At 34.0% G+C, this 62,565-nt stretch overlaps 7 protein-coding genes, 1 long non-coding RNA gene and 1 pseudogene across 9 annotated transcripts; 7 read left to right on the forward strand and 2 right to left on the reverse strand.

The window, feature by feature from the left end:
- The first annotated feature begins 116 nt into the window (after window positions 1–116).
- LOC108863293 (uncharacterized) lies at window positions 117–2,424 on the forward strand. The gene is made up of 10 exons (XM_018637670.2): window positions 117–351; window positions 462–548; window positions 859–992; window positions 1,125–1,183; window positions 1,270–1,324; window positions 1,403–1,450; window positions 1,576–1,680; window positions 1,765–1,812; window positions 1,972–2,091; window positions 2,164–2,424. Exons 1-10 carry the CDS (start codon window positions 303–305, stop codon window positions 2,221–2,223), a joined length of 765 nt encoding a protein of 254 aa, XP_018493172.1. The 5' UTR covers window positions 117–302; the 3' UTR covers window positions 2,224–2,424.
- Window positions 2,425–2,698: 274 nt separating this feature from the next.
- Window positions 2,699–4,521, reverse strand: LOC108863291 (protein MOS2). The gene is made up of 2 exons (XM_018637669.2): window positions 3,118–4,521; window positions 2,699–2,914 (listed from the first exon to the last, which is right to left on the reverse strand). Exon 1 carries the CDS (start codon window positions 4,460–4,462, stop codon window positions 3,149–3,151), a length of 1,314 nt encoding a protein of 437 aa, XP_018493171.1. The 5' UTR covers window positions 4,463–4,521; the 3' UTR covers window positions 2,699–2,914; window positions 3,118–3,148.
- Window positions 4,522–20,974: 16,453 nt separating this feature from the next.
- On the forward strand, window positions 20,975–24,601 carry LOC108858433 (putative F-box protein At1g33530). Its single transcript, XM_056985754.1, has 2 exons — window positions 20,975–21,076; window positions 22,437–24,601. Exons 1-2 carry the CDS (start codon window positions 20,975–20,977, stop codon window positions 23,724–23,726), a joined length of 1,392 nt encoding a protein of 463 aa, XP_056841734.1. The 3' UTR covers window positions 23,727–24,601.
- A 308-nt stretch (window positions 24,602–24,909) lies between these two features.
- Window positions 24,910–27,464, forward strand: LOC108860304 (protein kinase STUNTED-like). The gene is made up of 9 exons (XM_057010599.1): window positions 24,910–25,075; window positions 25,188–25,526; window positions 25,618–25,821; window positions 25,914–26,162; window positions 26,246–26,409; window positions 26,487–26,566; window positions 26,633–26,780; window positions 26,860–27,009; window positions 27,078–27,464. Exons 1-9 carry the CDS (start codon window positions 24,922–24,924, stop codon window positions 27,309–27,311), a joined length of 1,722 nt encoding a protein of 573 aa, XP_056866579.1. The 5' UTR covers window positions 24,910–24,921; the 3' UTR covers window positions 27,312–27,464.
- A 6,454-nt stretch (window positions 27,465–33,918) lies between these two features.
- Window positions 33,919–35,464, forward strand: LOC108836339 (leucine-rich repeat receptor-like protein kinase PXC2). The gene has a single exon (XM_018609504.2). The coding sequence runs from the start codon at window positions 34,004–34,006 to the stop codon at window positions 35,366–35,368; it is 1,365 nt and encodes a 454-aa protein (XP_018465006.2). The 5' UTR covers window positions 33,919–34,003; the 3' UTR covers window positions 35,369–35,464.
- Window positions 35,465–39,994: 4,530 nt separating this feature from the next.
- LOC108837725 (polygalacturonase inhibitor-like) lies at window positions 39,995–41,567 on the forward strand (annotated as a pseudogene).
- Window positions 41,568–52,163: 10,596 nt separating this feature from the next.
- Window positions 52,164–52,970, forward strand: LOC108858434 (uncharacterized). Its single transcript, XM_018632359.1, has one exon. It carries the CDS (start codon window positions 52,164–52,166, stop codon window positions 52,968–52,970), a length of 807 nt encoding a protein of 268 aa, XP_018487861.1.
- Window positions 52,971–57,809: 4,839 nt separating this feature from the next.
- LOC108861634 (kunitz trypsin inhibitor 2) lies at window positions 57,810–58,669 on the forward strand. The gene has a single exon (XM_018635548.2). The coding sequence runs from the start codon at window positions 57,852–57,854 to the stop codon at window positions 58,533–58,535; it is 684 nt and encodes a 227-aa protein (XP_018491050.2). The 5' UTR covers window positions 57,810–57,851; the 3' UTR covers window positions 58,536–58,669.
- Window positions 58,670–60,407: 1,738 nt separating this feature from the next.
- Window positions 60,408–61,351, reverse strand: LOC130512609 (uncharacterized). 2 transcript variants are annotated; one of them, XR_008946180.1, is made up of 2 exons: window positions 61,005–61,351; window positions 60,408–60,800 (listed from the first exon to the last, which is right to left on the reverse strand). It is a non-coding gene; the product is annotated as an uncharacterized LOC130512609 (long non-coding RNA). The 2 variants fall into 2 exon arrangements; XR_008946181.1 differs by having other exon boundaries at window positions 60,408–60,891.
- Between the last annotated feature and the right edge of the window lie 1,214 nt (window positions 61,352–62,565).

Raw genomic sequence — 62,565 nt, forward strand, 5'->3', positions numbered from 1 at the left:
AACAACATTTATAAGAGGGAAAAAATACTCGACAACGGGAACAAGTATCGGGTTCGGGCAAACGGGTCAAAATAATTTTTAATGGGCCTTTATCGAGTTCAAAATTGAAGCGGGTCGATCTGATAGTTTGAAATCTCACCGCCTCTAGAATTTTCCCCGCAAGTGAGGAGCGCTCGCGTAAAGCTCTTCAGATTCGTAAAAATATCTGATTTCAAAATCTTCCGAAAAAGTTTTCGTTTGTTCCTCGAGCGAACTAGATTTGTAGATTTTTTTTCGAATTGTGATCGGAAAGTGAAGAAGAGATGGAGGAGTATCTGCAGTGTATGAGGACTCTCCGGTCTCAAATGACTGGTACAAATCTTCATCTTCGCTTATGATTTTTTCCTGATTCTAGCTTCAAATTCGATGTGGCGATTGTGGACTTGACTTTGTTTTTTTTTCATGGATTCGATTGAGGATAGATGTGGAGGATCACGCGGCGAAGGTCTCCGTCGAGGAACAGATGCAGATTACCACAATCGCTACCTTGCAGAAAGATCTCGATCATGGTTCCTCTCCTCTCTCTCTCTCAATGCTTTCGGATTCAGAAGTTTCTATTTACATATATGTGATCGCACAGCAGTGTTAGGTGAACAGCGATGTGAATTTGAATGTGTGCTGATTATTGATGTCTTCGTTAGATTAGGTTCTTGTTTTGATGATGCAGCAATTTACTCGTTATTTCAGTGTTTGTTTTGACTGTGTTGTGATCAACCATTGAGTATTATACATATTTGGATCTGCGCTTTGTGCTCAGCTTCATACACTCTCTCCTCTTGATGAGATGTTACATGATTTTTTTCTAATGTTTATAATCAGCATTGTCTGAGACAAAGAGACTCAAAGAAGAAACGGATCAGAAGACGAGGACTAAAGGCGAACTATGCTCACAGATACTTGTAAAGCAGAGAAAGATTTCGTCATTGGAATCTGATTCAGCAAATCTTGCACAGGTACTTGACCTTTTGTGTTAGCCATGAATATCAAACTAGTAGTAAAGGTGTAATTATGCTTTAGAAGTTATCACACTGTTGTTCGCTTTGTGTGCTGGTTGCACTGGGTAAACTGTTTATCTTATGTTGTAGAGTCTGGAGCTTATACTACAAGAACGAGACAGTTTATCTGCAAAGCTTGTATCCAAACGGTAATTCATAAAGACCTTACAGCTAGAACTGGATTGTGTTTCTGGAATCATCTTGCGACTGTCAGTTTTATTGTTTTTAATTGCAGTTCTAACTATATAAAGACTGCAGAGGAAGCTAGAACCAAACTAGAGGAACATAAGGTTTTTTTCTTATTTGCATCCTCTTGGTGTGATATCATTCCCTCATTTTACATTGTCTGTCTTCCTTATTTTGGCCAGGGCTGGTTTGTTTCCCATATGAGTAATGAAACTGGCCAACAAGGACAGGTTCCTTCTTATAAGTCCTTACATGCTTATTCCGTTACAGTGACTTCCAATATTTGCATGATAACTGAGGCTATTAATTAGGATGTCTCATCATTTTTTTTCTCTGTTGGTCCTTGATATTTTAGAAAGAAGAATCAAGGAAAAACCTGATGGACTTATCAGATTCTGCTAGAGCAAAGCTTGATCAAGCAAACCAAATGAGATCCAAACTTATCCAGGAAAATTCTAAGGTTATTTACTTGTGTTTGTTACCACTATTGACAACAAGATTTATCACTTTGAGCACCTTTCTGAATTGTAATGTTTCATTTCAGATCAAGCTATCAATTGAGAATGTGAAGAACAAGATTAATGATTTCAAGGTAACTACTTTCTGGGATCTCTGCTAGTTTTTTGATTATCAGTTAGATCTTATGCTCTCTCATCAAGAGAAATCCACTCTGCTATTTTAACATTCAATTATGTATGAACATTTTGTGTTTCTGATACTGTACTATTTTCTTCACTCGTGAACAATGCAGCCGGAGTTGATGTTATTGGATGTTAAAATTCTAGAAGAGGAATACACAGCACTCTTGGCAGATGAATCTGGAGAGGCAGAGTATCTACATTCGCTGCAGAGTCAGGCTGAGAAACTGAAGGTGACATTGATTTTGTTGGCTTGGTTTTGATTGTAATTATGTGATGCTCATGACCACCTCCACTTGCTTCAGGGGATATCTTACATTGCTAAATGCGGTTGTGGAGAGGAATACAGTGTTGGTCTGTTTTAGGCTTAAGTCATGCATGCATCATCACCTTTCAGGTATAATGAATATGTGAACGCATCGAGAACCAGAACGAAGTTTTCTTTATGTGTTGGTTCTTTGAATCAGTGGTTTACTTGTTTAGTTTTTAGAGACAACTTTAACACTGTCTTGTTGAAGTGTATATAATGTCTCATCGTTTGCACGAGAAGAGCACTTTTTCCAACATTCCGTTTTATATTTGTAGGATAAGATGCAGCAAGAAATATGAACCATGTTTGTGTCGTAATCACATTCTTGATAACCTGAACTTAAAAAGTTTATGCAAATCTAAATAGCAGCTCGTACAAACTAAAATTTTGGGGTAAAACTGAAAAACTTTGTCAAATAAGCGAAGGAAAATGGAATAGAACTGATTTATTTTGTTCTGCAGCTAGCAATTTCTAACGTAAATGTATCACCATGTTTGTTTAGACAAACTTGATCTAAAACTGAGCTCATCTTCTGACTAAAGTTCATTGATTAGCTCTTTTAATTCAGACCACAAAGTTTATAGATGTAGTGAATAAAATGGTGCAATACCATGTACGTACTCTTAAATAGTGCTCTTACAAATGGTACAAGTGAGTGCAATTACTGGAAGACAGACACCGAAGCCAATGTCAATTTTGTCTGCAAACTCAAGAAACTCATACTTGCACCGAGGTTCTTCGTAAATCTGCAATTACACGGAGTTCAACTTTACAAATCAAAAAATAGAAAATAACTAACTTATTCAAAACTCGTGCCGGTTTGAATTTTTCAAGAAACTAATGCAGAATCACATAGGAACAGAAAATTTCAAGATGGTTACTCTGTTTAAAAGCTACGCATGTGAAAAATATTGGTCTATCCAAAAAGGAAGTGAGATAGTTGCAATACCTGAAAGTAAGCAGCTTTAGTATTGATAGTTTCAGTACTCAACATCATCCATATCGCCCATGTACTCAGCAACTTGTTCAAGTCTAACATCAAGCATCTTGTGGTTGTCTAAATCACGAACCACACCAGTTTCTCTATCCAAATCTTTCTCAACAAGATTCCCATAGACGCCCTTATGTTTCCCCAATAGAATCAAAACTGGTCCTCCTCGCCTCGGCAATGCAGTCTCCAGCAGCTCCTGATCAACCCCTTGAACCAACTCTTGCGTCTCATCCATCGTGATATCACAGGTCGTCGGTCCAACAACATCAACAACTTTCCCTTTCTTAAGATACAACCTCCCACCTTTCAATTGCTTGCTTACTATTCTGACCTTTATATGACTCCTGAGCCATGAGGGCTTCTTCACTCTCCTCTCACCTCCTCTATCATGCTTCTCACTGACTCTAACTTCATTTCTACTCACTCTCTCTGTTCCTCTGCTTCCCTTACTCGCCTTCTTATCTTTCAACTTCTTGAGACACCTTTCTTCTTCCTGTGAACCCAGATCTGCTACCTCACTCACACCAACTCTCACTTCATCTCCACTCCCAGAGAGCTTCACAACAAACGAATCATCACCCTTCTTCTCCACAATCTCACCCTTTGATCCCATATCTCTACCACCAACAATCCTCACTTCTTTCCCAACGAAAAACAGCTCTCCACCACTAACATCAAGTTTCAGTTTAGCCTTCTTCGTATCAACAACAACCTTAGACCTATCGAGATCGAAACCTAACCCTTCCTTAGCAGTCCACCTTTTGTACTCCTTGATCTCAACATCATCTTTAGCGTTCTTACCTATCCCCTTCCCAGGCCTCCACCCATACCCAGCCATCAACGCAGCTCCGAAACCCTCCACAGGAACGCTCTCGAAGTCCTCCAACGTCGGATCATCAGCAAGCGACTCCAGATCCCTCCTCAGACTCTGCATCATAAGCTGCTCTATCGGAGCTATATTCCGATCTTCATCCCTCGCAGCAGCTTCTCCGTCCTTGGCTTTCTCACGCAGCTTCAAACCGTACGTGACGTTATCCTGTGAATCGGTTAAAGGAACCTCCGGTTCGAATTCGAGACCCGAACCGGTGTTTCCGGATTGGAGCGGGAGATCGAGATTCTTCATCTTCTTGTGGGGTCTCCATGTGTTTTCGATGGGAGGGATGACGTGTTTGGGAGCGGAATCGGTTAGGGTTTTCGTGGGATCGAATTCCGTGACGAACTGTTTGCTGGTACCGTTGTCGTCGGCGGCGGTGGCTTTGAGTTTGGGTTTCGATTTGGAAGGGAGAGAGAAAGAGAGCTTCATGATTGGAATCGGTTTTCTTCTCTCTAACACGACCAGAAACCCGAATGTCACAAAGACGCTCCGTGAGAACTGTCGGAGATGGTGCCCGTGTATATTACATACAAAACAGATGGGCCTATTTAAGTATTTAGTGGGCCTATGGGCTGAGTATAGAGGCAAGTTCATTGGTGATAGCATGAATAAATCAGAAGTTCAAATACTCATACAATTGGGAATCTACAAAATAATACGGGAAAACAAATCTCTCGAACAATTTTTCAAACTGTACTCTTCTGCCAAAATTTGAATTATTTGATTTTCAGTTTGAGCATTTGACCCTCTAGTGTATTTCTTTCAATTAAATTTATTTATTAACTATTTTATTTTTCAGAGAGAAACATTACAACATTTGAGACATGAGACTTCTAGACATTTGTCTCAAATATTACTATATTTTCTTTTCATTTGACCTCTAGAGTATTTTTTAAATTAAATTTATCTATTTATTAGTTTTATTTTTAAATACATCAAAGTAAGGGTTGATTTGAAAAAGACCCTATCTATGATTTAAATTTTGAAAATACACTTGTTTTGCAAAAGAAGAAACATATATACTGATCCTAAGGATACCAGGATCTCAGAAATGCATGGAAGCATGAATATGGCTTGAGGCGCATACATCGCTATCACAACAAACTATATGAGAAAAAAGGTATGAAATAACGTTAAAATAAGAATTTTGGAGATTTTCTAATTAATAAATAAATTTAATTTTGAAAAATATTCTAGAGTTCAAATTAAAAAAAAAGAAGTTTATATTGATAGTCTAAATTTTTGTAAAATATTCTCAAGAAGTCTTCTATAAAAAGTCGAATTTTTGACAAACTTTGGTCAATTTCAAAACTAACATGTTTACCGAGAAGAATTTTCGAGAAGTCTTCTTTTGGATTTTTTTTTCTTAACAAAGGAAAGTGAGAAAATTTCTAGAAATTTTTTTTTTGATGGAGAACACATCTAGTAAAATCTTCTTAAAGTATTTCCGAAGTCTTCGCGGAGAGATCTGAAAATAACGATTTCATGTCTTGAACATGTGAGATGACTTACTTAATTTCTCCAATCACTCAGAAATTCGCTACAAAAACTACCAAGTCGCTAATGACCAAGAATCATGAGCTTCAATGTCTCTATGAACCTTACAAAGCTTGGACTCAAAATCTTGGTTTTTTTGATGAATTTAAAGAGAAAGTGAAAAAGATGTGATTTGTGTGCATAATTGATATGAAGAGTAAAAATTGAAACTTTTGTGCATTAAGAGTTTCAAATTGGTTGTTCATGGTGGTTAGTGTATTGATGGAAATGTCAATTTTGTAAATACTTGGTGAAGAGAAGGATGATAAGGTAAAAGGCTTATTTTAGAGAAAAAAAAATAATGGCATTTTCGTGAATAACTCAAATTTGTAGGGTGAATAAAGAAAAAAATATTTTAAAACATATGTTATTTTTGTGTTTGACTTGAAATTTTAGGTCATATTGTTTTTAAAAAACCCAAATATTTTATCATTTGAAACAGTTAATAATGCTGACTACTTATAAAAGTGAGTTTTGCAAATATGACTCAAAACAAAAAATCAAATGCAAAAGTAATCTACACGTTTGATGAAATTATCATTTGCCATATTCGCTTCAGAAGTTTGGATTATTCACCAAAATGCTATTACTTCTTTTTTTTGAAAATACTTGTTTTACTCATCATAAATAAAATAGTTACATTAGGTTGAATCTATAACTTTTTAGAATCTAACATATAAATTATAAAAAATACATATTCAAAATTTATAGATCTATCTTTAAGATAAAACCTTGTAATGAAAAACCTGCAAAAATAAAATAAATTAGTGAGACAAAAAAAGAGAAATTGATATAAAGTTTGGTATTTTCAAATTCAAAAAGATAAGAGAGAGGTTGAATAATTTTATAGTGAAAAGATTACATTTTTTTGTAGCCTTTATAGAAGAAAAATTTAAAATAAATTATAATTAACTAAAATTTAATATAAATAAAAATATTAATTTTAAAAATATATTTTTAAATCTAAAATTTAAATAAAATCAAACCTAAACCAAATAAAAAGGTATATTGATTTTTTTTTCCTAATCGGTGAAGATAAAATATAAAAATAATAATATCAAAATGTTAAATAAATTTTAAAAATAAAATAATAGTATATTAAAATTATTATTTATGTGTATGGTGTAGGAAAACTCCTAATTTTTCAACATATGCATTGACCTTATTGGTTTGGATATAATATATCAAGTAATGATTTCACTAGGAACAATTGTAGCTATTTCATAAAATAAGATCATTGTTGTAAAACTTGTATTTCTTCTTATTATTGATGTGCCAATAGGCATCTATATATATACATGTTACAAGGAATAGATAAATGGAAAGATCTTATTTCCAATAGGAAATAGGAAATACATGGAAATAGTATTATCCTAATACAAAACATAAATATGGTAAAGTCTAAGTCTTCCTTTCTTCCTCATGCGTCTGGTCCGGTTCGGTATTGTATGTCCGGTACGTCCGCCCGGTACTGTCCGGTACGGTTCGGTTATGTCCGTCCATCCAATGGTTTATAACACTCCCCCTTGGACGCCATAACCGTTTCAGAGTTCATAATGTGCTTCATGTTGCCTCATTAAAACCTTACCAGGAAAACCCAGTGGGACAAAACCTTGGTGAAGGAAAAAGAGTACAACACACACTACTCCCCCTGATGAATGCATCACTGAAGATGTCCGTGTAAGGACTTGTAAATATTGATTCAGTGAGCTTGGAGTGTCTGTGTTTCTTTCTCTTAGAATTTCGCAGAAGAACACTTGGACGTACTGTGCCTTATATCGTCCAACTTATAATATGGTCGACCATTATGGTCCTTGACCAAAAACGTATGTCTCTTAGACTACTAACCACTTTACTTGGTCGGATCTCATCCATAAGTGTTTATGGATCGTCCTATAGTATGACCTGGTCGTTTATGGACAGTGAGATATTTCTCTTAAGTACTATCGAAAATGTACTGAACTGGTCGATCCATATTGTGTCATAGACCTTGTCTATACACGTCCATAATTTTCTCATGAGTGTCTTAGATCATGACTTGATCAGTGATCATTACTACAATGAGTTTTACATACTCATTAGACTTTGGTTCTATAACCAAGTACACTCATCGGACCTTATTCTTGGCAATCAATCTTTCTTGCCATATGTACTATCCATACTGATAGTTGATACCTCAAAAGTCATACCACGTTTTGGGTTAACAAAATTAGTCATCTCTCATGGATGATTCGGCTGGAAAGAAGCCGGACATAGTCTTTGATTTGGTATGGTCTTTGGCGTGAACCATAATGGTTCTCTTCGCTTTTTGCTGTGACCATCTTATATCTTACTTAGGGCGTGCTGATCTCATACACATACCCACGACTATGGTCTCTGCTATGAGTTATTGCAGTCCTTATATACATAGTCTTAAGAATCAATCTTGTTTATACACACACACAACCTTTGATGGATGTCTAAGATGTTGTTGGTGTGTTGCTATCAAGCCTTTGCCGTAGACCATTGGGTCATAGACCACGACCAATCACATGGTGATTGGTACTTCTCTCATACGGCTATATCTGTATATGCAGTCCCATGTCCTTAGTTCGTATGGACCTTTGCTAGGCGTGCTTATGGACTGCTACATGATAGCTGATCTTTTGAGATCTAGAAATAAACTGTATCAACCTCTCTTTAGGCTGGTTCCAAACACAAGGGATTTTGTACTTCTTATAAGTATGTATGGACTGAATTGGGTTGTTCTTAGACAGATCCTTTACTTATACAGCTGCTTAATGATTCAGTCCATGAACAGCTTAGGAACAATGCTGTTCATTGAGAATTTCTTTTCTCATCTTTGTGGTACCTTTATAATATTTGATACAGTGATCCATATGCTTGCTTACTACGTTTTTATCTCTTACTTATGACCAGACCTTTGTCAATTTCGAATCTGAGTAGTAGCATCCACCACATAGGAGTATATCTCCTTATAAACTGTTTTTCGGTCTCTGTGAGTAACCTTGTGTAATCAGCTATGTTCAAATGCTGTAAATAGGCACATGCACGTCTTAGACCACGTGACCATGTCCTTATCTCACGGTTTACTTTCCTCACATGACCCATTCACTGGTTTTATCACTTGATGGCGTTTTATGGCCAATACGTCCATCTTTCTTTAGTTTAAACCCCACGTCCATTTTATTCTTTGTGAGTACTCTCGTGGGTTTATGATCCTCGCATTATATCTTATACTCAAGTGCTACTTTCTTTTATGAGTTCTCTTATATGTAAATACATCAGTGGTGTTAACACTCTTATATATGGTTCCATTGTGTTCCAGACATGTCCAAATCGATTTGAGATTTCATTATCTAGGACCTTTATTTCCTTGCAGTTTGGCGTCCCAAACTACATGGTCTGGTACCTTAGATGGTTAGCTGGCCAGCCTTATCTCCATGTCCGGACTGGTTCCCTTTTGAACTCGGATTTATATCATTCTGTGCACCTTTTCATTTCTTTCTATCCGAGGTTCCTTTATCTTATGGAACACTTTGGTCTATCTTGTATAGACTCTGTAGCAACTTGATTGTGTCTCTTAGGACATCAAATTTCGTGGTGCATAATCTGGTATGACATTTAGTCATTCTTTTCTTTCCTTTCGGGTCAATGTGTCTGGCATCTAGTTCTGCTAGCTTTTGCATTATTTGATCACATTCTTTGGACGTCTTAGATTATATTTCTAGTCCGAGGATCTTGCCAAGACAATGATGGTTAATACCAATCTCTTACTCTTTATCCAGCTTATAGCTTTCTCACTTTTGATGTTGGACAGTCGGATTACTCATGCAATCCGTGAACCTGGCCATTTAATCTTATCACCCATATTTGGCTCAAGGTTTCATATAAATTCGTGGGAGAAAGTCATACTCCTATCCAACATATATTCCCAATTCTTATCTCAGTTTCTATCTTAGAAAGCACATATGAATGTGGTGGTTAAATCTCTTTAAGATTTCATATGTCTGGTCGTGACCCGTATTCAATCTGAGATGAGAATATCTATGCTCACTTATATGGCCTGATGCATATTGTCTTTACACATGTATATCAGTGTGTTCCCAAGCATTAGGTCGTGGCCTTTGTATTATAGGAAATCGGCCAAATGATTGTCCATGGTTCTGTTCTCGACCCGGTCGGTTTCATCGTCCGTGGTACGGTCGTATGAACTTTTTTGACCGCGTCCACGTCCTGTCCATCCATCCCGGTCTCGACCGGATGGTTTATCATGATGGACGTGGCTTGTCTTTGTATTAATTTACCATGGTCATAGACCATGTCCCACGGATCATGTTCATGTTTTTATAGTATGATCATGTACCACACGGGTGTGTATTCTCCCCCTCATGAACATGCTATAAACCATTATGCCATTTCATGATACTTGGGACAGTTAAGCCTCATGAGCTTCACTTGTGTACATGTTTCACAACGTGAGATTCTATGGGATAACTCTTTTGTGCCTTTCAATTATTTGCATCAAGTTTGGATCGATCCGGATGGCTAGTCCGGTCATGCCATTAAGTGTAATTTCGTATGGTTAACCAACTGGTTACCATGGCTCTTTTGCCTCTCATCATACTGATCTTAGCATAGTATTAATCAGTAGAGTATATAGGTATAGTCTTGACCACTTTCTTATAAGGCCTTAGGCGATTTTTCTTTCATAATCTGTAGGAACCTTTTGTTCTCTTTTGCCCATTGTTTCTATATGGAAACCATTTATTGTTAGTACTCAATGGGCCACAAAATTGGGTGTATATAATGCCCTTCAGGCAATGCCTTGGCTGTGGTCTAACTATCCTTCTAGAACAAGATTTATTGGGAGAATTTTTATTTTTATTTTTCGTGGATATTTTTATGCTTTGTAATTCTAAGATAAATAAAAATCATTCAATAAAGGTTTTCATAAAAACACCGAATCATATAACATAATAAGATTTAAAGTAAAACAAACAAACAAAGCAAAATTTCAGGACGTCAAATGGCCTTTTAGCCTATGGTCAAGCCGGCCACTCCAACTATCACTTTGGATGTGGCTTCCTCGGATTTATTATCTCTTTCATCACAATCTGCTTCATAACCACTCATCTCATTCTTTATTTGATTCATCCACTCTCTTTGTAATAAGTATGAAAACAGATCATTGTATGTGGTGAAACATTTCTCTCTATGATGTAAAAATAGATCTCTTGGATCTGCTGTAAAGAATGTATTTTCAAGTAATTTCTCATCTGTTAACTTTTCACCACATAATATCAGGTTATGAGCTATTTCAGACAGGGTATAATTATATTCTTCCACGGACCCATAGTCCCGGAATCTGAGGCTCATCCACTCATGCCTTATCTTTGGTAATAACACCTTAGTGTATCTGGACATTAATTATGTCCAGAGGCATCGGGGGCTCTCTATATCTCGGTACTGATTTCTCAGTTCCTCAATGAGATGATGGCTCATTACTGTTAATGCCATTTCGTTCTTGGTTCCATGATCATCCTTGATGATACATTTCCCAAGACCCTCTGTCCATAGTATATATGAGATATTCATTGCCCATCCTAGATAGTTTTCTCCAGAAATTTCTAGGGTATCATAATCCAAGGTTGACATCTGAATCATATCAATCAATCAATTCTTATAATTCATGCATTCAAATAATCAATCAAACATGAAAATACTTTTAGAAATTTTATCACTCAATATATCAATGGTTCACACCAACCAAAACAAAAATTTCTAACAAGTATTAATCAATCAACATGAAATATCCCTTTAAGCAATCAATGATCAATGGTGAGCATTCTAGCAATATTCCTATTTCAAATTCAGTATGGAATATGCAATTTAACATAAGCTGAAAACTTTTCAGAAAAAGAAATTTTTTTTTATAAAAGGAAATTTTCTATTTTTTTTCAGAAAATGAAACTTTCTATTTTTTTCAGAAAAGAAAACTTTCTATTTTTTTCAGAAAATGAAATTTTCCATTTTAGCAGAAAGGAAATTTCAACAAATCAATCAATCAAGCAATCAAGAAAATAATTCAGATTTCAGTTTATAGAATTTATAGTTTATGAAATCGACCAAGATGGGTTTAAGGGGTGATCGATTTCTATTGGCTCCGATTGATCATTCAGATCATAAGGTTTTCGAGATCCAAGAACACTTAGTGTTTTGGTTTTAATTGATTTAATCAATCTCTTATTGAATAAGGAATATTTGTGCTTATAACAAACTAATGACCGTTTGATCTAGCAACTTAACGGGAGAACTAAACCAAATCTTAATTCCTCAAATTTATTTAGGGATTCAATTGTCCTAGGTTTTTAGGTTCATCAAATTTTAATGTTCAATCCTTTAACAAACCACCAAATTTGTTTTGATATGGTTCCAAAGGGTGTTTCAGATTTTATTTACCTTTAGATTGGAGAGAATCTGAAACCGGACCACCTAGAGAGAGGAGAGAAAACCGTGAACGGCTTGAACGTCTATCGCGAGCAAGGAACGGGCTGATCGGATCGTCCGGAACCTCTACTGGCTGTTGGATGAACTGTCGGATCGTCTGGTGGCTTATCGGGTGCTGATCAATTTGTCGGATGGTCAGTATGTGTGCTGGTCGGATGAGAATGGAAAGACAGCTAGGGTTTCCTTTAGTAAAAAGGAAATTGTCAACGCGGATTGAAACGGAGGTGGAGAACGCGTCTGAAGTCGGATTGAGACGTGGTTTGCGGCGCTGGATTCTTCTCGTCGAGAGCTTCAATTTTATATATGGAACGTCGGCTAACTCCTTATGGTTTGAGAGATACGTCGATTTGAAGTTGCGTCCGAATTAGGGTTTTGAATCAAGTTGACGGCGCTTCTTGTAATAGCTCGTGAGAACGCGTCCGGTATCGGATTGCGATGAGGTCGACGGCGTTGGATTCGTCTCGTCGAGATCTTGAATTTGATAGGTGGCTCGTCGTCTGGATCCGTCGGGTTGAGGAGATACGGTGTTTTGAAGTTTCGTCTGATTTCTAGGGTTTATTGTGGTTGCTGGGAAAAAGGGTTTCGAAATTCACTCAGTGTTTTCTCAGAGCTCTCGTGCTGATAACGTGTTGTAAAACTTGTATTTCTTCTTATTATTGATGTGCCAATAGGCATCTATATATATACATGTTACAAGGAATAGATAAATGGAAAGATCCTATTTCCAATAGGAAATAGGAAATACATGGAAATAGTATTATCCTAATACAAAACATAAATATGGTAAAGTCTAAGTCTTCCTTTCTTCCTCATGCGTCTGGTCCGGTTCGGTATTGTATGTCCGGTACGTCCGCCCGGTACTGTCCGGTACGGTTCGGTTATGTCCGTCCATCCAATGGTTTATAACAGGTCTCTGTGAGTATCCTTGTGTAATCAAGCCATTCCTTGAATACTTTAAATAGTAATATGAACACCTTAGTCCATGTCTCACGATTTCTTTTCCTGTCCCACACAGGACCTATTTTTCACTGGTTTTATCTTATCAGATGGTGTTTCTATATATGGCCAATACACCCATCTCTTTTATAGATTCATTGAATCTTTCTTTGAACCCCCACGGTTTCCTTTAGTCTATGAATGCATTCTTGTATTCTCGTGGGTTCTGATCCTCGCTTATATCTTTTAAACTCAAGTGCTATTTCCTTATGCATCTTTATCTTTTATGTGTCGACACTTCTTTTATAGTCTTCCATTGTGTTCCAGACATGAACTAATCATAATGGTTCCAAAATCCCTTGTGTTTGGAACCAGCCTAAAGAGAGGTTGATACAGTTTATTTCTAGATCTCAAAAGATCAGCTATCATGTAGTAGTCCATAGGCACGCCTAGCAAAGGTCCATACAAACTAAGGACATGGAACTGCATATACAGATATAGCCGTATGAGAGAAGTACCAATCACCATGTGATTGGTCGTGGTCTATGACCCAATGGTCTACGGCAAAGGCTTGATAGCAACACACCAACAACATCGTAGACATCCATTAAAGGTTGTGTGTGTGTATAAACAAGATTGATTCTTAAGACTATGCATATAAGGACTGCAATAACTCATAGCAGAGACCATAGTCGTGGGTATGTGTATGAGATCAGCACGCCCTAAGTAAGATATAAGATGGTCACAGCAAAAAGCGAAGAGAACCATTATGGTTCACGCCAAAGACCATACCAAATCAAAGACTATGTCCGGCTTCTTTCCAGCCGAATCATCCATGAGAGATGACTAATTTTGTTAACCCAAAACGTGGTATGACTTTTGAGGTATCAACTATCAGTATGGATAGTACATATGGCAAGAAAGATTGATTGCCAAGAATAAGGTCCGATGAGTGTACTTGGTTATAGAACCAAAGTCTAATGAGTATGTAAAACTCATTGTAGTAATGATCACTGATCAAGTCATGATCTAAGACACTCATGAGAAAATTATGGACGTGTATAGACAAGGTCTATGACACAATATGGATCGACCATATTATAAGTTGGACGACATAAGGCACAGTACGTCCAAGTGTTCTTCTGCGAAATTCTAAGAGAAAGAAACACAGACACTCCAAACTTACTGAATCAATATTTACAAGTCCTTACACGGACATCTTCAGTGATGCATTCATCAGGGGGAGTAGTGTGTTGTACTCTTTTTCCTTCACCAAGGTTTTGTCCCACTGGGTTTTCCTGGTAAGGTTTTAATGAGGCAACATGAAGCACACTATGAACTCTGAAACGGTTATGGCGTCCAAGGGGGAGTGTTATAAACCATTGGATGGACGGACATAACCGAACCGTACCGGACAGTACCGGGCGGACGTACCGGACAGACATTACCGAACCGGACCAGACGCATGAGGAAGAAATGAAGACTTAGACTTTACCATATTTATGTTTTGTATTAGGATAATACTATTTCCATGTATTTCCTATTTCCAATAGGAAATATGATCTTTCCATTTATCTATTCCTTGTAACATGTATATATATATATGCCTATTGGCACATCAATAAGAAGAAGAGATACAAGTTTTACAACACGTTATCATGAAACTGTGTTTTATTATTGAATCAAAGTGTTCCTTATATAGGAAATATATGGCGACATGGGCCTAAATACAATGGACCATAAACGGGCCAAGATTACAAGTAAATATCTAATGGGCTGGACATCCATAAACATAATATTCATAACACTCCCTTTTGGATGCCAGAACCATATAGAGCTTGTAGTGTGCTTAATGTTGCCTCATTAAAACCTTACTCGGAAAACCCAGTGGGACAAAACCGAAGTGAAGGAAAAAGAGTACAACACACACTACTCCCCCTGTTCTGGACCTCCGTTCTTCAAGTCTGGCGCATGGACACTTTGATGGTTTAGCTTCATGGGCGCCAAATCTTGAACTGGTCCTTCTGTTGCCACGTCCCAAACGGATAGGTAAACTTCATAGATGTGTAGTTGGTGTAGACATGGTGAAGAAGTCGGCTAACATTTCTCATGACTGAACTTGTAGTACTTTGTGCTTCTTCATCATTCTCCAAATGTGTATAACCTGTTTGAGACCTTGTATAAACCTGTAACATTTATTAAAACCAAACAATCCCTTTTCTTTTGGGTTTGGTTAGTATAAATCAATCTCAAACTTTTAGTTCCTTAGAAGGTAACTTAGGATATATTGATCATGTCCCATTGTCTCATGTTCGGACATATGCCAAATTTATCTAAGTAAAGTGCCAATAACACTTATGGCAGGGGACGTGTATGGCTTTAGTATCAATTTCTGATGGTCTGAACATATCTATAAAACTTATCCGACCTAGTATGGCTTGCCATATCAAGGCGCCAATCATATCAATACATTTCTTTTGGTCGGATGTGCATAAGTCTTAAAAGTACTTATGTAAAATCTTTCATGGACCAAGGACACATGCCTTGTCCATAGCCATACCACGATTTGAATATAGTGGTCACTGGAACCGGTTTAGTCGGAACAGGATCGAGGAGACCGAGCCGGAACGGAGCCGGAACAAGACCGAGATGATTACATGGTCCATCTTTCTTAGATAAATTTCGACCATGAATGCCTTAGTATATCCATGATCTACTCGGATCATGCTATGTCCATTGTGTGTGTCCCGTTCATAACTTTTGACCAAACTCTTCATGAACCTTCTTTATTATATGTCCATAACTTGTTCATGAATGGCTATCATGCTATAATTTGATGTTCATCAAAACTAAGCCACTTTTGGATCAATATGCCGTTCCCCTTACTATGGACGTTTCAGGTCGGACAAGACCGAAAGGAACGGATCGGAACGGGCTGGACTAGAACCAAGATGATTAAGGTCGAACTAGGTTGGACGTGATCCTAGTTGATATGGGTCTTTGGTCGTGAATCTGATGGATTCATCCTCTTATTCTCTTTTGACCATATCACATTCTATTCTTGGTACTGTGGATCATAGATCTCAATACATATTCATGGCTATCATCTCCACTATAGATCATTGTATTCTTATCATAGCCTGTCCAAGAATCAATCGATCTAATCATCCTTTCTTTAAGTATGAACACAAGGAATTTCCTTCATAATATATGCATGGAGTGTTCAGGGACGTTCTTATAGAACTCCTTTCACTAAGTATTACTTAGTCTTATCCTTTACATGCATTATATGCATTATATGCAGCTGCCTTTCGTTTCAGTCTATGAATAGCTTAGGAACAAAACTATTCTATGAGAATTTATTTTCTCATCTTTCTGATACTCTTATCATTTCTTTATCCAGTGATCAATCATGCTGCTTACTACATTTCTCTTTTCTTATATCCAGACCTTTATCACTTTCGGATTTGTAGTAGCATCCACCACATAGGAGTATATCTCCTTATAATCTGTTCCTTGGTCTTTGTGAGTATCCTTGTGTAATCAAGCCATTCCTTGAATGCTTTAAATAGGAATATGAACACCTTAGTCCATGTCTCACGATTTCTTTTCCTTTCCACACATGACCCATTTTTCACTGGTTTTATCTTATCAGATGGTGTTTCTATATATGGCCAATACACCCATCTCTTTTATAGATTCTTTGAATCTTTCTTAAACCCCCACAATTTCTTTTAGTCTATGAATGCATTCTTGTATTCTCGTGGGTTCTGATCCTCGCTTATATCTTTTAAACTCAAGTGCTATTTTCTTATGCATCTTTATCTTTTGTGTATGTATGTGTCGACACTTCTTTTATAGTGTTCCATTGTGTTCCAGACATGAACTAATCGATTAGAGATTTCATTCTTACTAAGAACCTTTATTACCTTGCAGTTTGGCGTCCCAAACTACATGGTCTGGTATCTTAGATGTTCAGCTGCGCAGCCTTATCTAAATGTCTGGTCTGGTTTCCTTATGACCTCGGATATGTCATTTATTTGCACCTTTCTTTTTATTTCCGAGGTTCCTTATCTTATGGAACATATTGGTCTATCTTTAGACTCTATAGCAACTTGATTATGTCTCTTCTAGGACATTAATTTCGTGGTGCTTAAGCTGGTATGACTTAGTCATTCTTTTTCTTTTCTTTTCGGGTCTAATCTGTCTGGCATTCTTTTAGCTAGCTTTGTATGATCTTTCTTTGGACGTCTTAAATCATATTCTCTGGTCCGAGGATCTTGCCAAGACAAGGATGGTTAATACCATTCCATTTCTCTTTATACTTGTACCAGCTTATTTCTTTCTCCCCTGATGTTGGATAGTCGGATTCATCATGTAAACCGTAAACCTGGCCTTAATCTGATCACCCATATTTTGGCTCAAGGTCTCTTATAAAATCGTGGGAGGAAGACATTCTCATATCCAACATATATTCCCAATCTTATTTCATCTTCTTATGAGGTTCCATCCTAGACGGCACATATTATTGTGGTGGTCTAATACATAATCTCTTAGGATGGTCTATGTATGGATCATGACCCTTTATAATTATTAGATGGGAATATCTATGCTCACTTTATATGGCCTGATGCATCTTATCTTTCATACATGTAAATCCATAATGTCTCCAAGCTTATAGACTTTGAAAGTCTGAACCTTATAGGTTATGGTCTGTTCGACCAAGCTCTTATATCTTATGGCCTGTTTGGCCAGGCTATCACATTCTGTTTGGCTATCATGTTCATGTTTTTATAGTATGGTCATGGACCACACAGGGTGTGTATTCTCCCCCTCATGAACATGCTATAAATTTGTTTGTGTAAGGACACTAAACCATTATGCCATTTCGTGATGCTTGGGACAATTGAGCCTCGTGAGTTTCCCTTGTGTACATGTTTCACAACGTGAGATTTCTATGGGATAACTCTTTGTGCCTTTGTAATATTAAACTTTGCATCAAGTTTGGACTAGGATGGCTAATCCGGTCATGCCATAAAGTGTTTAATTTCGTGGGTCAACCAATCTGGTTACCTAGGCCCTGAACCTTTATCATACTGATCCTTGGCATAGTCTAGATCAATAGAGAATGCAGATATAGTCTCGACCATTTTCTATGGTCTTGGGCAATTTTCTGTTCTCATATATCTGAAGGAACTTTTGTTTCATTTGCCCATTGGTTCAATGCGGAAATCATTCATTTTTAAATCTTTTTAACTCAATGGGTCTTTTATTGGGTGTATATAATGCCTTGGCCGAGTGACTATACTCTTATTTACAAACTCATATATACTCTTATCCATATCATAGAATTTTGATGTCGAGATTTTTTTTTTTTTTTTTTTTTTTCAAGGCATCTGAAGTCTCATAATCCATCTGATCATTTTCTTTTTCATGAGTTTCATACTCTATTTGATCAGTATGGTCATGATCCATATCATCTTCACCATCTCGGTAAGCCATGTTGGCTTCCGGATTTTTCTTCAAACTCTCTATGTAAAGCTCATACAAGTGCTTTGGAGTTTGGCAATTATTTGCCCAGTGATTACCCATACCACATTTGTGACACAAATAAAATTTTATTTAAGGTTTTAATGAGGCAACATGAAGCACACTATGAACTTTGAAACGGTTATGGCGTCCAAGGGGAGTGTTATAAACCATTGGATGGACGGACATAACCGAACCGTACCAGACAGTACCGGGCGGACGTACCGGACAGACAATACCGAACCGGACCAGACGCATGAGGAAGAAAGGAAGACTTAGACTTTACCATATTTATGTTTTGTATTAGGATAATACTATTTCCATGTATTTCCTATTTTCTATTGGAAATATGATCTTTCCATTTATCTATTCCTTGTAACATGTATATATATAGATGCCTATTGGCACACCAATAAGAAGTAGAAATACAAGTTTTGGCACACCATCTATATATATACATGTTACAAGAAATGCAAAAGTAATCTACACGTTTGATGAAATTATCATTTGCCATATTCGCTTCAGAAGTTTGGATTATTCACCAAAATGCTATTACTTCTTTTTTTTGAAAATACTTGTTTTACTCATCATAAATAAAATAGTTACATTAGGTTGAATCTATAACTTTTTAGAATCTAACATATAAATTATAAAAAATACATATTCAAAATTTATAGATCTATCTTTAAGATAAAACCTTGTAATGAAAAACCTGCAAAAATAAAATAATTAGTGAGACAAAAAAAGAGAAATTGATATAAAGTTTGGTATTTTCAAATTCAAAAAGATAAGAGAGAGGTTGAATAATTTTATAGTGAAAAGATTACATTTTTTTGTAGCCTTTATAGAAGAAAAATTTAAAATAAATTATAATTAACTAAAATTTAATATAAATAAAAATATTAATTTTAAAAATATATTTTTAAATCTAAAATTTAAATAAAATCAAACCTAAACCAAATAAAAAGGTATATTGATTTTTTTTTCCTAATCGGTGAAGATAAAATATAAAAATAATAATATCAAAATGTTAAATAAATTTTTAAAAATAAAATAATAGTATATTAAATTATTATTTATGTGTATGGTGTAGGAAAACTCCTAATTTTTCAACATATGCATTGACCTTATTGGTTTGGATATAATATATCAAGTAATGATTTCACTAGGAACAATTGTAGCTATTTCATAAAATAAGATCATTGTTGTAAAACTTGTATTTCTTCTTATTATTGATGTGCCAATAGGCATCTATATATATACATGTTACAAGGAATAGATAAATGGAAAGATCCTATTTCCAATAGGAAATAGGAAATACATGGAAATAGTATTATCCTAATACAAAACATAAATATGGTAAAGTCTAAGTCTTCCTTTCTTCCTCATGCGTCTGGTCCGGTTCGGTATTGTATGTCCGGTACGTCCGCCCGGTACTGTCCGGTACGGTTCGGTTATGTCCGTCCATCCAATGGTTTATAACACTCCCCCTTGGACGCCATAACCGTTTCAGAGTTCATAATGTGCTTCATGTTGCCTCATTAAAACCTTACCAGGAAAACCCAGTGGGACAAAACCTTGGTGAAGGAAAAAGAGTACAACACACACTACTCCCCCTGATGAATGCATCACTGAAGATGTCCGTGTAAGGACTTGTAAATATTGATTCAGTGAGCTTGGAGTGTCTGTGTTTCTTTCTCTTAGAATTTCGCAGAAGAACACTTGGACGTACTGTGCCTTATGTCGTCCAACTTATAATATGGTCGACCATTATGGTCCTTGACCAAAAACGTATGTCTCTTAGACTACTAACCACTTTACTTGGTCGGATCTCATCCATAAGTGTTTATGGATCGTCCTATAGTATGACCTGGTCGTTTATGGACAGTGAGATATTTCTCTTAAGTACTATCGAAAATGTACTGAACTGGTCGATCCATATTGTGTCATAGACCTTGTCTATACACGTCCATAATTTTCTCATGAGTGTCTTAGATCATGACTTGATCAGTGATCATTACTACAATGAGTTTTACATACTCATTAGACTTTGGTTCTATAACCAAGTACACTCATCGGACCTTATTCTTGGCAATCAATCTTTCTTGCCATATGTACTATCCATACTGATAGTTGATACCTCAAAAGTCATACCACGTTTTAGGTTAACAAAATTAGTCATCTCTCATGGATGATTCGGCTGGAAAGAAGCCGGACATAGTCTTTGATTTGGTATGGTCTTTGGCGTGAACCATAATGGTTCTCTTCGTCTTTTTGCTGTGACCATCTTATATCTTACTTAGGGCGTGCTGATCTCATACACATACCCACGACTATGGTCTCTGCTATGAGTTATTGCAGTCCTTATATACATAGTCTTAAGAATCAATCTTGTTTATACACACACACAACCTTTGATGGATGTCTAAGATGTTGTTGGTGTGTTGCTATCAAGCCTTTGCCGTAGAACATTGGGTCATAGACCACGACCAATCACATGGTGATTGGTACTTCTCTCATACGGCTATATCTGTATATGCAGTCCCATGTCCTTAGTTTGTATGGACCTTTGCTAGGCGTGCCTATGGAGATCTAGAAATAAACTGTATCAACCTCTCTTTAGGCTGGTTCCAAACACAAGGGATTTTGTACTTCTTATAAGTATGTATGGACTGAATTGGATTGTTCTTAGACAGATCATTTACTTATACAGCTGCTTAATGATTCAGTCCATGAACAACTTAGGAACAATGATGTTCATTGAGAATTTCTTTTCTCATCTTTATGGTACCTTTATAATATTTGATCCAGTGATCCATATGCTTGCTTACTACGTTTTTATCTCTTACTTATGACCAGACCTTTGTCAATTTCAAATCTGAGTAGTAGCATCCACCACATAGGAGTATATCTCCTTATAAACTGTTTTTCGGTCTCTGTGAGTAACCTTGTGTAATCAGCTATGTTCAAATGCTGTAAATAGGCACATGCACGTCTTAGACCACGTGACCATGTCCTTATCTCACGGTTTACTTTCCTCACATGACCCATTCACTGGTTTTATCACTTGATGGCGTTTTATGGCCAATACGTTCATCTTTCTTTACTTTAAACCCCACGTCCATTTTATTCTTTGTGAGTACTCTCGTGGGTTTATGATCCTCGCATTATATCTTATACTCAAGTGTTGTACTCTTTTTCCTTCACCAAGGTTTTGTCCCACTGGGTTTTCCTGGTAAGGTTTTAATGAGGCAACATGAAGCACATTATGAACTCTGAAACGGTTATGGCATCCAAGGGGAGTGTTATAAACCATTGGATGGACGGACATAACCGAACCGTACCGGACAGTACCGGGCGGACGTACCGGACATACAATACCGAACCGGACCAGACGCATGAGGAAGAAAGGAAGAATTAGACTTTACCATATTTATGTTTTGTATTAGGATAATACTATTTCCATGTATTTCCTATTTCCTATTGGAAATAGGATCTTTCCATTTATCTATTCCTTGTAACATGTATATATATAGATGCCTATTGGCACATCAATAATAAGAAGAAATACAAGTTTTACAACAATCATTACGGTATTACACTAGGAAATAGTCAAATTATGTTTCTAAAAATAGATAATACAAAATATATATAGAATATACACTATCCTTAAGATAATTTCCCTAATATTGATGAACATGAACATTCCACTATTCAAAAATCAAATCAAATCATATCAAATTAAATGAGAAACTGTCCATTAAACGAGCTAGGTTCCAAATTTTGATTTTCTAAACAAAAGAGAGTGGGAACATCGATTGTTCTTCCGTCATCTCTCACTATGTCTCTTTATAGTTTTCTTTTCGAGTTGATTTTGTGAACTTTATCAAAGCCTAAGTTTGTGCCTCTTCTCTTCTCTCTATACTCTTTTCTTTTTTCTTCTCTACCCAACATTGTTTTTTCAATGGTGAGACTGGTGTTGAACTTGAAGAGAGAGAAGTGGCAACCGAGGCTCCAAAATACCAAGAGGCAGATTTTACACCGATTTTTAGCAATATCTGGCAGAGTTTGTAGTTTTCGTAGGAAACAAGAAAGCAGGGACATACAAACCCCTACATGTAGCGAAGCTACGCTTGCTGTTGTTGTTCAGCCAACATCATGTCTACCAAAGGATCTTGTAGAAGAGATACCAAATAAAAAAGAAAGGAGCAGAGAAAACACTAGTTGTAGTGTAACCACCACCACACTTGCTATTGAGATACCGGATGAGCTAGTAGAAGAGATTCTTCATCACCTTCCAGTATATTATTTGGTAAGACTGAAATTAGTATCGAAGAAATGGAAATCACTGATTGAATCAAGGCATCTAGCAGAGAAACATACCCGTCTCCATCAGAAAAAATACGGAGCCAAAAAAATCGTAGTTGAACGGTCGGGATCTGGAACCTTTCATGTCAGGTATTCTGCAAATCCCAGTGGAGTGGGAACAGGCATTAGAGTCTCAAACAATCATCTTCGCCTTCCTGGATCTTGTAGTGGTTTGGTCTGCTTCTACGATTTGGTCTACGTTTATCTATTCAACCCTATGACACGTGTACTCCGGACACTTCCTTCTCCTCGAGGTACCAAAGCTGCACTTATTCCTGCTGGAGAACTTTCGGTGGGATTCGGGAGAGATGCTGTGACAGGAAGCTACAAAGTGGTGGTTTTGTTTGGATCCGGTAATGATAACAGACTGAACTCAAAAGTTTTCGATCTGAGCACCAGCAAGTGGAGGCGGAGATACAAATCCGCTGGTCCAGTGTTGTCTCTTTCTTTCACTCTAATTAGCCTTGACGCAAACCCAGTCTTTGTAAACGGTTCGCTTTTCTGGTTGTTGGCACGTCACCATACGGAGATACTAGTCATGGATCTTCACACTGAAAAGTTTCGTACGGTGTTGCTACCCAACGACATCCCTGTGTCCTTGGGTCTAATTTACATGTGGAATCTCAAGGACCGTCTCTTTGTCTCTGATTTAACACAATATTTGGATTCCGACCTGTGGGTTCTTGTGCAGGACGAGGTTACTGAAAAGTGGGAGAGAACTCGATTTCACCCTGATGCTGACATTCCTCCGTTAACGTTGGATTCTGCTTGGTTTTCACAGTCCTTGGTTTCTCCGTACCAGTCAGAGACATAATACCTGAGTTCTATGAGTTTCTATGAGTCACCCGTTTCAAGATTTGTTTTCAACTAAGCATTTGTCTCTTGGTGTTCTTCACCTCCACTCTCACAAATCTACTTTTTCTTACACAAGTAGTCAATGGAGAAAATGAGCTATGATCAATCGCTCACCAAAGACAGTAGGTATATGTCAACCTTGTCAATCCACTTACAATTGGAAACAATCCACCAATACATTGTATGATTATTCACACCAAAAAGGAGACAAATCCAAGGGAAAATATATGAGACTCTCTGCAGGAATAGACTAGCATAGTATGCAACAAAAACATGCCAAACTCCTGCATGAAAATCTCAACCGCTCACCCTTATGCACACAGCATAGTACCAAACATGTCAACTCATACGTAAAAAGTTCAAAAGCAAACTCTTACATATAAATCATAGTACCAAACACGTAGATTCCTGCATAAAGCTCTAAAGGAAACTCTTACACAGGAAACCTAGTACCAACCATGCCATTCCTGTCGTAAAAGTCTTAAAAATCAGCTCTTATACAGTAAGCATAGTACAAGATGTGCCAAAATCCTATTTAGGAACCACCCAAAACAAATGCTTACCCAGCCGTAGGAAGCCGCAAAACTGGCCATTGAATCACCTCATCCGGTAGATTCACAGAAGAAGAGGAAAATGTACGGTGAAATATTTGTTATGAGAATGTGAACCTTTGCTTAAAAAGGCGTTGGTGCAAGGCCAGTTATGAAATTTCGTAGCTTGGTGGGGCCGAGGAGCGGGGCTAGCTCAGGCGACGGAGATACCACATTTGTGCACTTTGAAGAGAAGCGAGGGGCACAAAAAGCGTAAGAGGTCATAAGCCTTTTCAATTCTCAACAAAACCATGTTTTTAAGTATGTTGGATAAGTTTCAAAAAGTTACTTAGTAAGCAAGTTATTCATAAAGGAAATTTGAAAATAGATTTAGGATAAAGATAAGTTCCTAGATCATTGTGTAATAGGATAATTTAAATTTTCTATTACCTATATAAGAGATCTAAAGTGTAAGATGTTCTAATAAGAAAAGATAAAAAAAAGTTAAGAACAGTTTTATACGTTTGGTTTCTTGGCTATTTTACTCTCTGCAACTACAAGACAAGAGAGAGAGAAGATCTTTGTCTTTGTTTTGGTATTATATAATATATATACAAATCAGAGATGATAGAGAAAAGCTCCGTCGAGGAAGGAGGAAGATTCGTCCATAAGATTCTCGTCGGTGTGAAGCTAGACGCACCAGAGTTACTTACTTGGACTCTGGCTAAAGTAGCCGAGCCAGGTGATACTGTTATGGCTATTTACATCGTTGGAAACGGTACACACTCTTTGTGTTCTGTTTTTATAATAATGCTTTGATCTTTTTATGTTCTGTAATAAAAAAAAAAGTTTCGATCTTCATCTTTTTTTTGTTTTGTGTGTGTGAGTAGAGATAGTTGATCGAGCAGGGAAGTCTTCGTCGCTGCTCTCCTTGGTGAAAACATTCGACTCTGTTCTCGACGTTTACGAAGGCTTCTGCAATCTAAAACAGGTGGATCTGAAGCTGAAGCTATGTCGTGGCAACTCAGCTCGAAAGATCATAGCTAAAGAAGCCATGTCGTTTGGTGCATCGAAAGTCTTAGTTGGAGTCTCTAAAACTCACCACGCGATTCGTTCATCAGCGTCTGTTGCTAAGTACTTGGCCAAGAAGCTACCAAAGGATTGTTGGGTTCATGCCGTCAACAACGGTAAAACCGTGTTCCAGAGAGAATGGTCTCATCTTTCTAAAGGTTTGACCTCTTTTTTTTTTTTTTTCTTGATAAAGTTTCAGCACGTTCTTGTTTGTTGAGTGGTTTTAGTGGGTTTGGATTTGTGTCACAGGTAAGGAAGATGTAAGGAAGAACAATCTTTTGAATGTGCTTCAGAGATCTGTTACATTAAGTACCACCAAGAAGACGTCTTCTCCTGACAATAGTCCAAGAAAGCCACACGAGAAACTAGAGGGACTCTACGAGAGATTATCATCAGCTTGTCAGGTTTTCAAATACAAGGAACTTGTTTCAGCGACATCAAACTTCTCCGCTGGTTTGTTCTTCTCTCATTTAAACCGAATGACAAATGTTTATAGGTTCTTAAAGCTTTGCTATGTAACTAAGAACATCAATATGGTTTTTCAGATAATTATTTAGGCCTAGGAGGCAGCAGCCGAGTTTTTAGAGGCTGTTTATCCAATGGAAGAGAGGTTGCTGTGAAGATCCTCAAGCAAACCGAAGATATCTTGAATGATTTCGTGGCTGAGATCGAGATCATCACAACGTTACACCATAAAAACGTTATCTCCCTTCTAGGCTTTTGCTTTGAAGACAATAACTTGTTACTTGTATACAATTATCTCTCAAGAGGAAGTCTAGAAGACAACTTACACGGTACGTAAAGCCCTTAAGAGCAACTCGGAGATTCTATGTTTTATGATCATGGAATCTAAACAAATGTTTGGTCTAAAAAACAGGCGGCAAAAAAGATTCTATTGCCTTTCTTTGGAGCGAGAGGTTTAAAGTAGCTGTGGGAGTAGCAGAGGCATTAGACTATCTGCATAACAGTGCTTCACAACCTGTCATCCACAGAGATGTTAAGTCATCAAATATACTGTTATCTAATGATTTTGAGCCACAGGTAAACTACAAACTCTATTTTTTTTTTCATATATTATTAAGAAATGCTAAGAAGATTAATGATTTTTTTGTTACCAGCTTTCTGATTTTGGGCTGGCGAGGTGGGCGTCTATATCTACAACTCACATTGTCTGCTCAGATGTGGCTGGAACCTTTGGGTATGTTTGTTTTATGAAAATTCTTGAAAATGTTTTTGGTGCTTAATCTTGTTTTTATTGATGCAGCTACTTGGCTCCAGAGTACTTCATGTATGGTACGGTGAATGATAAGATAGATGTGTATGCATTTGGCGTTGTTCTACTTGAGCTTCTCTCTGGAAGAAAACCTATTAGCAGTGGATGTCCAAAGGGACAAGAGAGTCTTGTCATGTGGGTAAGTGTTTGCTTTTTAGACTCGTTTAAAACCAAACCTTTTCTCTCTCTGCTCGTATGTAATTAATGGTCATGAACAGGCTAAACCGATTCTAGACGGTGGAAAGTATTCTGAGTTATTAGACCCGAGTTTGAGGGATAACAACAATGGTGACCAGATGCAGAGGATGGCGTTAGCTGCTACTCTTTGTATTCGACGTAGTCCTCAAGCTAGACCAAAAATGAGCATTGTAAGTCATTTTTTCTTCTTCTTGTCATAGCTCTGTGCAGCTGTCTTAACGAGTATGGATTGATGCAGGTCGTAAAGCTACTCAAAGGTGATGAGTACACGCTCAAATGGGCAATGCAACAAGTGAGTAGTTCCTCAGATGAGTCAGAGATGCTCAAGGATGAGAAATGTCAAAGATCTAACATGCAGTCACACCTTAAAGTAGCGCTTCTTGATGTTGAAGATGACTCTCTCTCCATGGAAAGCTTTGACCAAGGCGTCTCTGTTGAGGATTATCTTAAAGGCAGAAACTCCATTGACTGAAACAATTGTGTGTTTTTTGTATATATATATTGGTCGGTGGTGGTTCTTTCTAGCATTCATTCCTCCACGTTCCGGGTTGTAGTTGTAGATTTCAATTGTTGATGATGTGTGTTGTAAACCAAGATGATAATTTGTGCCCTTCCTGAAGTGAGTTTAAAAAAAAAATCTATCTTATTAGATCAGAAATATTACAACTTCTTATAGTTAGATTTTAAAGGTGGACCTCATATATTTAATTAAACATCATCCCTTATATATAATACATACCATAGCCAAACTTTGTATATATGTATTTTCCTAAATACAATTCCTCTGTCTGTCCATATTATCCATATTCCATATATATGGTTTCCATATATTATTACATGTCGATTTAAATAAGATAGATATATACTAAGAATATTATTCATAACTTATGATTTTTCTATTAACGTAACTTATGTTAACAGAATAATTATTTAGTGATGGGTTTACGCTGGGCCAGAATACTGTTGTCTATAAATTACGTTGGGCCAAATCTACTTTCTAAAACAAATAAACACATGTTTATATATTATATAGAATATTGTAATATTGTATAGTATTATACTTATAAAATAGTACTAAAAACAAACTGAAATATAATATATATCGAAAATGCGTTGAACCATTACACACGAAATATAATATACCTTAGAGATGAAATTCACTTTGAAAATATGTAATAATTTTTTTTTTAAATTAAACTTCGTAATGTACAAAAAAAAATAAATCAAAACACACGTTTTGTATCAAATTTTATGTTACAATAAAAAACACAACCCGCTCTTGCAAAGTTTTATTTTTACATATGAAAGACAGTTTTGATATGGTTCTTTAAACACAAAATTGAATTATACAAACTCGATACTACATAAAACTAAACAGTATAGAATACATTTGAAAAATAAAATCCGTGCAGGTGCGCATGACCTTTGCAAAAATCGTAGATATGTTTATATATATATATTATGTTACAAATATTTTCATATAAATAATACGCCAATGTAAGTTTAGTATGACAAATGTTGAAAATACAAAATATATAGAACCATATATTTTAAATAATATATAAAAAATCTATTTTGCATTATCATAAACTTTTAAAATTAAATTTAGTAATTAAACACATTGTTTATTTAAACACATTAGTACACATTGTTATTTCTTAAAATTTTATATTAGTACAAATTACAATCATGTATAATATTTAGTACAAACAAAGATAAAAAAATAAAAATTGACACCCGTTCGGTTGAGTGGGTCATGATCTAGTTTTACTTAAATATTATAAATAATATATATTTTGTTATCAATTGTTTTTTTTACATTTGATTAGAGGTGGATACTCGAATACCATTTGATTCGATTCAGATTCTTGCGGGTTTGGTTTGGGTTCGGGTTCAGATAACCTATTTTTTTTTCAAAAATTAAAATTCATATCTACTTTAAAATTTTCAAAATCTAAAAATAAAATAATAGATAACATATAAATTTTAATAATTAAAAATTGTTCTAGGCTTAATTAAAAAAATAATGGGCTGAACTTTAAAAAACGTTACCATTTCAGATTGTCAATCCATACTTCCAAATATTCTTTATATGTGTTGTGACGAATAGAAAAGGGTTGTGGCTAGAGTTAGGAAAGAAAATTTGTTGTGTAATTCATTTTCTCGGCAGGTGATTTCAAAAACTTCTAAATAAATCTTAGTTTATCGATCTCTTGTAAGATTTTCAAATAATATTATTAATAAAATCTTATATTCGTTAGAGTAATCAATTGTTTCCCAACTAATATATAGGAGATTAGAGTAATCACATAAATTAAAACAGTACCTCTTGTTTATTTACAATATATGTATGGTAAATAAATCAAAATAATCATTTTATTTATTTTATATAGTATATAATTATATTTCAAAGACATTGACATAAATATATAGTATATTTTAATACAAATATTTATTATTGAGACTTTCTACTCATATGGTTTTATTAACATTTGTATATTTGACGTAACAAAAATTTAAACCACAATCTCAAAATATTTTGATGTGATATTTTTTCGATGCAAATTTCAAAATTAAAATATTAAGATCTAATAATTTTCAACCTAAATTTCAAAATTAACATATTTACATATTTTAAATGTTACGTAGTTTAATTTAACCGATATTAATATATATATATATATTATTTAATATGAATATCTATTAAATAAAATTTTTTATTAATACGATTTTTTTGATAATTTGTATCTTGTTATACTAAAAAATAAAGTCATTAATCACAAAATTTTCAAAGGGATTTGTAACATTTTTTTTGTAAATTAAAGTCATTTTTAAAATTCAAAATATATCATATAAGAAATAAATCGAAATTTTTTATTATACAGTTAATGTGATTGTTTAGTTTAAAAAAAAAAATTCAAAATTATTATATTTACGTATTTTAAATGTTATATATATATATATTAATATCGCTTAAATTAAAATACATTAATATCGTATTTAAGCGATATTAATATATATATATATATATATATATATTTAATATGAATATGTATTAAATAAAAATTCATATTAATACGATTTTATGATAATTTGTATCTTGTTATACCAAAAAAATAAAGTCATTAATCACAAATTTTTCAAAGGGATTTGTAACATTCTTTTGTAAATTAAAGTCATTTTTAAAACTTCAAAATATAACATATAAGAGATAAATCTAAACTTTTATTATACGGTTAATGTGATTGATTAATTTTTTAATAATATAAAATTAAAGAAAATGAAGAAGGGTGCAAAAATTGTTATCAAATGTTTATTATTCATAATCATTAATTTCCATATATATGTTAATCATATTAGGTAACTTCGTAGCTTTTATTTAAAGAAATAATACACGTTTCTTATATTTTGGATTGATATAAGTTTCCTAACAGTTGGAATCTGAACCAATATTTTTTTTCCGATTGATTCTTACGGCGCTAATAAACCAAATTGACATCCTAATTAAATAACATCTAACTAAGACTCTTTTTACAACTTTTTAAATATATAGGGGATAACTATATTTGCAAGAATGAAATTTCCACTATTCATTTTTCATAATACCACCGCTGCCCCTATTTCTCTATTACACAAACCTATAACTTATAACTAATATTTTTTTTTTCATTTTCCAGATACTCTCTCTCTCTCTCTCTCTCTCTCTCTCTCTCTCTCTCTCTCTCTCTCTCTCTCTCTCTCTCTCTCTCTCTCTCTCTCTCTCTCTCTCTCTCTCTCTCTCTCTCTCTCTCTCTCTCTCTCTCTCTCTCTTAAAATACAAATTTATCATATTCCATATTCCTAAAGATATTTATTTGACCCAATCAAAATTAAGGTAGTTTTATATATTTATAGTGAGATAATCCTATAAAATTTTAACCCAGGCAGAAATTAAAGTTAATATTTTCAACTAGAAAGACAACCAATATTTTTAACTGTTTATTAAAATTTAAGGATGCAATTTCTTGTAATTTAGAATTTTTTTTTGTTAAATATGTAAGAGGACGAAAATTGGACAACTGCCACCCGTTCTTTTCAAAATTCTATGTAAAACATACGATAATTTGGTTATATCTTTCCGTTTCAAAATAATACATGTTTTAAAAAAATCCACACTTTTTAATAAAACATACTCCCTCTGTTTCAAAAAGATAGATGTTTTAGAATTTTCACACTTTTAATAAAACATATTAAAACTTAGCTATAAATACATCGTTTTCTGTAATTTTATATTTCCTATACTTTTAAACCAATAAGATTTTACGAATTACAATTAATGTTTTTGAACTTCACAATTTTTCATTATTAATTGACAAAATTGTATTGAAAATATAAAACATCTATCTTTTTGAAACAAATTTTTTCTCTAGAACATCTATCTTTTAGGAACGGAATGAGTATTAAAACTTAGTTTAAAGTGTATATTTTGTAATTTTATATTTTCTATATTTTAATACAATTAATGTTTTTGAACTCCATAATTTTTATTATTAATTGACAAAAACTTCATTGAAAATATAAAAACTATATTTTTATGAAAACACAAATTTTCTCTAGAATATGCATATTTTTGGAACGGAAGGAGTATCTCTTTGTTTATAATAAATTTACATCTAAATTTTAAATAATTTTATTTATGTTCTCTAGAAAATATTTTTCTATATCTGTTCCTGGTGCTAAGAATTGTTTACTTTTGTAAGACCTAAATTTACCTAGTTTTTAAAAATATATATATTTCCTGTATTTTTTGTTGTCAACTATCTTTCGTGTATATCAAGTTGTTAACACACGTGCTCCGTCAGTACAATAAATAGATTTTTGCCACTAATTACGGATGCCACTAATTATTGCCACATGCAAAATGATCGGTCAAAGTCATCAAATAATTTTTTTTCCGAAAAGAATTCATTGATTCATAAAGATATAAATAAGAAATATAATGATCGGTCAAAGTCATCAAATGACTTTTCCCTAAAAAATTGATTGATTCATAGAGACATAAACAAAGAAATATACATGGATGAAATTTACTCTATAGGAATAAAATGGATCTTTAAGATCAAGATAAACTCAGATGGAAGCAATAACAAATACAAGTCCAGGCTAGTAGCTAAAGGGTACATTCAAAGACATGACATAGACTTTGAAGAAGTTTTTGTCCCTGTAGCGAGAATTGAGACTATACGGTTCATAATCCCGATTGCAGCTTTGAATGGATGGGAGGTTCATCCTCTCGACTTCAAAACTGCGTTTCTTCATGGAGACCTCAAGGAAACTATGTATGTAGGCCAATCAGATGGATTTAAAGTCAAGGAAGTAAAGGTAAAGTTTAAAGAAAGCCTTATATGGTTTACGTCAAACCCCACGAGCATGGAATGAGAAATTTTATAAAGTACTTGAGCAATTCAAGTTCGAGAGATGTTCTGAGGAGCCTTCCTTGTACCGAAAAAATCAAACCAGCATCTTCTCTTGGTTGCTATATACATTGACGATCTCCTTGTATGTGGATCAAGCGTGGAGATGATCTGTGATTTTAAGAGGGAGATGTCAGCCAATTTCGAGATGAGTGATCTCGGGTTACTAACCTACTATCTCGGTTGAAGTGACACAGCATAGTGAAATAATTGCCTTGAAGAAAGAAATATATGCAAGAAATATATTGAACGAAACCGGCATGGAAGAGTGTAATGCGGTGCACACACCAATGGACTTCGGTTTGATGCTATCAAAGTCTTCTCAAGAAGAAGGTGCAGACTAAACGGATTATAGGAAAAAAATTGGATGTCTGCATTACTTGCTGCACACTCGGCCAGACCTCACATATTGTGTTGGGATACTTAGCCGATACATGCACGAACCAAACACGTCTCATACTGCTGTCCTAAAACAGGTACTACGATACTTGAAAGGTACTCTTTCACTTGGCCTTGTAGTTAAGAGAGTGGACAAGTCAGAACTAGTTGGCTATAGTGACTCGAGCCACAACATTGATGAAGACAACGGAAGGAGTACTACGGATCATATGTTTTACTTAAATGATTGTCCAATATATATCTTGGTGCTCTCAAAAACAAGAAACAATGGCTCTTTCTTCATGTGGGGCAGAGTTTATGACTGCTACTGAGGTTGCCAAGCAAGATATATGGCTTCAGGGATTGCTTGAAGAGGTTACCGAGAAGACAAGTCGAAAGGTGGCAATCCGGATAGACAATAAATCGACAATTGCTTTTACTAAGAATCATGTGTTTTACGGCCGGATTAAATATATACGCAAGCGATATCACTTCATTCATGAGTGCATTGAAAACGAGCAAGTGGACGTACAACACATTCTGAGAACCGAACAAAAAGCTGACATACTCACTAAAGTACTTGGAAGAATCAAGTTTAACGAAATGAGAGAATTTGTTGGGATTCAAGATGTAGTCAGTGGCAGATCCAGCAAAATTTTTAGTTGGAGACACAACACTAACACTAACAAAAAACATATTGAACTGAAGGCACTTTTCATATTTATTCACTAAATTAGGAACAGTAAAATGATCCCGTTGCCATTCACGTATGTCCGTCCCTGGATGTAGGTGAAGTTAACTTCAAGTATAACAGAGAGAATGTTGAAAGTAAACTTGATGTTAACTCGGAGTCTACGAAATATTAATTCTAATTGAGTTAGGATTAAGAGAAAAATAAATATATTTTGTTAAGTGAATTTAGAGAATTTTAAAAGATATCAACTTATGATATAACTTATGAGTTTGAGAGATCATTGTGAGACCTTAAGTTTTTGAGAGAGTTGTAGTAAGCTAATAATAAGAGTTACTTATTCTTATTGATTTTGTTGAATTCATACGTTAAAGGTTAAAACAATACAATTATACAAAATAGAAAGAAAGAATAATCAAAAGAGTCTTGTCATCTAATATTTTCTTTGTAACAGATCATTTTTTTTCTGAATGAAAACGCAACAATATAGAAAATGCAAAGAGAAGACGAATTTGGATTAATAAGAAATAGAAAAAAGAAAGAAAATGCAACTAGATCTTACTTGACAACGCAGATTGAGTCGACACTTCTGAGTTCCCTTTATTAGCATTGCTTCTCTCACTCCTACCACAGCAGACCAACATGAAATATTGCTCCTTCAGTCTCTTCATATTTTCCGCCCTTGTCTTTCTCTCCTTTGTACGTTCGACCAGAGCTGCCTCGTGTCATCCTGATGATGAGGCTGGTCTTCTAGCTTTCAAATCGGGTATAACCCAAGACCCTACGAGTATTTTCAGCTCCTGGAAGAAAGGTACCAACTGCTGCTCCTGGAAAGGTGTCACCTGCACCGCCGGCGACCGCGTCACCTTACTGGAAGTATATGGGCGTTCCGATGCTGGTGAAGCCTTTCTCGACGGCAGTATCTCACCATCTTTGGCCAAACTCAAACACCTCAACGAGGTTCACATGACAGATCTCGGAAATATCAGTGGATCTTTCCCCCCGTTCTTGCTCCAATTACCAAAGCTAAAGTACATTTATATCCAGAACAACCGTCTATCTGGTCCCCTTCCAACCAACATCGGTGTGTTAAGCCAGTTGGAACACCTAGATCTTGAAGGAAATCGGTTCACCGGTTCGATCCCAAGTTCTATATCCAATCTTACTCGGTTATCTCGACTTAACCTTGGCGGCAACCGCTTCTATGGCACCATCCCAGATATTTTCAAACCTATGACGGATCTACAATATCTTAATCTCTCCCGCAACAGATTCTTCGGGAAACTTCCTCCGTCGGTTGCATCGCTCGCACCAACTCTCTGGGCCCTAGTAGTGGGCCAGAATAAACTATCGGGGACGATCCCGGACTATTTATCAAGTTTCGAGCATCTGTCCTTGTTGGATCTCTCTAGGAACCGGTTCTCAGGTGTTGTACCAAAGAGTTTCGCCAATCTAACCAGATTATATGATCTTAATCTTTCCCACAATCTTCTGACCGGTCCTTTCCCTACACTGGACGTGAGAGGCATGGAATCTCTAGATCTCTCATACAACAAATTTCACATGAAGACCATTCCAAAATGGGTGACACTGTTGCCGATCATATACTCGTTAAAACTAGCAAAATGTGGGATCATAATGAGCTTAGACGATTGGAACCCAGTGGCACCCTTAAGCTATGATTCCATTGATCTGTCCGAGAACGAGATCTCAGGGAGTCCAGAATGGTTACTAAACCAGACGACGTTTATGCTGGAGTTCCGGGCATCAGGGAACAAACTAGGATTTGACTTGGGGAAGTTGACGTTCTCAAAGAGGATGATAACGCTGGATCTGTCAAGGAACTTAATATTTGGGAAGGTACCGGCCATGGTGGCTGGGCTGCAGAAACTGAACTTGAGTCAAAACCATCTTTGCGGAAAGCTTCCGTCTACTCATTTTCAGGCCAACGCGTTCGCTGGCAATAACTGTCTATGCGGTGCCCCACTTTCTCCTTGTAAATCTTAGCGGCAAAAACCTATGTTTACTTGTTACACAAATAAGATCTGTATTTACAAATTAAAATTTTAAGTTATAAACAAGTTTCATTATGATACCATCAAACTTTAACTCAAACCTATATCATTCATGTACAAATCAATCACAATAGTATACAAAAAAGAGTTAGACAAAAATATTTATAAAACAAAGGAATAGATCCACAAAGATCAATTGGTTACAAGATATGGATGTACAATAAAGTGTTGGAATCATTTAAAAAAAAAATAACTGGCTGAGTAAAAACTAAAAAGGATATACGCGAACAAATGTTTTTATAACTTTATTCTACTAAATACAAATTTAATTTACTGTGAATTACATATTGAATTTTAATTAGAGAACTAGATTTTTATCCGTATTTTGAAATAATAGATTATTTTTGAAGTTAAAAATAAAGTGTTTTATATGAACTTCTATATAAAATAGTGCATAGATATAGGTACATTTACCCGGAACCGAGATATTGAAGTTGAACCATACTAAATCATAAAACAAAACCAAAACTAACAAATTTCATAAATAACCGAGTGGATCATATATTTCCGAAAGAAGAAAAATGGAATCGAACCGAGAACTAAATGGATACCCAAAATTTTAAAGTACAAATTATATACCTAAAAAGTATTAATTATATTTAATTTCTAAATAACCAAATATTCTAAAAAATACTATTTATAAACCAAATAATCCCAAACCGAATTACCAGAATATTTTTTTGTTATTAACCCGATATTAATTTAAACTAAAAACCTAATTAATTATTTAATATTTTCGTATAAATTTAAAATTACCCGAAACGTCCCAGGAACATAATCAAACCAACCAAATTGGATCCATTTTATAGATATTAGCTGGTTTCCAACTTTGCGACATGAACGAATAAAAAAAAAACCTAACTGAAACTAAACCAAACGAATATACCGAAAAAATACCCAAACTGGAAACAAATGTTGAGGACTAGAGCATATATACTAAAATGTTGCGAAGAAAGCATTCTATTTTTTTTTTAAAAATATTTATCTCTTTTAGTGGGATATATGTAGTTTATAGATGAATTAAGATATAATAAGTGTTTTCATACTCGATCTAGACACGCATTCGAACCAGTTAAATCGGTGGCCATATATAATACGGTTTCAACTTGATAAAAGACTTATTAATTAAAAATCTAATTAAGCCTAAAAATGAGCTTCTTTATCCTTGATTTTTCTAAATCTAATAAGAAAATTTTGAAATTGTACATTTTTCATCTTCTACAATCTAAATATCTATATGTGGAGCTTCTCTTCTAACTTCAATTGGTGCATTGAGTTCACCCTCATCCTCAGTTATCATGTTACGTAAAACTATACATGTAGTCATGTTGAACCACATGATCAGTAAGGTCTTCCTCAATCTATTCCGTTTGGACAATACTTCACCGATCTTGGCAGTTTTGGAAGAGATTTACCGGATTATTAAATCATTTATTTTATGTTATATTTATTTTATAATATTTATGTTTATTTTTGGTGATTTTTAATTACTTTAAACATTTTGTATGTAAAATTATAAAATAATTTCTTATGGAAAATCATATTTTTATGTTATTGTATCATTTTAAAATATTATTTAGGTTTAAAATAAAAATAGTCGAAATTTAGAGAATTTTTCATAAGTAAAAAAAGTTCAACTCCATGATGAAATATGATTAGAATATATTTTATTCCAAAAAATATTTGAAATAAAAAATGAAGTATGGTTAGAGATATCCGTAGTTGAGTAGAAAATTCCGCCCCAAATTTTTTAATAAAGTCGATTTACAAGAAGTAGTTGATATAAGTTATAACTATATGATACGTTGACAAAAAAAAGTTATAATTATAGGATACTCTATATCATATTACTTTGATACACATGATATGAAATACATTGGAGTGAATATACTAACAGCTCTAGATTATTGATTAAATTGCAAAGCTAAAAAAAACTTTGTGGTTTTTACTTCGTACTCAAATAGTAAAAAAAAACTCGGAAAGTGTACTTCCAATCTATTTGTCCAACTAAAAGAGTCAATAAGTCAAAGTTAAATTAATATGTTAGGATTCTGTGTAATATATGATCTGTACTATATGCTTGACTTTTCATAAGATCTAGATTCGTATAGATTTTAATTTTCAATTAGCTCAGTTTCATTTACAATATTACTCATATAGACAAATATATATATATATTTTACTGTATAATTGACTTTTTTAGATCTAAATCCATATTGATTTTAATTTTCAAATTGCACTTCATAGAGAAAACTTACAGTCGTTATACTACATGTGCATCTCACATGCTGCGTTGCGTGCTTAATTAAATTAGTGTTCGCATTGATATATCTCATTGACTCGATTTCGATAACTTAACTGATCAGTCAAAAAATAAAAAAAACTTATCAGTCAAATTAGAACATGTGTTCGGTGTAAACAAAGTTCTCGCAACATATTATATATTAGGTTTAAGTTACGCACTTTTTTTGCTAAACTATAAATTTCATATTAACGAAAGAAGAATTTTACATAGGAATCTTAAGTCAAAGAAATAGAATGACAATAACAAGTTATCTCAGGCGAAGTGACATGAGAGAGCTGAACTGTTTGCGCTTTAGCGATAGTGCTGGGAATTTGATTCATTATCCGCGGGCCCCGCCCCGTTTAATCCGCCGCGGGGCGGGTGCGGGTCGAGTGATTTGAAAAAAATTGTTCGCGGGTGCGGGTGCGGGTCGAGTGATTTTAATGCGGAGCGGGTGCGGGTCGACCGAATTTAAACTGCGGGTACCCGCTAACCCGCAAAATTAAAAAAAATTTTTTTTTTTTAAAATATGATTTTTTTTAGTAAAAATTATGTTTTTTATAATAAAAATAATAAAAAATACGAATATTTTTAAAAATTTAATTAAAATATATTATTTATATTATTTTTTAAAAAATATTAATTAAAATAATTATTTTTATTATTTTTTATATTACCCGCGGATTCCGCGGATTACCCGTTAATTTATGCGGGGCGGGGCGGGTCTTATATTTTTTAGATGCGGGTCAAGCGGGTCGAATTTTTGAATCGAAAAAATGAATCGACCCGCAGCGGGGCGGGGCGGGTCGGGGCGGGTCGACCCGCAAACCCAGCACTATTTAGCGAGCGAAAACCGATGCAGCAGGGATGGAAGTTTGGTTATGGACTAAAGTTATGCACTTTAGCGAGCATCGTGTATATAAACTATTTTTACGTACATTAATTTATTTTATGTTTAACACATTATGGAATAATAAAATAACAAATATAAATTGAATATTTTAGAAACCAGTAACTGTTATGTATATAAAAAAATTAGAACAAGCACATAAATCAAAATAAGTACCCTTGTTTATTTACACTTTTATGGTAAACAATTATTTTTATTTATAATTAAATTAAAATGATCTATATTAATATAGATATATAATATATTTTTGATAAGACTATCTATTAAATTAATTTTTTCTCAAAATCCTCACCAAATACACAATAGTATAATTCTTATACATAGAATATAAATAAATATATATTTGATAAAACAAAAATTAATGGTTAGCTACTATATTAATATTTAATGGTATGATGGAATATGTAACTATTAATATTTTTATGAGTATAGTTGTACGAGATATTCCAATAAACATGTAAAATATATATCAAATATAAAACTAATTGAAAAAGACATATAACACATTTTAAGTTAGGCTTAAGCATACCTGGTGGGATACGGGTTCGATATTTTGAATTATATTTCTAATTTATATCACATCCTAGGTCTTATTCTCGTAAATTTTAAGTATGAATCGGGGTCGAATATAACACATCTGTTTTGGTTCAAATTTATATCACATCCTAAAATCTATAAAATAACAATATAGAGCGTTCAAATTTGGTATATTGGTTTGATTCGATTCAGATATATCTGAAATTAAATACAAAACTTAAAATCAAAAAAATAAGAAATAAATATTTATTTATATAGAATTAGATATTTAAGGTACTTATTTAAAATTTAAATAGCTATTTTTAGATATCATTTCAAAATAAATATAAAATTAAATATTTGAAGTACATATTTATGTTAACTATATTTGTGATTAGTTTAGACATTAGAATCAATTTTTTGGATTTTAGTTTTTTCCTCGGTTTTTCAGGTTACCCGTTCAGATTCGACTAATAACACTCTGGATTCGGAATATTTTGTATCATTCTACAAAATCTATTCCGGTAGTTCTTATATTTAAGACTACTATGGATGTTTTTTAGTTTGGGTTCAGACTTAGGGTTATAATTTTATATACATACCTACTCTAAAAAAAGATAAAATGAGTTATGTAAAGTTTTCACCAAAATATTATTCCGCCTTTTGAAAACGCGTATCAAAAGGTAGTAAACTATTAAATATTAATACGATCTATAGTATTTTCCGTACTGTAAACTAAAAAAAAGCTTTTGGATTAAATTAGTATAAAAATGTGAAAGAGAAAACGAAATGATAGATCTTAAACTATATGACTCCGCAGTTCTCGAGTCATCTCTGTCGCCAAATTAATAGCTACGTACAAGTTGCTTTTGATAAAGATAACTTCTTTTTAGAAGAAATAAAAAATGCTGTGCGATATTTAACTTTTTTCTATTAATAGGCTACGTACGAGGTTCTTCTCGGTGTCTCACCACAAAACACCACAATGAACTCTTGCTCGTCCACTATCTTCTTTATATTTGGCGCTGTTATCTCTCTCGGCTGTTTAAGTTCGACCGGAGCTTCCACATGTCATCCAAATGATGAGTCGGGGCTTTTAGCATTCAAAGCAGGCATAACCCGAGATCCTTTGGGTATTCTCAGCGATTGGAAGAAAGGAACTGACTGCTAGATGGGTGTCTCCTGCGGCTTCACCGGCTACCGCGTCACCGAGCTGTTACTAACCGGAAATGGTGTCCTTGGCCGAGGCTTTCTCTCCGGAACTATTTCACCGTCTCTTGCCAAACTTGACCAACTCGAGAGGGTCTCCTTCACCAATCTTCGCAAGATCACTGGACCTTTTCCCCAGTTCCTTTTCCGACTGCCAAAGCTGAAGTACGTAACCATCAATGATAATCATCTCTCAGGTCCCCTTCCAGCCAACATCGGCGCTCTCAGTGAGTTGGAAGAACTCACTCTCCAGGGAAACTGGTTAACCGGTCCGATCCCTAGTTCGATATCCAATTTGACTCGGTTAACTTGGCTCAACCTTGGTGGGAACCGCTTCTCGGGCCCTGTCCCAGATGTTTTCAAATACATGACAGAGCTCCGACTTCTCGATCTCTCCCACAATGGATTCTCCGGGAAACTTCCTCAGTCCTTTACATTGCTTGCACCGGCTCTTACCTACCTTGATCTAAGCTATAACAATCTCTCAGGAACGATCCCTAGTTATTTATCAAGATTCAAGGCGCTTTCTTTATTGGATCTCTCCAGAAATCGATATTCTGGTGCCGTGCCAATGAGTTTCACCAACTTGACAAGTATATTCCATCTTAGACTATCCCACAATCTTCTAACCGATCCATTACCTGATCTGAAGTTTGTTGATGGCATCGGCTCTCTAGATCTGTCCTACAATCAGTTTCATCTGAAAACGATTCCGAAATGGGTCACTTCGTCCCCTGTCATTTACAATTTGAAACTGGCTAAATGCGGGATCAAGATGACCTTAGACGATTGGAAGCCAGTGACACTAAAATCTTTTTATTACATCGATCTGTCAGAAAACGAGATCTCAGGGAGTCCATCAAGCTTCCTGAACCAGGCGGAGGTTCTGCTGGAATTCCTAGCCTCAGGAAACAAACTTCGATTCGACTTGGGGAAGCTGAATTTCACCAAGTCACTGAGAATCTTGGATTTGTCAAGGAACTTGGTATATGGTAAGGTGCCGGCATCTGTGGCTGGACTGAAACAACTATACTTGAATCAAAACCATCTTTGTGGAAAGCTTCCTGTGACAAAGTTCCCGGCCAGTGTATTTGCCAGCAACGACTGTCTCTGCGGCTTCCCACTTTCTCCTTGTAACTCTTAGCGGCAAGAAAACTACAATTTTGTATTTGGATTTACCATGATATGTAAGTTCAAATCGATGTGTACTAATAAAAATCCCTTATATTAATCTTAGTTTTGTAGTTATTTGGGAATTCGGACAAACAAAATCTCAACTTCGCATGAATTGCCAAAATAAACATAAATTTTTGGGCTGGCAAAAAAACACTAAACTTTCATTGACTTTCTAATTAATTAACAATGTTTTCGTTGACTTGCCAATTTAACACGCCGTCAGTTAATTAACGTTTATTGTTGGCGTTAAAGTAAAACGACGTCGTTTCAAATGAGATGAAACGACGTCGTTTAATATGATTTGAAAAATAAAAATAAGTAGCCCCCTAGATTCGAACACATGTTGGGTAGGACATATGACAAGGTGTTTTACCACTCGGCTAGTGGCACTTTCAATGTATTTACTAACATATTTAATGTTATTTGGTACTCATTGAATATAAATTTTTTTTCTAAAAACTTAAAAATATCTTTAAAATTTCAAAAAATTGAAAAAATAAATATTTTTATAAAATTAATTTTGAAATTAAAATGAAAAAAAAAATCTTAAAAAAAATAAAAATCTTTAAAATTCAATATCTAGCTTAAAATCGAAATTTAAGAAAAAATAAAATTTTATTTTATAAAAAAAAATTAAATTTCGATTTTTTAAGCTGGATATTGAATTTTTTAATTTTTTATTTTTTTAAGAAAAAAAATTATTTTTTCATTTTAATTTCAAAATTAATTTTATAAAAATATTCCTTTTTCAATTTTAAAATTTTAAAGATATTTTTAGGTTTTTAGGAAAAAAATTATATTCAATGAGTACCAAATAAAATTAAATATGTTATTAAGTACATTGAAAGTGCCACTAGCTCGGTGGTAAAACACCTTGTCATATGTCCTACCCAACCTGAGTTCGAATCCAGGAAGCTACTTGTTTCTATTTTTCAAATCATATAAAACGACGTCGTTTCATCTCATTTGAAACGACGTCATTTTACTTTAACGACAACAATAAACGACGTATATTAAGTTAACTGACGGCGTGCTAAATTGGCAAGTCAACGAAAACATTGTTAATTAATTAGAAAGTCAATGAAAGTTTAGTGTTTTTTTGGTCAGCCCAAAAATTCATGTTTGTTTTGGCAATTCGTGCAAAGTTGAGGTTTTGTTTGGCCGAATTCCCGTAGTTATTTACATAGTTTTTGTTGTTGTGTCTTTCTTTTATGCATTCTCGGCCCAAAACAGAAACACCCTTAAATTATTAGACTAATTAAAGGGACTACCACTGATCAAATTTTTTTTGGGTTTTCTGCAAAAAAACCCTCAATGTGACTTTTTATTGCAAATTAATCCACGAACTCAAAATCCCACGGGTCAAACCTCCAAGTCTCAGTCAAACCGCAATATAATCCATCCGTGTATTTATGATATATCTCTGTTAACTATTTAATAGAAATTAAAACTACATTTAACATGTGTGTTAACCAACTCGCCTAAGGACATATTTGTTAAATGATATATGTAATTATATATATACTTTCTGTTTCGATTAAAACTGCCATTTTTCCATTTCAAAGTCGTTTTATAACGAAAATATAAGGTCCCTTGGCAACCTAAAATCGTGATTTAGGGTTTTTAGAGTGGAGGATTGAGGCTTTCTATTCAACCTTCAAAATTTCAATTGATTATGTGATTCATGATGATTTAAGGCGATTTCATCAGTCTTGTGCTCTATTTTAAGAGAACTAAGCAAGAAAAAGGATCATGGCATTGAGGTTAGTAACCAGAGAACTTTTTTGATTTTTTTTAATCAATTAATAGATTGCTTCATTTTTCATTGGTGAATGATTTTCTTACAGCTTTGATCTCCATTTTCGTTGTGGTGGATATTGGAGCAAACAAAGACGAATATCATGGAGGAAAAGTTCATGAAGCCGGTAGAAGAGTAGCTGATGGTTTTACCTTGCAGTCGATTCTCACACTTGTGGAATACATAGGCTATGAAGATATCATGAACCAAGTATCATGGTTTCCACCTGAAACTCCTGAGAAAAAAGAAGACATTACTAATGATGTGATAATGAAAAAAGTGGTTCACTATTCAATTGGATCTGGAGCAAAGATGTTGTTTATCGTCAGAGAAGATGATCCTTATATGGGTAGGCATCGTAATATGAGAGGCTCGTTGAATGACGCTGAGGATGAAGATGATATCGGGAATGAGAGTGCTAATGAGGATAATACGGTGAATGACTCTTCTAGTAGTGATTTTGAGACTGAGGAGAGAGGTGGCGTGATAGAGCAGGACGATGCTTTTGGTGTTAGTGATAGTGAAGCTGGTGATTAGGTAGTTGATGATAATCCGACAATATTTATGTTGGGGCAACAATTTTCGAACATAGCAGCTTTCAAAACTGCTATAACGAAATATGCTGTGAGGAAGAGAAGGGATATCAAGTTTGATAAGTCTGATGGTAAGCGTGTTGTGGCAATTTGTTCAGAAAAAAATGTCTGTGGAGGATCTCAGGTTCTATAAATAGCAGCAGCACTAGAGTTGTAGTCAGAGCATACCAAGAGGAGCACAACTGCACATGGCAGGGTAAAGTGTCTTGGCTGACAAATAGTAGGATTGCAGATATCTATATTGAGGAATTCAGAATTAATCCCAATATCTCAGCTACTCAGTTACAGCAAAATCTTCAAAGGCGCAACATTAATGTGTCAGAAACAATTTGTGAAAGGACAAGGCTGAAATGCTTGCAGCAGTTTGATGATGAGCAAGCTCAGTCATTTGCAAGGTTGTTTGACTATGTGGAGGAGTTGAAAAGCACAAATCCTGGATCTACAGTTGAATGTGAGGTGAGGCAGACACGATTCTATAGGTTTTATGTGTGCTTTCAGGCGCTTAAAGATGGGTGGAAAGGTTCTTGTAGGAAGATTATTCACATCGATGGTACATTTCTGAAGTGGAGTATGAATGGAATGTTATTAGTTGCTTGTGGAAGGGATCCTAACGAGCAGACTTTCCTATCGCATGGGCCATTGTGGAGGTTGAAAATAAAGATAACTGGTTATGGTTTTTTGAGCATTTGGTCGAGGATCTAGGCCTAGGACTTGATAATGGTTTAACTCTAGCAAGTGACCAACAAAAAGGTCTTATATTAGCTGTTCAAGATGTGCTGCCATATGCTGAGCATAGGATGTGTGCTCGGCATGTCTACTCTAATTGGAAAAAGAAATATGGTGGAGCTGTGTTTGAAGATCTATTCTGGGGTGCTGCTGATGCTTACTATATGGCACGTTTTGAGAAGAAAATGGAAGAGCTGAAGAAGATTTCAGTCGCTGCATATGATGATTTGAAGATTTCTCTGTCTTGCCCGTGGTCAAGAGCATTTTTCACAGAATACTCATCTTCTAATGCTGTTGAGAAAAACTTAGGAGAATCTTTCAATGCAGCTATAAGGATAGCAAGAACAAAACCGGTTGTGGAAATGCTTGAAGATATAAGAAGAAAGGTAATGGTGAGCAACCACAAAAAAAAAGAGCTGAAGCTGATAAGTGTAGGGCAAACTACACTTATAAATCAGTTGCAAAACTCGAAGAACAGATTGAACTTGCTAAGAATTGCAGTCCTTTGAGTTGTGGATTAGGAGACTATGAAGTTGGGTACTTCAATGATAGGTTTGTGGTGAAGATGAGAGGCGACATATCTTGTACTTGTAGGATGTACATGATCAGTGGAATTCCTTTCTGCCACATTGTCTCAGCCTTGCGTTTAGAAAAAACGCTGACCAAGACCCGAAAACACTTATATCTGACTGGTTCACCATAGAGAAACTGAAGGCATGTTATGCATATCGTTTAAAGCCCGTCAATGGCATGAACATGTGGAAGGTGACAACTAATGTGAGGGTCAATCCACCTCCATTTAAGAAACCTCCAGGGAGACCACCAGGTAAAAAGAGAAAGAGAGATAAAGGTGAACCTAGAGAACCACCAAAGGTTTCAAAACGAGGAACGAAAATAGTATGTATCTTCTCTTCTTATGCTTGTTTTGTTATTTGTTTTTTTTTCTTTTGTTATTTATGATTTTTATATTCTTTTCATTTATTTTACAGCACTGTGGGAGTTGTGGGCAAGAAGGACATAATACGAAGTATTGCAAGAGTCAACCTGTCCCGAAACCACCTAAGAATCGACCTGGAAGGCCACGCAAGGAAGTAATTCCACCTACTTCAGCTGCTCTATTTATTCATGCACCAGATGCTACACCTGGAAGCCGAAGGAAGTGGTTTGCCTCTACCTCACAGCCTGAACATGATGTCCCAAGCCTCTCATCGGCACTCCCAAAACAAGGGCCTGGAAGGCCTAGGAAAAAGCTCTCAGAAGGCATCTCCTCATCTCAACCGTGACTTTTCTATTTTCTTATCAAGTGTGTTTTTATTTTTGTTGGATTTTATAACTCGTGCTCTTTTTATTAGACTTATATGTTACTTTATTAGAATTATGTGGATGATTTTTCGTTAAATTTATGTGTAAGATTTTTGATATTAAAATCAACTTGTTGCAGGTCACAGCAACAAAACGAAGAAGAAGCTCTGTTTTCTTAAACGTCAAAACACAGACGATATATATAATTAAGTATAAACAATTAACGTATATGTCCGTTGGCGAGTTGGTTAACACACCGATTAACTTGTGTCTGGGTGCAGTGTTCGAAACCTTTCGGATGCAACATTTTTTAGTTTAATTCTTAATATCAAAACGACGTAATTTTAATTTCTGTTAAATAGTTAACAGAGATATATCATAAATACACGGATGGATTATATTGTAGTTTGACTGAGACTTGGAGGTTTGACCCGTGGATTTTTGAGTTCGTGGATTAATTTGCAATAAAAAGCTACATTGAGGTTTTTTTTGCAGAAAACCCATATTTTTTACTCCACGAAATACATTATTAAAGCATACTATTTAACCATTTCAACAAAATGTATTCTTCTTTTATTGCTACTAGATATGCGGATTACATATAATAAATTTATTTATTAATTAATTTTAGTTAAAATGATTAAGAATTTGCATTGATAAAGAAAATATTGAGTTTTTTTTGTATAACATGCCTATAGTAGATAAAATTGAATAAATATTTTCAGCTAAATTACTCCATTTTCAACCGTAAATTTAATTCAGCTCTCCAAAAAGTATAATTGTAGGTAATATTTTCTTTGTTTAAAGAATAGAAAACCTTACTTTTAATTTTATTTTTATTCTTCCCCTTTTCTATATTTTTCTACCTCTTTACTCCAATTTTTATCATTTATAGTCATTGTCTTAAGTTGATTTTACGTGATGGTAAAATCAGTCTTATTTTGACTTTCTCCACCTCCTAACCTGTTACACGTTCCAATTTTGGTTGAACTTAGTTATTTGTGTAAGATTTTGAAGGAAAAATTTTAAAGGGTTCAGATTAGTGTAAAAATGCATTTAAAGACAGTGGACCCATGTCTCATGTTCCATCATGTGCATCCTTTTGTTCCTGAAATGTAATATGTCACATAGCCCATTAAACACATGTTTTATTATATACACAATGCTAACCAGCAAACAGATGGGGGACAAAGAATTGTGCGGAGAAAATCCTACCTCAGAATCATCAACAGCAGCGTATACATAATCCAGATTTACATGTTTGTAATCAATAGCTTGTACAGGAGTGTAATATTTTAGGAACCACTCATCTTTCCTGATTTCAGCAATTGTAATTTGCTGCAAATAGAAGAGAAAAACACTACATTTATCATAGTTTGCAAATTGAGATGAAAAGATAAACTGCGAACAACTTCACTTGAGAACTATGTGATGTAGTGCTTTGAATTGGAAGATTATCCATACTGTATAGTCCTTCCAAATAATCCAGGATACTGATGGGAAGAGTGTATTCGACAGTATATAAAAATGATATGATTTGTCAACTATTGTAGAGTTTATACATTCTTTCGAGCTTCTGTTCTTTAAACATGTAATACATCTCAAAAACACCAGCTGTGAATTAAAGAGATTTAAGTAAAGCTTTCTGTAAGGGAATCAAAACTTACAGTTTCAGGATTTGGAACCAAAACTTCTAATGAAGCTCTGATTTTACCGAGTCACATCCAAACCGCTAATGGCGAACATTTTTGAACTCGACTTGAGCCAATGTCTGCAGGTGGCGTGACGGTTGAAATTCACAAGGGCTAGCAGGAGAGTCGACTGAAACACGTGCGAGGAAGAAAGAAAAATCAACAAACGGTTTCCAAAATTTCTCATTCAAAAGAGTTTCAATATAGATCTGAATACAAAATTTTGATGATTATGAGTTTAAACACCGGAAGAGTTTAAAACTGCTATGAACATGACTTTCAAGAACGGAAAACATTTGCATCAAGGAGGAGTATGTCCACACCTATATCAGCTCACCACTGTTTCACGTTTCTCCTTCCCAGATTCCGAGCAGTCCTACTCCTACCTCAGTGGTGGAGGAACAGAGGCCAGGCTAAGTGGTGGAGGAACAAAGGCCAGGCTTCAAATCAGTAAGAAGAACATATGATTTAGCCATCACATTGCAAATAAGTTTTTTTTTTGGCATTACAGAATGATGAGGTTCAAGGCTAGAAGCCTTACCCCCTTTTATAGCTACAGAAAACCGCCTTCAAGTAGGGATAAGTATCATTGAATGAGACGTCGTGCTTGATTTGGGTCGGTGAAGTTAAAACATCACTTAAAGCCGATGAATGAATATAACTCGTAACGTCTGGGGGTTAAGGACCAAATATGAATCGACGGCGGCTTGATACGAAAGTTATTGAGGACGATTGATCTTACTCGATTTGATAAACTGGACAGAGACAATATTAGAATTAAAGCCCAATAACATTTACAAAGCCCAGTCGATAAGTGATGCGCTTTATAAAGTTGGACACGTGTCGCCCTCTGATGCATCAAGTTTCTGACCTGGAATCTGATGTGGCATCAGCAGAAGGGATGAAAACAGTTCTTTATATATAAAGATATAAAAGAAATGAACGATTAAAAGTGAAAGATCATAATGTTAAAGAATTTATTTATCGGTTAGGTAACTAAGGCTCTAACCGGTGACATAGAGAACCAAGGGGAATCATTCATTCCCACTAATTCCTTAAAAATTACACCATTTATAGGGAATTTTTGTTCCGTCTGATTCCTTGTCATTCCTTAAATTTTAAAGAACCATAGAACAAAATCATTCCTTATCAAAATTGATATGGAACAAAAGTAATAAATATTCCTTTTAATTCCATTAATTTTATTCCTATTCATTCTTTTTCTACTCATTCCTATTCCTAATTCAATGATCACCAGTTAGAGCCTAAATGTTCAAGAAAGGAAATGGAAGAGACGTAAATAATTAAAGAGGAGTATGGACAAAAAAAACGGAAGCTATTTTCCGAGGATGAGGGACCAAGAACAAGTAAACCTTGGTGAACAAAACTTTTATAATCCACATCACAATATTCAGAATACTTCCCATTGATGTACATTATACCAAAGTGTTTTCAAAACGCCATATGTGCTGCCTCGTTAAAAAAATTACCAGAAAAAAGCCAAAGGAAAAAATTGTGGTTAAGGAAAAAAGAGTGCAACGCATAATGATTTCTCCTCATGTGTATATACATCGGCATTTGTAGGACATGAACATCTTCATTCTTCTGCAGTGCATGTGTCTTCTTTTGATATTTTTCTTGATTCTCTTGATTTCAAAGACTTAAGATCATTGATAGACTTTGAAATTCAAATATCCCTGTTGGGTGTCTATCATCTGTGTGTTTTTTATTGCCACGGTCAAACTTTCTGAAAAAAATCAGTAGGATAAAAACCATGGTAAGGAAAAAGAGTATAACCACACATTTTTCACATTTCTCCCCTCAAAGCATATCTTCGGGATGTGAATTTCAGTCAAATATATCTCTTCATGAAATTGAGCTTTGCAAAACAAATTATTTTGCTTTATACTTCTGGTTCATAATATATATGTCTTTATATTTCTGGTCCATAATTCTCTTTTGACATAGACAACAATTTCTTGGTTTATTTGGACTTCAAGCCAAATATCTTGACATAAACTCGTCTAATCATTTACGACTTATTCAGTTCTTATTATAAAGTTCCTTTTATGACTTTCTTTATTTTCATATGAAATCACATCTCTCAATCACGAAAAGATTAATAACTTATTCATATTACTCTTTAAGTATGGTACTTCAGGACCAAACATATACAAGATTTTTAATATATATCCCATGAAAATGAATTTGCTTTAATTTGATCGAATAGCTAGAGTTTCCGGTAACATGATTTTGATATCATCAATTCTTCATGGATTATATCTTTCACATTTTTCAGTGGGTCGTATAATTCAAGTTTTTCTTTTATTTCCAAACTGATAAGGAAAATCGAAAGTAGTTGCATCTGCCACATGAGACTATGTATCTTCATAATGAATTTTATATTGATATTCCTTTGCTGCAACAATTCACTTCTTTCTCACTTCTTTACACTTTTTGTGTATGGACTACTGGTCCAAATACTTTATCTCTTTCATAAGATTTTCTATCTTTGTCTATTAGTTCTCTTTGATTTGGCCAATCATTTCTTTGTGTACACTTTTCAATGGACATTTTTTTAATGACCTTCTTTCTAATTCATCATATCAATTGCTATTTTGCATGCATAAGTATCATCGATGTCATTTCAGTTCCATTTTATTATATTCATGACATAAGTTATTGAGATCTTTTCATTGTCTCATGTACCTGAATTTGTTTATGTCATGTTAATGTATCTTCTGAAGATCATTCAAAATCTATATTGCCTCGCTTTGACCATTATCAATATATGCTCCTTTTAATTTACGAGGATTCTTATCTTTGGAATCAACATGTCACGCTGTAGTCGTGACTAGCAGCTTGATATTGTTCTTCTAGAACATCAATTCATATTGGAGCATTTACAGCTGGTATCTTATTCTATTCATCTGGGTCAGCAATTTTTTCTGGCAACTGCTTTACTAAGTTCTATAATTGAATTATCTTTTGTTCTATTTGACATTCTCTTTTGTCCCAAGACCAATGATAATTCATATCAACTTATTTTATTTTTCAACTGTTTATTTTCTTCCCCTTATGTTGGAAATACTAATTCTTCGGGATGGCTCTGGATTCTTAAGTAGCAATAAAGATTAATATCCAACATATATTTTCAACCTCATATGAAAACTCATCTTAATTAAAGCTCTGTGGTGGAGCAACTGGAATATATATCACACATCAAATTTCTTAGATAGAAAATGATTGGTTTATGACCTGATACCAATGGATGGGGGAAATATTTATAAATTATTGTCTTGATGCGAATTATGTTACTCATGCAATAATTATCAAATACTTAAAACGTGAATTCACCAAGATGATATAGATGAATAGTGGGTGATCAGTCCACCAACATATCCTTTATTCATGTCAATACTTTTCTTTGGCTGGTGAAAACCGTATTATCATTTTATCATGGTGAAAACCATATTATCATTTTATCTTGCGAACAAGCAATATATGTCAAATCATTCAGAAGAATCTTCTGGTTCTTCAATGATTATTCACATAAAATTTAAGTATTTTTTCAGAACCAAAATTGTCTAACTAATTCATGCAAAATATTTTGTAAACTTCATGTTTACTATATATATATCTCCATTGCATTAATCTTTGTGTAGTACAATATTATAAGAGGATGTATGTATTTTCTCTAAAATACTTTTAAATCCTTGAGAAATACTTTTGATTTGAAATGAATTTAAAAATTCCTTCACTTAGTATATCAACATAACTTGCCTCAAAATTCCATAGATTTACTTTAAGAAAGATTTGTCAACAAATTTGAGTGCAAATATAATCTTCTAGATGTTTCACTTATTATAAAATGTGAGATTCTTTAACTACTCCCTTCGAAATGATAATACTACATGTTTATCAATTTCGAATCAAATCTCATTTTCGAATCAACAACATACCATATTCGGGTCATGTATTATTTCATAGATTCTTTTTACTTTGAGACTTATAAGAATATAATACAATAAGAATTTAAAATTACATTCTTATGTGCAGTAATATTATATACTCTTCAAAAGCAGTCATATATAAAATGTGTTCTTCTTTTATTGTGCTTTTATTTAGTGTATTTGGTAAAATATACAGTAAAGTGTAAAATATTAGAGTTTTAAGTATATTTGTTGGTTTTATTAAATTATACTACAAATATGTTGATTTAAGTTGAATATAAATTTTATAACTTTTATTTAGATTTTCTTTTTGAAAAATATATTATCTAGAAAAAATGAAAGCAAGTTACAAAAAAAATCAAAAATAAGAAAAGATTTTTAAAATAATTATTTAGCTAACCTAGTTTAAGTTATTTAATTGGGTCATTTTGTTATGATATTGGTACATCATAATTTACAATTACATAGTAGATATAAACTATAATGGACCTTTTCCAATGATTAAAGTCTATATTATTTTCCGGAAAAAAAAAACAGAAGATCCGGGTAAAGGATATAGGAAATGAGATATGTACAGAGATCTGTGGCACCCTAGAGGGAGACTGATTGATCTTACGGGTGAACTAGGTACTCAGAAACTCGGCATTCGGAGAGATGCGAAAATCTGTGAAGTCTTCGTAGCTGGGGAATGGAGATTCCGGAACTGCCGCGATCACCGTATACAGGAGCTAGTTCAAGCTATTATCAGGTATCCTCTTGCCCTTCAAGATTCAATTAGTGATGGTGCAATCTGGAAGTGTGGGGAAAATGAATACAAAGATAGATTTGTGGCTGCTGAGACTTGGAACTTGGTTCGGGAACATAAGGCTGAAGTTCCATGGCATAAGCTGGTCTGGTTTCCGCAGGGGGTTCCACGATACGGTTTCATTACTTGGCTAGCTGTGCGGGACAGGTTAGCCACAGGACACAGGACAAGTCAGTGGGGGCAACCGCAGGTTTGTATCTATTGTGGCGAGCCTGATGAGACTCGAGATCATCTTTTCTTTGCATGTCCGTTTACCTTCACACTCTGGCTGCGCGTGGTGGGGAACCTCCTTGGAGTCGAACCTGACCCTGATTGGCACACAACATTGACTCGACTGCTGACAGGGAGCTACGATAAGCTCACCTCTATTCTGCTGCGGTTGGTGTTTCAGGTCACTATATATTCCATTTGGCGTGAACGAAATGACAGGCGGCATAAAGGCTGTGTGAAATCTATGGATCAGGTTGCTAGGGTGATTGACAAGACTGTACGGAATCGGATTACATCTCTGGATTATCGCTACAAACCTAGGCTACAAGGTCTGATGCAAAGATGGTTTAGTGCACACTAAGAACTGTTTCATTTCTTTTAATTCTTTCTCTCGGCCCTAGTCTTGCATTCTGATTTCTTTCATATTCTTTGTACATATGATTCATATCCTTGATCAATAAATTTCAAATTTCATCAAAAAAAAAATGAGATATGTACAGTTAAAAAATTGAAAGGATATGTTAGGAGATTCGGGTAAAAGATTTGGTCAGTATTGATTTTGAGTAGGAGTGTGTATTTCGGTTTGGTTGTGGGTTCGGTTAGGTTTGGTTTATTTAGGTCTAAGAAAATTTAAACCAAAATTAACCCAAGTTAGATTGAATTGTGTTCGGCTTGGTTTGGTTTTACTGTGGTTTGATTTGTGTTTGGTTCAGATTTAGTTTGGTTTGGTGTGTGTGTTTTTTTTTGTTGAAATGTTAAATTTATTTATCAACAAAGAAAAAAAAAGTTTACAATACGAAGGAGTTCGAAAAGACTGAGAACAACATCATCTCAAAGAGAGAAACAACAGGTTAGCCATTCCTTCCCATCCAGCGAATCATCATGTTACTGCAAATCTCTGCGTTTCTAGAACGGAGAGAGGAGATGCGGTTGCAAATTGTCTTGTCTATAAACTTCGTGAGTTGCTGAGCTGTACGGTAAGTACCTGTGTGCTTTCTGCTGTTCCGTTCCCTCCATATACTGTGAATTGCAGCCTGGAAGGAAATTTGAAGAAGACATGAATCAATGGCAGACCTGCGAGGCGACAACAGTGTTGTAACCGTAATGCTCCAGTCTGGGTTTGGTGTGTGTTCAGTCTAGTTTAATTTGGTTTTATTTGTATTTTGTCATTTCAATTGATTATTTTTTAGTTTTGTTCTAATTTACAAAATATAATTTATAAAAACATAAATAAATGATTATTTGACATTAAATCAATATTATCTTCACATTTAAACAAAAGAAAAACATCACTAAAATGTAGAAGAAGTAATCAATAATTTATATTATTATCTTTAAACTTAATTTGAATATCATAAATAATTGTTTTTGGTTTTGATGTTAATATATGAGATTTAATTTCTTAAGAAAATTTAGTTGTGTTTATTCTATACATTTATAAATAAAATGTATAAAGTTATGATTATTTTCTTTAGATTACATGGTTGGATTATTAAATTTTAATATTATTACGATATTAAAATTAATCTAATTAAAAACACTTTGGTTTTTGGTTCGGTTTAAAACCAAACAATCGAACCATTTGGGGGTTGGTAAAATCTTGAACCAAATTGTTTAGAAATACTTTGGTTCGGTTTGGATCATTTTGGGTCCAGTTTGGTCAGTTTGGTTTTTTGGTCTACCCCTAATTTTTGGCATTAACAAACAAATATACAATTTTTATTTATTTAATACACATTCTTTTTATATTAAATTATAATCATAACCAGAATCTCTCTTTATAAAATTAGGAATACATGATTAGCAAAATTTGAATATAATATTGAAATTGCATTAAATTGATTGGTATTTTATAGTTATGATGATTGTTTATAAATATGAATGTTTTTAATGTAATTTCGTTTAGGAAATATAATAAATGTTTGTTTTATTATGTGAACAGATAATATCTAATAATATTAAATTTCAAATCGAATGATATTACTAACAGAGGTATTATCTATATTATTAAAAAAGAAGTATTCATATAGAATATCCATTAGTTTTCAATATTATTTACACTTCTATGCAACTAACATTAAATAGTACTTCCTATTTTAATGCTTTGTCTTTTCCACTTAGATTAATGTATTTTCCAAAATTAAATTTGAATTAAATACACAATTAAATAATACTTTCTATTTCAATACTTTGTCTTTTCCATTTCTAAAATTAAATTTGAGTTAAACACACTTCATTAACTTCCCAATTAAATCAATATCAAATTCAAAAAAATACATTTTTATTGGACAAACAATTCATGGAAATTATAATATCAACTCTCTATTTAACAAATCTGAACAAAAATATTAGCAAATTTGAACCGAAACTAGATAATAATCAAACGGATTTACCATTTTGGTATCTAGAGAACCATAACCAAACCTTATCCGAACGAAATATTTCGGATATTTGAATATATTTAAATCATATTTATATATTTCAATATGTTAGCTATTTTTCGAGTTAATATCCAAGATATAAGCTATTTTAAGTTATTTAAAATATTTAAAATATAAAAAATAGTCAAAAGTAAACATCTAAAGTAGATAAACAATAATCAAAAAACCAAAAACACTTAAAATATATATTTATTCTTATCCAAATATTCAAGTTAAATCTATTTTTAATTTTTAATTTAGGTACTTTGGCTTACATTACTCAAATTTACATGTTATATTTTTTTAGATTTAGGGATATTTAAAGATATATAAATTTTTAAATTTTAAAAATAATTTAAACGGGTTATCAAACCTGCAAAGATCCGAATCAAACCGAAATCAAAGTTTATAAATACCCGAATAGAGTTAAAATCTTTAAACTCGAAAATCTCAAACCCGAATATATTTTAACCGAATTCGAGTGGATACCCAAATACCCACCCCTAGATTAGTCAATATAAAACGATCAAATATTACAAATATACTATTTAGTATAAATAAATAAAAACTAAAACTGAATATTAATACTCATGCGGTCGTACGGGTCAAGATCTAGTTAATATAATAATATCTTAGGTTTCATTGGTTCTGTATGAGTTATATAAGTTTATGCTGGTCAAGTGAAGAATTAATGGGTAGCGAAAGTATGAAATCCTTATGGTGTAGAATTACGTTCATTTCCTTCCTGAAATCTATCTTATTAAAATAGAAACACAAAGTTGGACCTAACTTATTTCTAGGTAAAAATTTAAAAATAACTATACAATATAATTAAGTCAACTAAATCAAACTATATCATATAATTAAGTCTATAACATTTACTAATAATAACAAAAAACCTAACATCTAGCCTATTTATATGGTAAGAATAGATATCGTGATTATTAATGCTAAGATTTCCAAAACGATTTTTATGGTAAGTAGTTTCTGAGTATCCACAGAAGCAATATTCATGGCTATAATACTAGATTTTCTGAAAATTAAGAAATGATAAAAATGAAATCCCTAATTTCATGAAAACTATATAATCTAAGTCGGTGTTCAAAAAATAGGTATTTGATTTAAAACGAAACCCGTAATTTCAAATTTATCATTAGATATTTAAATATTTATTAATTTTAATACTTTTAATTTGTTACATAATCTAACATAGAGATATGACATAAAATATAATAAGATTTAAGTTAATAAGTATTTAAATATCTAATGCTAAATTTGAAATTAACTTTAAAAATTAAAAGTTAAAAATTTAAATCAAATTGGATTATTCATCGGTTCAACGGGTTCCTTTGGGGTTTAGCATTTTTGCTGGTTTATCGGGTTTTAAAATAATGACATTTCTTAAAACTCTAACTGTATTACATTTCGGATCACCGGTTCAATCGCAGATTCATGTCGGGTTTAAAAATGTCGATTTAAATACAAAAATATTTAAAATAGACAAAAATCTTACAAATTAATATCATTATTAATAATGTTGTTGATAAAAAAATCATCATAAAATATCCCGCGGTTTAAAACCGCGGGTCAAAATCTAGTAATTATGTATAATAATTGCATAGTTGCCAAAATGCTAGGAGAAATTTAAGGTGAGGGAAAATATGCGTTCATTATTGTTGCTGAAATCTTTATAGTTATAGTTAATTTGGGAAATTATTTACTACTTGAAAAAAACAACTATTACTTTAAAGTATGTTTATTTATTTTTTTATGGCACTGAGTTGTAAATATTGTGCAAATTTAAGGTTTAATTTTAATTTGTACTTTTCTTTTAATATATTAGATTTGTATTTTTTTTTTGGCAAATAGATTTGTATTTCTCTTTTAATATATTAGATATAGTCAAATATATAGTCTACACTACATGGCAAACCTATTTGATTAGTTTAGGGACTGAATGACGTGTTGGTGAGTGGAAGAATATTGAAAGCATTACTGTGAGTGAAGTTATCGACCCACCAACCATTTTTGTGGTTTTGTTAGAAAAGTTTTTAACTCGGATTACATCTTCAGTTATTGCTCTTCTCGATTAGTTTTAGTCTTTTAGTCATGGGTAAATTAATCTCAGTTTAAAGTAGACAAATCATATCATTTGTACATTTCAATTATTACTCTTCTCGCCCAATTTCAATATTTGTAGTACGTAGCATTAGAGATAAATTTTAAAATAAATAATCTCGATTTTCAGAGCGAAGATCAATATCTAGTGCTATCTTTAAAATACCAACCAAAACCACTTGTTTGCCCATATCAATATAAGAAGCATCAATTTGAAGAAAAAAAAAGAGTTGTGTATATAAACCAAGATACTGAGAATTCGAGACTCATTCTGTACGTTGTTTAACTCATCACTGTCTCCTAGTTTGAAATCTTGCCTTCTTCTAATAATAATTGTTTAATTGATCGTCTTTATTTCTGCTTTATATGTTAGTTATTATGGATAGTTATGCATTTTCCTCGTGCAGAAATGGAACGTCAAATCAGTTACTCTAGTCTCTTCTTTTCAAACCCCACTGTACAGTACAGTTTACTAGAAAGCAACCTATAGGTCATATGACGAGAATGATCATACTGTGACGGGAGGAAAAGCCAAGAAATATTTAAAGTTGATATATCTAAGGTTTTCTTAGAAAAAAAAAAAGAAAATGAGAGATTTTTTTAGTGTCTCGGGGTTTTAAATTGAACCGCAGAAACTTACTATAAATACTGAAACAATGTGGTTGCTCTCTACAACTCAACTCAGCCAAACATTAAAACACACCATGAAAATGAAGAAACGTTCAGTAATCGTCTTTTTCATCAGTCTCCTATTGGCTGCAGCTATCTGTGCTACCAATGGGGAATTGGTGAAAGATTCCGACGGAAATCCAGTTCAAGTCGCTAGACCATACTTCATCCAACCGGTTAAGACGGAGAATAATAGTGGTGGTGGCCTTGTCCCAGCCCCCAATACAATATTTCCTTTGTGTCCGCTTGGCATCTCTCAGATACCAATTGCAGACCAACCGGGCCTACCTGTTAGCGTCACATATCCATTCATTCTCCCAGCACTCATTGTGACATCTTCCATTGTAAACATCGAGTTCAAGTCCAACATATGGCCGGTTTGCAACGAGTTTTCCAAGTATTGGGAAGTCGATGATTCCTCAAATGCTAGCAAGGAACCAGCGATTCTCATCGGTGGTAATCCCACGAGCCCAAATAGTTGGTTTAAGATAGAGAAAGCTGGTGAAGAATCCGGAGAAAACACTTACAAATTGACCACCTTAAACGGAACCGTTGGAGCCATCCAAGGGGCATGCTTCCGTGCACCACAATTAGTTCTGACCAATGATGATGCTAAGATCTTACTCGTCAAGTTCAAGAAAGTTAATGATGATACGACGGCTATTCCTTCTACTTCCACGGTAGATAGTTTACGTCAAAGGATGTTCCCATTCTACTAGTCAAAATATCTTATGTAATGTTAAACATGAGACTCTCGTCGTCCATGACAAAAATAATGGGTTGAGATAATACCTGCAAGCATGACGCATGTACGTGAACGTGTCTTTACTTATAAAATAAATGAAATAAAGTTTTATTTTTCTTCCCCAAAAACAGCTATATTATACTAACTTTTTTTTTTTTGTCAAACTATATTATACTAACTAAGATGATTTATGCGCCATGCGAATAAATAATAAATCTTAAAAAATATTTATTTTAAATTTATATTTTATGACATTTAGTTTTAATTTCATTAATATTTAAAAGTATAAAGTAATCATTTATAAATTTTTATTTGTTTTAATTTCTAATTTGATTATAGTTAAATTAGTTTAGTTTAATAGATTAATTTTCGTTCTTTTAAATTATAATTTTATACTATTTTTATTTCTTTTTAAGAATAAAATTAATAATTTTTGTTGGTTTTAGTTAAAAAGATTTAACTTGTAACAGATATATATTAAAATAATAATTCGATTGCTAATCACTCAATTAAAACTTTTTTTGTTGCAACTAAATTTTAAATACAATTCAATAATTCAGAGCTTGATTAGATTTATCTTTACACTGAGTAATAAATTTAAATATAGATTTAGCTATTTAACTATCCACGAAAATTATAAATATTTATATAAATTTTTATCTTTGATATGATATAAAGATTATTAAAATGTCTAAAAATCTTGTTAAAATGTAAATATCTATAATAGATCATGTTATAATAATCTTAACATCATGTAATAATCTTATATCATTCTTGCCGATTTGTTCTGGTAAAATTAGAATGAGAAAAATTCACTAATAAACTAAAAAAGACAACAATAATTAAAAATACTTAAATTTATTACTTCAATGATATTCTAATGTAAATAAATAGTAAACTTAAGGAGAGTATTTATATCTTGTACTTCTATTTTAATAATATAGAAGTCATCATTTATTTGTTAGAATGATTGTTGCAGACAAAACTTAGCAAATCACTTCTTACAATAATGTCTAGATGTTTTAAATTATAACCCGATTCATAAAGCCAAATCGGTGGAAAAGAAGCAACCTAACATATTGTTGAAACACTAGAGGTCATTAGCTCAACTGTAAATGATCCTAGCCATTGCATCAGAGATCCCAGTTCGAGTGATCGCTGAAAGAAACTTATATTACATGCTGTGGTTTTAGGTTTGGGGGATTATGGACTTCGTTCCAAACCTGCTGGTATTCAAAAAGTTAAAATAAAATAAAATATTGTTGAAATAGAACTTCGAACACCTTGTGCAATTTTTATCCAACACTATATGTCTATATTATTTGCTTTTTGTATATGTTTGATTGCAAAAGTAAAGAACTCCTTATAGTACAAGAAAACATAGTCTTAACAACATAGATTTTCATTGTTTTTTCATTGTTGAGTTTTTTACAATAAATTAGTGATAAATTACTACTTGTCGCTAAATGAATGTCAAAATGGACATATTGTCGTAAATTCGTTGTTATGTTTGTGACTAACATATTTTGTCCTAAAATGATTGTCGTGAGTTTAACATAAAATTTGCGATACAAGATGTGAAGTCGTCGTTAACTTAAGTATGAATTCACTTCAAATTTTCTTGTTAATTCGTTGGTAAAGTAACAACAAATTAACAACAATATCGAAGATAATTTACTTTTAAAGTAACGAAAAAAATAATTAGTTTGTTGTTATATAAATTGTATGACTAAAAGTATTAAATTAGTAAATTTGCAATAAATTAATTTAATGAATGTTAAATTTAAATAAATAAAGATATAATATTTTATATAATAATAAATTAAAATATTTAGAATTTATAAAATATAACATACTTACACAGTTTGTATTATAACTACTTAAACTTCATGTTTTACACAAGATACAAAGACTTAATTAAACTCCATGTTTTACATAAAATACTTAGACTTAAACTCCATGTTTTACATAAAATACTTAGACTTAAACTCCATATTTTAAAAAAAAATACTTAAATTTAGAGTTAAACTTCAATTTTTACAAAAGTATTTAAATTTAGAATCAAACTTCATGTTTCATTCTCTTCTTTCTTCCACCTTCTTCTTCATATTCACTTTCCTTCTCTTATTTTTCTTCGAATACTTCTATCAAACCGAGCCAAAGCAAACAATCGAACTTGAAGGATCCATCAAAGTTTAAACTTTGAATCGAAAGTTATCAGTCAATCGAACCCATCAAACTATTAAAGTTCAAACATAGAATCGCAAGTTACAAGTCAATCGAACCGACCAAACCCAGAATCCCTAAATCGAGAGAGATATCCATCTAACCTAGAATCGCAAACCCATCAAATTCCAAGCCCCGTCGTGTTATTCAACAAATATGAGAAGGTGAAGATGAAGATTGAGAGGACGAAACGAAGTAAATGATTGAGAGGACAAACCTGAGCGAGATGCGGACCCGAGAGAGATGCGATAGAGAGGCGAAACAAGAGTAGAGAGTGAGAAGATAGAAAAAGGATTGTTCGACAGGCGAAACAAGAGTAGAGAGGGAGGAGATAGAAGAAGGATTGTTCGACGCGATTTTGGGTTCGTCTTTGAGAGTTCGTGAATCGCTGACGGCCAGAAAAAAAGTTATGACTTTTCTCCAAATATTAACCCTAGATATTTTTAAGATTTGGACAGCACATATCCATTTGGTTTTGCCCATATGAGCTATGAGTGTATCTAGACGTCGCCCATTTGGACAAAAGAAAATTTAGGCGAATTCGAATGTGTTCATATTAGTCCATATCAATTTGGACATGGATTGTCCATGGACAGCATGCCCATTTGACATCCCTAACCACTGACTTTCTTTACGGAATCCTTTTCTACGACATTTTCTGCCTATTTGTTCGAACGACGCATGTCTATATGTCACCCGTTAGCGACTGAATACGAGTGATAACGTCATCTTCTCTGTCTTTTTCCCAAACTTTAAAGCCCATGAAGTTTTTTTTTTTTGAGAAAAAGCCCATTGAGAAAAAGCCCCATTAAGCCCATTAAGTTGCTCCACCGGAAATGATTAAGTTATACGGCAGCGAAAGCAGCTTCTCCGCGAACCTTGGAACCGAAAGGTCCGGTTCTCCGGTTGCAAACAAAGAGTTTCAATTTTTTTTATTTAAGAATCAGTAAATTACACAGCCTCTTCGCGGGAACAGAACGATTAGAAGAGCTTCGTACTCTCTCGTGCCGAGCTCAGAACCAACGTACATCCTTCAATGAACTCAAACCCAGATTCAACCGCAGTAAAGGAAGCAACTTTTCACTCGTTCAAACCCAACTCCAGAAACCGCAGAGCAAATATGGAGACGAGGATATAAAACAAATGGAATGTTGCTATAAGCAGCTACATGCGCAACGGGCATTGCAACAAAGCGCTTCGTGTCTTCTAGCGCATGCCCAGATGGAGCTCCGTATCTTAAAACGCAATAATCTCTGGCTACTTAAGAAACAGAGAATTCGAAACCGCCAGGAAGATGTTCGACGAAATGCCTGACAGAGATTTAGTTTCATGGAACGTGATGATCAAAGAGTATGTGCGGAACAGGAACCTCGGGAAAGCGAGGGAAATGTTTAAGAAGATGTCGGAGAGAGATGTTTGCTCGTGGAACGGGTGTGTTGATGAGGCGAGGAGGATCTTTGATCGGATGCCTGAGAAAAATGAAGCTTGTGTGTTGTTTGAGTCAAGGGAGAATTGGGCTTTGGTTTCTTGGAAATGCTTGCTTGGTGGGTTTCTTAAAAAGAAGAAGATTGTGGAGGCAAGACGGTTTTTGATGGTATGAATGTGAGAGATGTGGTTTCATGGAACACGATCATTACTTGTTATGCACAGAACGAGAAGATTGATGAGGCGAGGAAGTTGTTCGACGAGTCTCCTATTCAGGATGTTTTTAGTGGACAGCAATGGTTTCAGTATATGTACAAAACAAGATGGTGGAAGAAGCGAGGGAGTTATTTGAA

Source organism: Raphanus sativus, chromosome 5 (assembly GCF_000801105.2).
Source record: "Raphanus sativus cultivar WK10039 chromosome 5, ASM80110v3, whole genome shotgun sequence".
Lineage (NCBI taxonomy): Eukaryota > Viridiplantae > Streptophyta > Magnoliopsida > Brassicales > Brassicaceae > Raphanus > Raphanus sativus.

Excerpts from the sequence above, each read along its gene's own strand:
- LOC108863293 (XM_018637670.2), top strand. The coding sequence starts at position 303 with ATGGAGGAGTATCTGCAGTGTATGAGGACTCTCCGGTCTCAAATGACT. Across the intron at positions 1,451-1,575 it reads AAACTGGCCAACAAGGACAG|AAAGAAGAATCAAGGAAAAA; the intron begins GTTCCTTCTTAT and ends TTGATATTTTAG. Across the intron at positions 1,681-1,764 it reads TTATCCAGGAAAATTCTAAG|ATCAAGCTATCAATTGAGAA; the intron begins GTTATTTACTTG and ends GTTTCATTTCAG.
- LOC108863291 (XM_018637669.2), bottom strand. The coding sequence starts at position 4,462 with ATGAAGCTCTCTTTCTCTCTCCCTTCCAAATCGAAACCCAAACTCAAA.
- LOC108858433 (XM_056985754.1), top strand. The coding sequence starts at position 20,975 with ATGTTGTTGGTGTGTTGCTATCAAGCCTTTGCCGTAGAACATTGGGTC. Across the intron at positions 21,077-22,436 it reads TCTCTCATACGGCTATATCT|CCTAAGTTTGTGCCTCTTCT; the intron begins GTATATGCAGTC and ends ACTTTATCAAAG.
- LOC108860304 (XM_057010599.1), top strand. The coding sequence starts at position 24,922 with ATGATAGAGAAAAGCTCCGTCGAGGAAGGAGGAAGATTCGTCCATAAG. Across the intron at positions 25,076-25,187 it reads TATTTACATCGTTGGAAACG|AGATAGTTGATCGAGCAGGG; the intron begins GTACACACTCTT and ends GTGTGTGAGTAG. Across the intron at positions 25,822-25,913 it reads GACATCAAACTTCTCCGCTG|ATAATTATTTAGGCCTAGGA; the intron begins GTTTGTTCTTCT and ends ATGGTTTTTCAG.
- LOC108836339 (XM_018609504.2), top strand. The coding sequence starts at position 34,004 with ATGAAATATTGCTCCTTCAGTCTCTTCATATTTTCCGCCCTTGTCTTT.
- LOC108858434 (XM_018632359.1), top strand. The coding sequence starts at position 52,164 with ATGTACAGAGATCTGTGGCACCCTAGAGGGAGACTGATTGATCTTACG.
- LOC108861634 (XM_018635548.2), top strand. The coding sequence starts at position 57,852 with ATGAAAATGAAGAAACGTTCAGTAATCGTCTTTTTCATCAGTCTCCTA.